At 41.8% G+C, this 72,089-nt stretch overlaps 4 protein-coding genes across 5 annotated transcripts in view; 2 read left to right on the top strand and 2 right to left on the bottom strand.

The window, feature by feature from the left end:
- LOC310865740 (L-threonine ammonia-lyase) overlaps positions 1 to 492 on the top strand; it is a gene marked incomplete at both ends in the record, with an annotated part of 14,357 nt that extends 13,865 nt beyond the window's left edge. The window contains one exon of the mRNA XM_083774949.1: positions 394 to 492. Within this exon, the coding sequence (XP_083631075.1) occupies positions 394 to 492 (99 nt within the window). The remainder of the gene's footprint in view (positions 1 to 393) is intronic.
- Positions 493 to 3,349: 2,857 nt separating this feature from the next.
- Positions 3,350 to 27,960, bottom strand: tmem254 (transmembrane protein 254). 2 transcript variants are annotated; one of them, XM_083775444.1, is made up of 5 exons: positions 27,851 to 27,960; positions 13,968 to 14,092; positions 11,787 to 11,890; positions 6,882 to 6,941; positions 3,350 to 4,397 (listed from the first exon to the last, which is right to left on the bottom strand). In XM_083775444.1, exons 2-5 carry the CDS (start codon positions 14,052 to 14,054, stop codon positions 4,277 to 4,279), a joined length of 372 nt encoding a protein of 123 aa, XP_083631570.1. In that variant the 5' UTR covers positions 14,055 to 14,092; positions 27,851 to 27,960; the 3' UTR covers positions 3,350 to 4,276. The 2 variants fall into 2 exon arrangements, with proteins under 2 accessions (XP_083631570.1, XP_083631571.1); XM_083775445.1 differs by lacking the exon at positions 6,882 to 6,941.
- Positions 27,961 to 29,103: 1,143 nt separating this feature from the next.
- On the top strand, positions 29,104 to 46,737 carry LOC310866059 (rho-related GTP-binding protein RhoQ). Its single transcript, XM_083775358.1, has 5 exons — positions 29,104 to 29,693; positions 30,096 to 30,154; positions 39,280 to 39,444; positions 42,107 to 42,202; positions 43,655 to 46,737. Exons 1-5 carry the CDS (start codon positions 29,552 to 29,554, stop codon positions 43,814 to 43,816), a joined length of 624 nt encoding a protein of 207 aa, XP_083631484.1. The 5' UTR covers positions 29,104 to 29,551; the 3' UTR covers positions 43,817 to 46,737.
- A 3,916-nt stretch (positions 46,738 to 50,653) lies between these two features.
- On the bottom strand, positions 50,654 to 53,515 carry LOC310865739 (GTP cyclohydrolase 1-like; the record flags this gene model as incomplete). Its single annotated transcript, XM_083774948.1, has 6 exons — positions 50,654 to 51,079; positions 51,520 to 51,604; positions 51,743 to 51,774; positions 51,858 to 51,913; positions 52,056 to 52,165; positions 53,200 to 53,515. The coding sequence occupies 6 exons, from the start codon at positions 53,513 to 53,515 to the stop codon at positions 50,950 to 50,952; spliced, it is 729 nt and encodes a 242-aa protein (XP_083631074.1). The 3' UTR covers positions 50,654 to 50,949.
- Between the last annotated feature and the right edge of the window lie 18,574 nt (positions 53,516 to 72,089).

The following is a 72,089-nucleotide window of genomic DNA, read 5'->3' as shown; positions in this document are numbered from 1 at the left end:
TACAGTAGGTAGACCTAGGGTAATGTTCTGCACACCCCTCATACTACAGTAACTCAACTCCAATCCACTCAGCTTCTTTTTTACCATGGCTCCATTTAAAAAGAAAAGTGAGGGGCGCTAATATATTAAAGTCTAACTCCTGTTGATTACTAGGTGATGTAATGGTAATGTAAAACAAACAGTGCCAACACAAACATGAAATGCCATTAACAATAAAGAGACAATATGACTATATACTGTACGACATCAGATAGGTAACAAAATAATTTGTGCAGTTTACTTAAAAGTCGTTATATCTATCGATATTACGATATATCAATATCAATGTACATGCATTTGCCTCCCACAGTGTAAACTGGATCTGTGTGTGTGTGGGTGTGTGTGTGTTAACAGGTGGAGTGTGTGGTAGAAACCCGAGATAAGGCACAGAGCCTGCAGCTCCGCAAGTCACTGGATGAGCACTATCCTTCTATTCACTGGCTGGACCGGTGAAAAAACTAGGGGTGCACGATTATGAAATTATGACCGATATCCAATCTCCAATTATTTGCGGGGTCATATCTGCCGATGTCGATTCTGACCGATTCCGATATTATACAGAGGACCACAATGGAAACAAGCCTATGCCCTAGGAGCTTAGCCCAAAGCCTGTTAACACATTCTGTAAATACGACGTCTGGAAACGCCATAGGGACTCGAACCGAGCGGTACATACAACGTCTGTAGACGTCCTAGCTCATCCTCAATGATACCGGGCGAGAGAGGAATATTCTGAATTTTTTCCTTTTTTTTATTTGTCAGTTCGCCTTTCAGCTACCGTATGGCCCACTCTGCAGTCATATTAGTTTACAGTTGACTTAGCTGTTAGCGCGACAGAAAGAATGACTGGTTTCTCCTAATCCAGGGTGCTCTCCGTGGTTCTGAACGGATCGATATATTGGCGCTTCATTTCTGCTCCTCATCCGTCTCTCCCGCAAAATATTAATGCTTTTTGGATTATATATCGTATAAATTAAAACGATTGCAATGTAAGCTAGCAATATAAAGCACACAGCGGATTGTTTCCGGGTCGTGGGTTTCAGAGTAAAAGCGGCCATAGAGGTGGTGCCAGAGCTCCTATTTTGAAGGTTTTCCGGCACTGATTAATAAATCAATAAATAGCATCTTTTCCAAGCGTGTTTTCACAATTTAATGACTACTGAATGAGTTATTCAGTGTATTATTTTTCTTATTATTATTATTATTTATTTATTTTTGCTGGTGAAAACCGATGAAATAATCTGTATTATTTTGAGACTATTCCGATACAGCATTTTTATGGCCAGGCCCATTTCCGATTATGCTACCGATTAATCGTGCATAGAAAAAACTATAAAAACAGACAGAAGAACTACATTTTCAACACACACACACACACACACACACAGAAACAAGACAAATTGACAAAATGATGACATATGGTGTCATGGCTGGTATCATACAGTATCTGATACCTGTTGTATTGTAAAATACAGAAACGTGTTGGTGGTTGTGAATTTAAATAAACACAGAAAAGCCTTGAGATAAGTAAGATAATTATTACTTCTACGAGACTACTACGGCTACTACTACAGTACTACAAGTACTACTTGCTGATAAAAAAAAGCTTGTGTATTTTGAAAACAAAGTGGTTACACTGCAATATTTTGAATTTGTGTATAGTGCTTAAAGATTGGCATTAATACCAAAGCACTTGTCTTGATTAGCTACTGTCCTGTGGATCTACCAGTAGATCACAAAGGCTGTGCAGGTAGATCACATGACATGGCCCTAAAAAATATGTCATTAAAAAAGGAAAATCTGCCACTTGAATTAAGGTGACTTGATTGATTGACATCATATGTAGTAGTAGTCTAGTCTAGTATCAGGCTCAGCACAAACCCACAATGCAATATTTTGTTTTCAAGAGTGTTGCGCACAAATGTCAGTAGCATTACAAAAGTTATACAAAACAAAACAGTACCAATTCCAGATTTGTTTTGATCTGTTGTACATACATTCTGTATTTATTTGTTTTTTCTGTATTTATCAGCAATGGTAGTAATGCCTTCTGAAAATAAAATGAATGTAATCTCATGACTTCTGAGGACTTTATGCTGGTGGTATAGGACAAGTAAAATACCATAATAATTTTTCTTCTTCTCCATTGATATGCTGTAAAATAATCATAATATGCTGTTATCTCTAACACATTGGATAGTTGGCCAAAGACAAAGATCTATTCCTGAACCTTCCTGTATCCCCACGTGGGGTGAAAGTGAGGCTGAAGATGAAAGCTATCTAATTCATTCTTGTAAAGAATGAATCCCCTCTTTGATGAATGGCAGGAGACAGCTCCTGTGGACACCAGGGCATGATTAAGACAGTGTAGGCTAATAGGCTTTAAGTTCATTAGCAGAGGACATTGTGACCCTATAGGCCTACTACGCTGCTACTGTCATGGCCTTATCTGGACAACTTCACACCAGATCAATCAATTTTTGTTTCCTTTACTATATGTATAAATAAGGTACGCTCATTACCTTTGGTGCCATGTTTTCAAAAGGACTCAACCAGGACAGATTTTAGCCCAACCAAAACTAAAGTTTAGGCCTAGGGTTTTGCTGAAAAACATCAACCAACATGCCATGCACAATTTGCCTTGATGTGTCCAAAACTAAAACTAGCTTACACCATTCACTCAGTTCAGTCACTGTAATATATGCAATATCATATGAGATCTCTGTATCTGTCGATTTTTATGTCCATAGCCTATATGGCGATCCCAGATGTAATCATGTTTTTTCGAATTTGTTCGGCCCAATAGATTGTGTTTGTTGTCATGATTTATTGTCATGTGATTGTCACCTCCCGAAATCCAAGTAAGGAAGCTGGCATTTCTGTTCACAAAAATATATATTTTTTTTTTATTATTTTTACATTTCTGCTATGCGGCAAGCTATATAACATGTTTAGATGATTTATATTTATATTAGGATAAGTTTGCGCGACTGTAAAGACGAAACGGAAGTGGGGAGGAGGCTTCACTTCCACTTTATGGTTTATTCATGATCAGAGCTTCCGTAATGCTCCAGACTGTAAGCATTCGAGTCATAGTGACGTGGCCGAGGTGCACCAGCCCGCTGACTCCCCCGTTAGTCCATTTTAATAATATAGGATGAGACTCGTAGACTTGAAGCCATACTGTAGCAAGGAGCTGAAGTCTGATGCAAACTGTTATTTAATGAAAAACAAATGTATGGCATATAAACGACTGCTGCCTGACTGTGCAACCAAATTATGAAAATTACACCAGAAAACAACATTTACTTCATAGACTAGTTTTTATTTCTTACACTTTCACAAAAGCTACTTAGTCATTTATTTTGTTCAGAGTATTTGTTTAAATTCAAAGCACTTCACTCGTAAAGACAACCGTGAGGTTGTGTTCAGAAGATGTTCAAACATCTGTTATTGTGGCTCATTCATTTTGACTCTTTGCTGATGATGGCAGGCAATCTGGACGTTATCTTCAGAAATACTGAAAAGGCTGCACAGCAGTGGAGAAAACAACATTGTCATTATCAATCCAGCTGGAATGTTAATACACTAATACTAAATCTCTCTGTAGAAAATATACCCTTTAATATAAATGTCCCTTTGCCAAAACTTCTAATGTAAACAATGTGTGTTCTTTCACAATCACTAAAACAAAGCGTTGGTATCCAAACTGTTGTGTTAGCAAGGTTCATAAGGCCTGTGTGAATTTTAAGACTTATATATTATTATTATTATCACTGTTATTACTGCGGTTACTTCATGGAGGCTCATGGAATCAAAGAGGTCCAGTTAGTGCATAGTTATTCCGAATGAATTCAGAAGTAGTGAGTCTATTCAACTTCTAACTTCTATGTTAGGTGAATAACTCTAAATAGGCCAGGCCATCCAAGCCAGGGACGAATAGTTTTCATAATCCTCATGGGGGCCCGTGCTTGGTGTGGACGGCCCTTACAACCCATTTAAGCCTAACGTGGAAATTAAAAAAATGTCTTCTTAAACATGACAATTTTCTGAAACACCTCATCAGTGGTTCTCAATATTTCATGTCAAGGACCCCAAAGATTATATGTAATAGGCTGCCGACCCCCATCTGAAAATATGTTGTTCCAGGGACCCCCAGCAAAGATTTTAGTTAAAAATCTCAGGATTTCAGCTCATGTTGATTTCAGCGCTCTTCCTGTCCTCTTGTAGGCCGGCGTCACTGCTGTTTGGGACGCTCAGGTTCGTACTTGAGAAGCATGCCCAGGGAGGCGAAACCGAACAGGAATGTCTGGATGAACCACAGACAGCGAGTCGCCATGTCGTCTATGCCTTTTTTACTGCAACGACAGATTAGATAGATTGATTAATCACAACACACAGACAATTCAACAACAAACAGATGTTAGATTTCAACAGTGTCTATTTCGTCGACTAAAACTAAATCAAACATGTTCGCCGACTATCTTTTTTTCACTGACAAAAACGAAATAGAAACAAAATGAAAACTAAGCTATGATGACTAAAACTAAGACTAAATATATTGACAATTTCGTTTTTTTTTTTTAACTAGACTAAAATGTTAGGAAGGGACTATAGTGGACAAGACATCCAGTACAAGTACTTTTACACTTGGTTGTAAGTGTAAGTGTAAAATCAGCCATTACGACGACATCAAGGCCTGCCCAAATACATTTTAGTCGACTAAATCAACCGCAGATTTAGTCGACTAAAATCTCATGACATTTAGTCGACTAAAACTAGACTAACACCTAAAACATTCCGGGTGACTAAAATGTGATTATGAAAACTATTCAAGAGACTATGACTAAAACTAACTGGATTTCAAGTCCAGTCTGGCAGCATGTACAGTAGTTTAGTTTATTCGCACAATAAAAACAGTACAAAAAGGTAACATCAATAAAAGAGAAGTGTGTGCATGTGCATGTACAGTATAATCAGATATTTAGAAAGAATTAATCAGACAGTCAACAATCCCGAAAATAAGGCAATGGGACAAAGTGAACCCCAACTTGACTCTTTTTCTATCAGTTACTTACCACAAAAACAAAGAGAATAGCATTGAAAAAGAAGAGAATTGACAACCACTAACACTTACCAAAGATCTGTTCATAAACTCCAAATTCTCACAGTGTAACGCCAGGGCTCCACCGGACGCGTTGCGTCTCCATCGCGGCATGACTACGGCAACGTCACGCTAGAGGTGCTCCACCGCGGAGCACCTCTAGCATAATGTTGCGCGTCAGCAACATTATGGATAATGTATTGTAGGTACGTGCGTGCGTCAAAAAAATGAACCGGGGCAATTTTTGAGTCACCGAACGCAGCACAACGCAACGCAACGCAGGCAGTGGAGCCACCCTCCATTGATTAAAAGGGAACATTCCCGACGCTGACGGAGACGCAACGCTGACGCGACGCGGACGCGCCCGGTGGAGCCCTGGCGTAATACTATGTGTCCTAGAGTATATCCAGTCTGTGTCTTTAGTATTTACAAAACACTGCTGTCCCACTTGGCTCTTCGTCCCAAGTGGGACATTAAAGCTTCGACAATCTGCCTCCGTCGGGACCTGTTGTGTTGTTTATTTCGCCCAACATAAGGTTCATCTGTTTTTAGCTCAGCTGTCGCGGTTCATCAGGTTGTTTTGGGTCAAATCTTGACTACATTTCCCTACTGTGGTCCATCTCAGTGCAACGTTTGGGATTCGACCCTGGGCCATTCGGAGCACATGACCCAGAGATCGTATAAGCCGGCGACGTTTGATTTCCGACACAACACTGGAGCACCTGGTCATCCTAAGGGCCGATTCATACTCCTATTTTACCGCTGTTTCGGCGCTGTAGTGCCGAAATGATTTTGGTTAGTCAGCAAGTCAGAAGAGCCGACTTTCGGACGGGGCCCGCCCCCCCGAACCTCAAATGACGTCACATTGTAGGCTCTACAGCGCCGAACCGACTTTTATTCGGCTCTAAAATAGGAGTATGAATCGGCCCTAAGTGTGCAGCTCTTTATTTGCGATCTTCTCGGGTCAGAAGATGCCAAAAATGTTGTTTTGCTGAAACCTTATTGTTTAAATTGTTTTGTTTTCTTTGATCTTGTAGTGTTGTATCGATATTTTAAATAAAGGTTGAATGAATAAATTAATGAATGAAACATTAAAAAAACGCCAGACTAAACAGGCTGATTCGCGCCACGGATGACACTCACTAAACTCACTAAACCTACATGCCCAGACACATTCCTGGCTTTGGGCTTGAGATGGTTCACACCAGAAGTGATTTTAAAAGTGCTGAAAGGCGTTGAGGCAACATTTGGGAGTACTGAGCAGTGAGCACACTGCTGGATACATACAGGACACTTGGGAATACACAGTTTACAAAAAGTACTATCAAAAGTACATTTTGCTAGGGTTTTGCTGTCGTAAATAATGGACCCCTATTTTTTCCCAGTTATCTATCCAACAATATTCTCTCTATTTTTTTATTCTTCTTCAATCACTGGGTAAGTAAAAACATATAGGGGCCTAGGGGGTTAATGTAATTTTGGGGGTGAAGTATTCTTTATGGAATGCCTAAACTAAATATATGGTTTCTGTTTTCCTATATTGAGAAACTGGGTTTCTCTGAACTTGGAGACCTCCCTTGCATGTCAAACGGGAGACTAGCTTTATTCTTTGTATCTGTTTCCTGATCACATCCTTGCTAGATAAGTTATAACATGAATGTGAATAGGCTATGATGAAAAACAAAGATTTTGATCAGAGCACTCTCTAGTGGAGAACGAGAGTATTGTTAGTTATTACCTGCACATCTTCATTGCAATATAGGCCTCAAACAAATGCACAGCCCAGGCTGCCAGCCACCTGGACAAGACAAAAAAGTCTTCATTTGAAAAAGGTTCAACTAACTCTAAACCAACTTTAAACTGAAAATGCTTAATGAAGAACAGAGTAAAATGAACATTTGTGTGTTCATAAAAGACCAATGCAGTAATGTAGTACACTGTTAATGAATGAAATACTGAATGGTAACATAATGGGGGCACAGAATACTGGAGGGGGGGCGCTTTCCCCACATTTTTATTATTCAGCAAAAAAGTGAATTGTCAAAGTACAGATGGCCAGGTGAGAATTTTCGAGCATGCACAGTTTGCACACCAGGTCATGTTCCAAAAATCTTCATTTTTATTACACCACATAGCATGACGTTTCAAGCCTGCACTGTGCATTCTCAATTCAATTCAAATGAGCTTTATTGGCATGAGAAAACATACGCTTGCTTGCTTGCCAAAGCAAGTGTCAAAATATAATAAAAACAGTCGAAGATGGGGAAAGTATTTACAGTTGGAGCCAGGGGGTACAGCATTTTGTTCAACAGAGCTGTGTACTCTAATTTTATTTGATGTTTGCTTCTGCCCTGCACCTTGTGCATGCATTTTACAGCTTGGTAAAGCTGTCAAGAGTACTACTAGTACAACTAGTACTTTCGTGACATTTCTCCCCATTGGCTAATTGTTTGCTAAAGGCCAGCCAATGAAGGGTCGTCATTGGCTTCCCATACTCTGAACCGGCGGCGACTTTACATAAAAATATTTTAAGTTGCACTATTCTAATGTTGTTATATGTTTTATTTCAATTGGATTGCCACAATTACAGTACTTAGGGTATAGCCACATGACAGTACTTAGGGTATAGCCACATGACAGTACTTAGGGTATAGCCACATGACAGTACTTAGGGTATAGCCACATGACTTGAGAAAGACAATAGCCCTTTAATTGTTGTGATACTCAACAATTTGTTTGCTAAAGGCCAGCCAATGAAGGGTCGTTATTGGCTTCCCATACTCTGAACCAACCAGAACTGCGGTACATCAGGGAAGCTGCCGCCACCAAGACTTCTGGAAGTATATTTCAACCTGTCTCACAATAATAGTTTCCCAGTTCTTTTCCCCTAAGTATATGCCTTTAATTAGTTTAAAACGTATTAAATCGTATTTACCGGATGCTACTTATTTGTTTGTATTTCTCTGTTTGTATTGAATATCCTTCTGGAAGGTAGTTGGAGATATTACACAATACACATTAAAGCATGAGTATACACATTTAGTTGAAACTAGAACTGCACTCTGTCGAGTGCATACTTGCTTGTTGCACACTAGTAGGCCATAAATGGCCAACTAGTGCGCAAGCAGAGCGCGCAAGTACTTTCGACCGCTGTAAACTGTGAAATCTCAGTATCTCTGTGAAGGAACATTTGAAATGTCTAATTATTAGGTGTAACTATTTGCTACCTACGTACTTTATGCATGTAAACACCTAGTATTATTAAGTATGGTATAAGTTTCTATCTATATAAGAAATACAGTTTTATCAATTAAGAAATATTCTGGATCTCTTTTGAAAAATAAATCATTGATATGTGATGAAAAAAACGGTATATAAACTGAATTAAAATATGCTATACAGTATAATTATTCTATTATTTATTCTAAATTGTCAATTGTTTTAAATGTATTTCATCTTGGACTATAGTGATATTAATACTAAATCATGATCAGAGTAATATGTGTCTCTAACTTCAAGACACTGCCCGTCTCAAAAGGACCTTTAGGTCAGTGGTTCCTGTCAGTCGCTGCCCGTCTGACTCAGGATGTCTATATATCTTCTCTTTCTAGAATAAAACTTAATGACTTAGTTTTTGCACACTACTTTTTGATAATGTTGAATGAAACTAACGTAAAGCTTTATGATTTACTTTTTGACACTACCGTTATTTTTATACACTCCAGAAACATAATGTTGTAATGAATATGTAAGTGACGACTTTGGATTGTTATGTATATTGTATATGTCAATCAGTGCCTCCCAACACTAAAACATATCATTACGTCACCATCGAAAACCAATTACACTCTGGTCACCATCGAAAACCAATTACACTCTGGTCCCAGCAAATCAGGCACAATTTGCTGTTTTATTTGCATACGCATCAAAAGTGGTGGGTTGGCTGGGACGGTGCATACGGACCGGGCGAAACTATTACTTGCGTGCTCTGCTTGCGCAAGTAACAAGAACTATACAAGAATAAAAGAGCACACTGAGGGCTCCGAAGCTGTAATTAATAGATGCCTTTATATTGCACCAAAAGGTGACTGTGAAGTTTCGAGCACTCCGACTACTAATAAAAACTCAGTAACTAAGGTGGTGTCCAGACAAGGACGTATACTGCGTTACCCCGGGCAAGTATTTAGCCGATCTGCCCTTTCTGCCACACGGAGACTGCGTTTTTGGGGACTTAACCGGCAAATTTTCAAACCACCTCCCATAGTGGGAAACTTTGTCGTCTCCATGTGTACAGTGAATGCCGCCTATTTGCTGAAACGGTGACGCAATAGTCCCCTCGTCCCCTCCAAACTAACCGCACGTCACCAGACTTTCCACCTCCAGTATCACAGATATATATTTTTTATATTTGCACATAATGTCTATAAATCTCTTATCTGAAAATAGCCGGTCTGCAGCCAGTGCATGAGCTTGTAGATGAGCTATTTTCTGAGAACAGATATAAATTATGGTGATTACCAATCTGGAAAGGCAAGAAAAAAACTCAGATCGGTGAACCAATATTGGGAGGTGAAGTGGTGAAGTGGTGAACAGTCGACTCCAGCGTCCTCACTTCCCACATTCATTCACACACCAATGGTGGCAAGCTCACACCGACCAACTCATGGGAGGCAACGTAGGGTTCAGTGTCTTGCCCAAGGACACATCAACATGTGGACAGGAGGAGCAGGGATTCGAACCACCGACCCAGGGACCATTTGGACGACCTGCTCTACCTCAAATTTGATTTGCTCTACATGTAAAGTGTCTTGAGACAACTTGTTGTGATTTGACACTTAAAATATAATTGATATGTTGTTTTTGTTATGTTTCAAGTGGGTTGCCATAATGACAGTACTTAGGGTATAGTCACATGACTTGAGAAAGACAATTGTCCTTTAATTCAATTATGACCAGTACTCCAGAAGTTGTCCTATTCTGCTACAGCAGTCATGTGACTGAATCGTTGATTAGCAGATGCATTTAAATGTCTTTCATCCTGAATCTGCCAAGAAGGAAGACGTCTTTATAATATATTAGAATGGGTCACACGAGTCACAAATAGTTTCCTAGTTCCTTCTTCTTCTTTTTCCTGTGCCTTTAGATTTTTTTTTACCTTACTATTTATTTTGTATCTTCATCCTTAATGTGGTGCTGCTATGACAATTGAATTTCCTTCTGGATCAATAAATGTCTAAGTAACTATCTATAGATGTTAACTTTGCTTACACCTAGTCAGAGAGTTAAAGATATTTAGCATGTCTACACATTAAAGCATGATGATACAAGTACAAGAAAGAAAATAGTTTCAACCTGGTGTCTGTATTATCATTTTCAAAAAATAAATTACCACATTTATTGCAGATCTACAAGCTCGAAACATGATGCGTTGGCAGCGACATTACATAAAAATCAGACCAGTCTGAAGCGAGTGGTGCAACAGCACCCCCTATTGGTACTCTAAACCTCGGGACAAAGGGACATAGTCACATAGGTTAGGACATAGGGACAAAGCTGTTCCTTGGAGTGGTTGCACCACTCAAAGATAATTTAAGTTGCACTATTCTAATGTTGCTACAGCAGTCATGCGATATACTGGATTGGTGGACGAGGACAATTTGATTGTTTTTTTAGCCACATGACAGTACTTGGGGTATAGCCACATGACAGTACTTAGGGTATAGGCATTAGCCACATGACAGTACTTTAGGGTATAGCCACATGACAGTACTTAGGGTATAGCCACATGACAGTACTTAGGGTATAGCCACATGACAGTACTTAGGGTATAGCCACATGACTTGATAAAGACAATAGCGCTTTAATTGTTGTGGTACTCCACAATTTGTAATATTCAGATGTTGCTACAGCAGGCATGTGACTGAATGGTTGATTATTATCAGATACAGAGCATTTGAAATGGCAGAGCTAACAATGTGGAAATGGTCAAAATCATTATATATATATAATCATTTTTTCACAGTAGTACACACTAGCAGTGGTGGAAAGTAACTAAGTACTTTTACTTAAGTAGTAACTGTACTTAAGTGCAATTTTGAGGTATTTGTACTTTACTTGAGTATTTCCAATTTCCAATACTTTTACTCCACTACATCTCAAGAGCAAAAATTTGTATTACTCCACTACAATTACTTGAAAACTGTAGTTACTATAGTGATTTAAATATAAACATACATTAACCACTTAAACCCATTTCGGCCATTTGAAAATAGCTCTCAATGCGTCGCAACACATTTTTAACTTGTGAAATGGGACATTCTGCAATATGAATACTTTTACTTTTAGTACTTTAAGTACATTTTGATGCCGATACTTTTGTACTTTTACTCAAGTACATTTTCAATTCTGTACTTTTACTTAAATTGCAGTATTGGTACTTTTACTTAAGTAAAACTATTGAGTACTTTTTCCACCACTAGTCACAGTCATGCCAAAGAAATCTCAGTGAGTGCACAAAAAGATTTAAGCAAATTGACCCTTACGTGGTTACAGTTACATTTGACACTTCATTTTAGGTTTTTAAACAGTTTAAGCTTAACAGTAACAGTTTAAACTTATTCGCAAGAAGGCCTCACTTACTTACCCTTTGTATATGAAGTCAGGGTGGTTGTCCACCAGGTGCTTGGACAAGGACCCCAGTGGACCCAGGTTTTCAAAAGGTATCTTTTCTGGCGCAAACACCGTGCACTGCAACACACAGTTAAAAAGAGGCGTAGCGTTTAAGTCAGGTGACTTCAACAGGCAGGAGGTCCATCCGTGACCCCTAGGGGGGGGGTCCTCAGCAGTGCTGTTTTCGTTGACTAAAACTAAGACAGGCAGCGCTGTCAAACAAATCTATGAAAGCTATCTATGAAATCTATGAAAAAGTGTAATATGCAAAACAATTTTATACAATATAGTGGGGGTCCCTGGGTCATCTCACTCTAATCTAGGGGGTCCTTGGTATGAAAAACATTGAAGGTGTAAATTATTTTTATTTAATACTTCATCCAATCAGCGGGAGAGAGAACTCATACAGGATACACACAACAGTGAAATAGGTGACAAAAATAACTTGGCACATAAAAATGAAATTTTTGAAGCTTCAAATGGGTTCTCTCTCTCTCTCTCCTGACTGCCACCTGGGAGTTAATTGTTTATGAGAAATCTGAAGGGAAGGGATACAGAACTAACTCTATGTTTACTATCGGGTTATAACTTATAAGTCAAGTGTTTAAAAGTTGTAGTAAAATAGATACTTAAAAAAAAAATAACAATGACCACAATAAAATTTTAATATTGTCATGTTATCAGTGTTTCCACACCTAAGCGGAAAACTGCGGAAAGAAGCTCCACCTCCGCGGATGACTGCCGCGGAGGAGAGCATTTCTGGGAATCTGGCCGTCGCGGCAGTCGTCCGCGGAGGTTGAGCTTAATTTCCATCCACCATCTGTCTAAAAACCCGGAAAAGAAGCTGTCCGACAGCCGAAAGCGTCCGCGGCTCTTTAGTAAGTCTGGCAGCACCTTGTAGAGCACCGAAGTCTGACGTCACTTTCAGTAGAGGGCGCCAGTACACAGGTTCATGTATTTTTTTATTTGCATTGAAATCACCATAGGGGGATTTTAGGTCGTTTAATAAGAACTGTGTATGAAAAATAAACCGATCATCCCAGCCTTTCTGTCAGGGGGGTGGCTGTGCGTCGTTAATGATGTCCGTTCATATTTGATACAGCCAGTTTCTGGAGAAAATGGAATTAATTTGGCAGCAAAAGCCTTGAAACTACATATGAAAGCAATGTCGCTGCTAATATACGTCACGCCCAACTGTCAACGCCCAACACACTCGGCTCGTACTAACCACGAAACATTAAATATCAATACAAAAAACTAATAATTAACATGTCAGTTTATGTTGTGGTACGGGCAGCTGCAGCCGGAAATGTAGTCTCTGGGTTGTTTGACTCGTTTCTAGCGCTTATTGTGTTACTCTTTGGGTATATTTGTACATTTCCACCTTCAGTCGATGCTTCATATCCATATGAGTGAAAAGGCCGGGGTGATCGGTTTATTTTTCAAACACAGTTCTTATCTGAAGAGACCTATGGGGATTTCAATGCACATAAAAAGGACTGGCGCCCTCTACTGACAGTGACGTCAGGACTTCGGTGCTCTGTCCAACATATGCATGGACAACATAAAAGACTATTCTATTTTGCTCTGTTTAAAAGGGGCCCAGAGCCCCGACAAAAGCATAGTTGCTGTTCTAACTTGGCCTATTGTTATCAGACAATAGCCTAATACAAAACGTGTATGTCTGCACTGCATGGGGAAATTATCAATAATATGAACCATAATGCTAACTCAATAAATACAATTCGTTTAATTACAACATAACAAAATAAACAACTTCATTCAGAGAAAACTTAAACGGCAGAAAGTTTAGCTGTTTTTCACTGGACTTTGTGCCCTGTCTGCTATCTCGATGATGGGTGGATATGATAAACGGTCAGATTATCGGTGATGCAAGACTTGGCAGTGACCCTCAGGTGTTTAAAAACTAAACAACATTTAACGCATTATATATGTATAAACACCACGGGAAACATAAGGGCGTATGCAAATATATACATATGGCGAACCATTAACAACTCCTGCCCGGAGACATTTTCCTGTAACACAAGTACTAAACAAGCTGTGTTTACGTGTCGTGTAGTAGTACATCTGAACATTAACCGCTTCATTATCGTTATTATTAATCACTTATCGTATTATTCAGTTCACTTACAGTGAAGTATCCCATTGAGAATGTCACGGTAATAATCCAGAAGAGGCTCGCTCTTTTGAAATATTCGCATCCATCGCTTTTGGCCATGGCTGCTCAGTATGTTGCTCTCTCTGGTGTTGGTCCCCCTGTCAAATACGTACGTGTAACACGAGAGAGAGAGAGAGAGAGAGAGGGGGGGGGGGGGGGGAGAGATGTCCCATCTACCATCATTTAAGTTTGCAGCATGACAATTCTCACCTTCAATAATAATGTTTTTTTTTATTGAATGAATACATGCAAAGTATGGAATATCAGTCATTTAGACTAGGGCTATAGGCTACATGTATGCAACAATATCCAAATAATGTTTTACTTTTAGAAAATAAGTAAGCCGTTTGAGAGAGGGAGAAGGGTAAACTAAAATGTATCCCATGATTCCCGTCATTTATGTTCATCATTTAAATTTGCAACTTAATTATTCAAGTAGGCCTATATTTATTATATATGCCTGCAGTTTTGTTTTGTGTGACATAACCTTCAACCCTGAGCAATAGCGTAATTGATTCATATTCATTGTCCAACATTTAGAATATCACTAAAGTACTACATAATTCTGCAATGTCTTAATTTTGCCAATGAATGATGGCCATTACTTTGATAGGTGTTAAAGGGGGCTTGAGTGGGGGCACATGATGTCGACGTATAGGCTACACCCATCCCACTTCCCACATCACTTCTAACCTGTTACTGTCACATGATGACAATTCTCACCTTCAATAATGTAATTTGTTATTGAATGAATACATGCAATGTATGTAATATCAGCCATTTAGAGGGCTATAGGCTACATGTATGCAACAATATCCAAAGAATGTTTTACTTTTATAAGTTATAAAATAAGTAAGCAGTTCCAAGTTTGCCTGTTCAGCCTAGTATACGCACGTGTAACGAGAGAGAGAGAGAGAGAGAGAGAGAGAGAGAGAGAGAGAGAGGGAGGGGGGAGTAAAAACTAAAATTTATATCCCATCATTTATGTTCATCATTTAAGTTTGCAACTTTGCATCCAGAAATGTTCTAATTTATCACTAAAGTACTACATAATTCTGCAATGTCTTAATTTTGCTAATGAATGATGGCCATTACTTTGATAGGTGTTAAAGGGGCTTGAGTGGGGGCACATGATGTCGACATAGGCTACACCCATCCCACTTCCCACATCACTTCTAACCTGTTACTGTCACATGATGACAATTCTCACCGTAATATCAGCCATTTAGAGGGCTATAGGCTACAGGTATGCAACAATATCCAAAGAATGTTTTACTTTTAGAAGTTATCAAATAAGTAAGCAGTTCCAAGTTTGCCTGTTCAGCCTAGTTTGTTAGTTGTTACTTTCTTTATATGATGATTTTTAGAAGTGTATATATTTGTATTGACTTGTGCTTTCATTTGAAATTTACCCATTCTGCATAAATAAAATAAAAACTTCAATAAATAAATCAATCAATCTGAAAAGATTGTTAAATATTATTTGAACACTATTATAGTTGAACGTTCTACTCTGTTTATTTAGTCTCATGCTGTTTGTGCCAGGGGGTTTATGTCTTATTTAGTTTTTTTTGGATTGCAGTTTGGATTGCAGTTTTAAGCCATTTTGGATGGGAACACCTTTTAGTGTTTTAAGCATTATGTTGTACTTTAGCTGTTGAAAAGTAGCAGATCTACAAGCTCATAGCGTGCCACGCTACGAGCTTGTAGCTCTGCTATGTTTGAAAAATCGTGAAAATGTGGCGCAAATCTTTATATATATTCTTTCAGAGCGAACGTTTTTAACTCATATCTTTGCTTCTGGGGGGGGGGGGGGGGTCCCTGGAACAACATATTTTCAGATGGGGCCAATTACATATATTTTTGGGGGTCCTTGCCATGAAAATGTATGAGAAGGACTGACATAGAAACATGGGCTTTTCAGAAAACTCAGGATTTAGAAGCCATTTGTAGAATCATCCTCAGGTCTAAATGGATGAGAAGTGAAGTTCAGGTGATCATGTGATTTCCACGATGCAAGATGTTAACTAAACAAAGCTACAGTGAATAGCTTTCACTTGACTGGGTCGTTGGGCGAAGCTTTCTTAAGCTGATCACTGTGTATGCTAACTTGCCACACTTCTATTGTGATGGTAATGCCAGGTACTGGTTGTATATAGTGCATATATATATTATATTGAAATTGTATTTCCTTTAGAGGATAGCCCCTTGAGATGTATCATCTCGTTTTATAGAGGGTCCTCGATATACTTTGCATGAAAGCACTTGGTGATGTTATGAATAAGCAGATCTGTCATGTTTCTTTATCAAGATAGTTTTATGGATTACACGAGGGAAAGTCACTTAAGACATGAAGCTTGCTTCATGGCTGGGACTAGTCTGTTAGGAGCCGTCCCAAAGCACAAAGACAGTCCAGCACAGTAGTTGCCCGTCAGATAATGATGGAACAGAATGGTCTTATCTTGTTTTGGTTTAGATAACTCTGGTTTTTACATTTACAGAAAAGCCACATCCATGGGTTTATATACAGTATGTCATCTATGTTGTACACTAAATACATCTGCCCTGTTAATATTGCATTCTTATTGGGTCATGCTTGCACAGTCAGAATCCTAAATTAGCTTGGTTAAGGCCCAAATATTTTAAAAGATCTGACATGACAGTGTCCTATTAATCACTGAGTCATATTATCCACCTTTGTTTTTCCTCTACTGATAACAACTGTTCTGCATATGAAAAGTAAATTGATAGGCTTCTGCAAAGAATGGCGTTTTACATTTCGCTAACTGTTGTGAGTTAATATTTCTTCAAACCCATTGTTTTGTTGATTAATGCCACCGCTCCACGCACACACCCCCACAAACGGACACCACTTTGTTCTAACCTGTCACTGTCACATGAGGACAATTCTCACCGGTCTCAAATTAGTTTGATTTATTTTTCATTACCCTGTAATGTGAAATTGTAAATATCATGTTACTACATAAATTAACAATCCAAACTGCACTGCACTGCACTGCACTGCACTGCACTGCACTGCACTGCACTGCACTGCACTGCACTGCACTGCACTGCACTGCACTGCACTGCACTACACTACACTACACTACACTACACTACAAACTAAACTAAAATGTATCGCATCATTTAGGTTCATATATCTGTACAAATAGAAAAGCGATATACAGATATATTTATTCAAAATAAAGTTTGCATTCCAAAAATATCCATCCATACAGTATATGTTTTTTCTGGTACTGTATGTCATAACCCTGAGGAGAAGATGAATGGTTTCATCTCCTTTCTCTAACTGAAGCACACTGTAAACAGAGTTTTTGTTTATGCCATTTACTCAGATTTTTTTATGCACTCTAGATAGGAATCTCTGCTAAAATGCCTAAAATATAAATTGGATATTTATAACTTATAACTTAATTCTGCAATGTTTTAATTTTGCCACTGATTGATGGCCATTACTTTGATAGGTGTTAAAAGGGTCTTGAGTGGGGGCACATGATGTCATACACACCCATCCCACACCACTTCAAAAACCTGTCACTGTCACATGATGACACTTCACACCTTCTTACTTTTGGGGTGTGGGTGTGGCTAAACTGAAGACTGACAACTCAGGGGATCAATAAAAGGTGCCCTCCAACAAACTGAAGACAGACACTGAGAGACCCTCAACCTAGAAGGAACACTGAACTCCACTGCAACTATACATTTGGAATATGGAACAGCATTTGACCACAAACATGCACTCCAGCACTGGTAAGAAACAGATGATTTCAAGTTGTCATGAAATATACCATAGCTTGTGAATGAGATTTGCCTAGCAGTGGATTTTAGATAGGTGTTCTTTAAACTGCTTGGACTACCAGATAATTGTGCGTTGTATTATGCAATGTGACGTTCTAGTGTCTCAACGGTGGAAGGAATGTATTGAATTTGTGTGCCTTATTCTCTTAGTTTTTTTTCATTGTCCACTGAAACATGTATTGAGCTTGTAGATCTGCTATTTTATAAATAAAATCCATTATTATTATTATGGGGTTCATGATAATAATCTCTCCTCTCCTCTCCTGACAGATGATCCTAGACAGGTGGCCTCTGAAGCCAGCGGTGCCTCCTCTCGCAACACCAGCCGCAGGAAGAGGACCAGCTTCACCAAGGAACACGTGGAGCTTCTCCGCATCACATTCCAGACGGACCCCTACCCGGGCATCAGTCTGAGAGAGAGCCTGTCCCAGACCACCGGCCTACCCGAGTCACGCATCCAGGTATGTCACCTCTTTCGCCGCTTTTTGCATGCATACATACACGCTCACGGGTGAAGTTACTGTTAGTATGGAGTTTAGTGATAGGGCTCTGTTTTTTTATGTATCCTTGCATAGAACTATTGGCAACACAATCTCAGTCCTCCTTACTTTATTTCTTTATCTTTAAGACAATGCAAGCATTTTTTATCAGGATGTTGTTTGGATTGACAGATAGACTGTACAATATCTATCGGCATCTTACAACAAACTAGATAAGCCCCCGGGAGCTCTTGCTCTGTTCCAATTTCTGTTTACACAGAAAATCATTAACTGACACACAAGAGCAGAATGTTCTCTTTATCTATTTAGTTTAGCAAACCTATTTGTCGTCCTTTCTTTTTTTGCACCATACCAACCTTTTCTAAATAACGATCAGTCTCTAACCGTCTTCCTTTCTTTTTCCATCAGGTGTGGTTTCAAAACAGAAGAGCTCGCACCCTGAAGTGCAGAGGAGCCAAAAAAGCCTTGTGGAAGTCTGAGCTTGAAAGTCCAAACAATCAGGAATTCTCTCCGCCCCTCACCATGATCCCCAGCGGACCCGAGTCCGACACTGGCCCTTTGCCACCCCAGGGACCTCAACCAGGCTACCATGGCCAGGTAAAGGAGGAGACGTTGAACTTCTGGCGGCACCCTCAAGCCTACTCTACCCCTGTGCACCATGGGCACTACGGCGTCATGTATCAGGCCGAGCAGGATCGCTACCCTGGAAGCGGCTCCAGCCCACCCATGATGAATGCCTGGGCTCAGCCGGGGAGTCAGACGTCCCCGGCCCATTCTTTTTGGTGCCCCTCTCCGCCTGAGGGAGCAGCCTTCCTGTACCCTGGATCTGCAGAGCAGCAGCATTACATGTCGGTGTCCGGTACAGGTTCAACCACGTCCGGGAGCTCCCCCCCTGACACCCCCGATTCCGGCTACTGGGGCAGCGGCCAGGAGAACAGCCCCCCACAGGAGGACCATTACCCCCAGGTGTTTGACACCTGGCAGGGGTATGCTGCAGAGGGCCCCGCGGAGTCGGCCAGCCCAGGGCCGATGATGCAGCATGCACCTCTGCCTCTGCATGCAGCTCTGCCTGAACTCTCTGTTCACGAGGTTCTTAGAGAGCTCGGTGACGAAGAGTCTTGGTGAGAAAAGGGACTGGACAGTCAATTCCCTAAATGACAGTGACGCATATTGAAAATAGCTGGTCTACAAGCTCACAACCACATCATTTGGGATTCTGTGTAAATTATTTAGATTTTGTGCAATTGCCATTTGTGTATTTATTTACTGTGTATTTATTTGATATGTACATAAAAAGAGGACTGTAGTGTAGAGAGGACTGTAGTTGATCCCACCAAACTATTGCCAACAGGATCTACTATTTTATTTGAACAAACTTTATCCTACAATTGATCCCCAAGATTGACTTGAAGCTATTTAGTTTATCTATTTATCGTGTATTTATGACTTACTTATTTATGATTTACTTGAAGCCATTTAGTTTATCTATTTATCGTGTATTTATGACTTTCTGCACTTTTATACAAAATAAATCCGTTATAAAACGATACATTCTTTGTTTTTGTGGTAAATCTCTCTCAAATTCAAAATAACTTTTTATTTGGTGTTTCGGTCGTTAGACCTTCAATCAGGACAGACAATGAGGTAATATTATATGGTAATATCTCTAAAACCTAAAACTGAGTAGTAAAGTACTTGAATGCAGTGGTGGAAAAAAGTACTCAAATGTATTAAAATGTACTCAAGTAAAAGTACAAAGAGTATAGTATAGTAGGCCTATACACCTCAAAATTGTACTTAAGTACAGTACTTGAGTAAATGTTACTTTACACCACTGCTTGAATGTATTTGTTATCCACATGTGACAGCTTGTAGAAAGAAAGTAGGTCAATCTCATTACCACTAGATGGCGCTTGTGAGTTGGGACATGGGCACAGAGGCAGCATGGGCACAGTACATTCTGAGTTTCTGAGCCAAACTTAACTCTTGTCTTTAGTATAACAAAAAAAAGTACATATGGGGCACTGTTGATTTTGTCGACTAAAACTAAGACGAAAAATGTTCGGCAACTACCTTTTTCCACTGACGAAAACTAAATGTAAACTAAATGAAAACTAAGCTATATGATGACTAAAACTAACTAAATATAAGACTAAATATACTGACAATTTCGTCAACAAACTAGACTAAAATGTTAGGAAGAGACTAGTGGACAAGAGATCCAGTATAAGTCATTTTGTAATTGGTTGCATGCTGAAAATAGACGATCTACAAGCTCACAACGCGAGTAAGTGTAAAAAACAGTCATTACGACGGCATCAAGGCCTAAAACTAGACTAACACTAAACATTCCAGGTGACTACAATGTGACTAAAACTAAATGAAAGCTATTCAAAAGACTGACTAAAACTCAAATCTAAATTTGCTGTAAAAAACAACACTGGTAGCCTACGGGGGGAATATTAAAATATTAAAAATCAATTCCCTTTTGTCAAATATGGTTTTGTTTGTTGGTATTTACATCTCGATCAGCATCGTAGACTATATGCTCTGTTCTGAAACATCTGGACCTGAGCACTCCTAAAACGTGTCTCAGAAACCTTCAGTGTTTGCTAGTAGCACTGTTTGCTGGGTCAGGATGAAAGGATAGTTCTTCGTCTGTTTACTGTTACCAGTTAACAAACATGTATGTCTGCGTGGGCACTGCGTAACGTCCACTGTTGACCTGCTGACCTGAAGCATATTTCTGTGTCATGCAGCACAATGGCAAGAACAAAAGACAAGCACACGCAGGATGTCAGGGCTTGAAACAATGTTCCTGTAGAAATGCATTGCGGTTATCTTTCGATGGCCACCTTTTGCTGTTTGTGCGTTTTTTGGCAAGTAGCCCTCATCCTCAAGGCAGGAAAGGTGGGCGTTCTTTTGTAAGACAATAGTCTGGGATGTAGAAGGGAACGTCGTGACCCCCCCTTGCTTTTTTATGTGATAAAGATAGACAGAATGAAGTGTTGCAGACTTGTACGTCTCCCGCAGCGCGCTGACGTTTAAGAGACAGGTGTTCACAAGGTGGACGGTCGCCCCATATGGCAGTGTTGATTTGGTCGACAAATACTATGACGAAAAATGTTCGTCGACTACCTTTTTTAGTAATATATTGACAATCTTGTCAACAAATAAAAACTAGACTAAAATGTTGGGAAGGGACTAGTGGAGAAGAGATCCAGTATTAGTAAAAAGTAAAGACACAAGTCATTTTACACTTGGTTGCATGCTGAAAATAGCAGATCTACAAGAACATACCGTGTGACACGGTGTGAGCTTGTAGATCGGCTATTTTCAGCAAGTGAAAAATCAGCCATTACGACGGCAGCAAGGCCCGCCAAATACATTTCAGACGACTAAATCAAATGTAGATTTAGTCGACTAAAATCGTATGATGTTTAGTCGACTAAAACTAGACTAACACTAAAACATTCCAGGTGACAAAAATGTGACTATAACTAAATGAAAACTATTCAAAAGACTATGACTAAAACTAAGATCAACACTGCCATATGAAACCTCTCCCTGTTAGGAACCATGGGGGTAGGAGGACGGGAACCATCACAATACCTATAGCCAACAAAGTGAAAAGATTACACGCAATAAGGAGTCAGAATAACGTCAATGGATATAGATTGGAGGAAATTTGCAATGGTCCTGTCACCGTTCAGTGTTTGACTTTCTGGTAGCCTATATATAGATTTTAAAATGCTTCAGAGTCAGCATACGTCAATCAGGGGACATTTGGTGAATGACAGTCATAGTGGTCATTATTATATTAATGATTTAACCATGAACTGCAATACGTTTCTTCCTATTTTATTTGCAGATGATACTAATCTCATTGCCTCACACAGGGATTTAAACACCCTCGTTAAACGTTAATGATGAATTGTTGGACAATTGTTGGATGTCTTCAAATGGTTTCAATTGAATAAGCTTACCCTCAATATAAAAAAATGCAACTTCATGATTTTTAGTAATATAAACAAAACATTTCCCAAAGAAAAACCTAGAAATGTAATCAATGGCTCTGAAATTTGCCAGGTTCCCCATACTAAATTCTTGGGTGTCATTATAGACGAACATTTAAATTGGAAACAACATATTGATGCTGTATGTATGAAGTCTATGAAGATGCTTGGTATATTGAGAAAAATCTGCCCTTTTGTTCTTCCTTCATGTCATTTAACACTCTATTATAGCTTAATTTTCCCTCAAAATAATTACTGTAATATTGTCTGGGCTGCTACATATTCAACACATCTCACTAAATTACTGATCATTCAAAAAAGGTTTCTGAGAATGATTTCACATTCAAATCGATATGAGCCGTCTGCCCCGCTCTTTATTAAATATTCACTATTACCCATTGACAAAGTAAACGTTTTTCAGACCCGTTTATTTATGTTTAAATTAAAAAAATGCATACAAGACATTCCGTCTTCTTTTCACAATTTCTTCCGTGTTACTTCTGACATTCACTCCTACCCCACAAGGCAAAGAGATCATTTTGAATTACCCTATTGTCGCACGTCCAAACATCAATCTTTCATCAAATTTAGAGGCCCTCATCTATGGTTCCACTAAATCCTCATTATCCTTGCCAATTCAAAAAACATCTAAAAATATATCTTATTTCTTCCTCTCTGTAGATTACATGTTTTACCGTGATGCGTTATATTTTCTTTTGTGTGTTTGTTGTTGTATTGTTTATTTCTGTTTTTTGTGCAGTCTGTGTTTTTATTTCTTTACTGCACAGCTGCCCCCCTTTGCCAACTTGTAGATTTATGTACTGTTCTTTATGAACTTTTAATCTTTTAAACCAATGACCTCTTCCTACAGGAAAGGATTCCATATAAGCCTTCTGGCTTCTTCCTTTCCTTGCATTGTATTTTTGTTTCTTTGATATGTTATTGTCTATTTTTTGTACTACATGCTAAATAAATAAACCTAAACCTAAACCTGTGATTTACTTATTTTGTTCACAACTAATGAGCTTTATAGAGATTACCGGTAATCAATTTTGGCCCCATATACACATCCGTTTGAGTTGTACATTCACAGACTTATATTAACACTGGGGATTTTACACTGTGATTTATGGCCCGCAGTCAATTATAATTATTTGTTTAGTGTGTAGTGTACTACAGCACAACCTTTCCTTGTGCATTGCAACAAAACTGAATTGAAGTACCATGTCTCGGGTTAACTGGAATCCAACATGAATGAATCACAAGAGTACTGTTGTAATGTGCATGCAGCTCAACACAGTCATGGGTCTCATCATGTGAGATTTGAGTGCTAGTGGCCCAAAAGCACCCCCCCCCCCCATTACCAGTGGTGGAAAAAGTACACAATTGTTTTACTTACCAATACTGCAATTTAGAACTACTTCGTTACAAGTAAAAGTACGGAATTGAAAATGTACTTGAGTAAGTACAAAAGTATCGGCATCGAAATGTACTTAAAGTACTAAAAGTAATAGTACTCATTGTGCAGAATGTGCCATTTCAAGTTCAAAATGTGCAATAGTACAAAATCTATTGAATAGAACAGTACTTAAGTAAAAGTACTTAGTTAGGGTTAGGGTACTGTTCTCCTGTTCCTAATCAGCTGAGAAGGCATGTGGATCCTTCCTGTGTGTGTGTGTGTGTGTGTGTGTGTGTGTGTGTGTGTGTGTGTGTGTGTGTGTGTGTGTGTGTGTGTGTGTGTGTGTGTGTGTGTGTGTGTGTGTGACTTTTGACTTGAGAGAGCCACTTTCAAAATGACCACCTCAACAAGATCTACCAACCAAAAAAGAAAAAGATGATCCCATTGCTGAAATTTGTTTAAAAAAGTATAATAATAATAGCCATACTATGGAGAAGACTGGATCATCACCTATAGATCTGCATATATGGAGCCGGGCCAGCAACTCTAACCTGACGCTGCCAGATGAGGGCGGTATTGGGTAACCATGTTCCCCAACACAGCAATCATCTGGGATCTCTCAGGCAGTTGAGCTGACAAAAATCCGTTCCGTACCGGACCAATCAGCGTGAGCTAAGGGCGGGATATGTGCGAAACCGGACGTGAAGCTATATAGAGACGTCAATATGATTGGTTGTGTTTGCACGCCCACACGGTGATAGACAGACGGTCCCATCCAATCATCTACCAAGTATCTTGAAAAAAAGGAACAGCCCCGTCATCGAATTTGCTTCCGCGATCCCAGATCCCAATAAGCTGTGAAACAAATTTGTGTAGCAAGCTTCTTGGATCTGGCAGCGTCAGGTTACAGCAACTCTACATCTGACCTCAAACCCTTAGATCTCCATATAATTATGGAGCTGACCTGTTCTGACATTGACCCCTCCCCACACGTCCTTCCTGTTCTGACATTCCATACATTATGTTGATCTGACCACATCAAACCCATGTACACTCAAGACACGCTCCATATATGGCCAGTACATCATTAATTCTGTATGTTGATTTGAGCCCCCCCCCCCATGCCAAAGCGCCAGCAGTCTATACCGTCACCCAGGGAGATGCATGCACGCGACCTCGCCCTTTGGGCCCGCAGGGCGTCTTACTGGTAATGCTACTAACGTTTGTGTACAACACACACACACACACACACACACACACACACACACACCCTGTTTAACAAACCAGGGGGGGGGAGACATGATCCACCGCCACCAGCCACATGAGTAATGGTCCTCAGCTGCCAGCACTTCCAAGGGGAGATGAAGCCTAGCCTTCGCAAAAAATATGGCTTGTAATTTAACCAAACCCTCCGCATGTGGCAACACACTCTAATTTAGGGGCTCATCTCTGAGCTTTGTGATTGCTTGCACCCTCCATTTTCTGTCTTACATCCCTTCTGCACTGTCCACATTTATGCTTTATGTCGCCGGGTGGCGGTACACAGTAAAAATCCTCATTGACCTTTATAGGTCAATTTGGTTACATTTGTTCACTCCCTGAGTTAAATCAACATGATTTACTGTACAGAAGTGTGTGTGTGTGTGTGTGTGTGTGTGTGTGTGTGTGTGTGTGTGTGTGTGTGTGTGTGTGTGTGTGTGTGTGTGTGTGTGTGTGTGTGTGTGTGTGTGTGTGTGTGTGTGTGTGTGTGAGTGAAATGAAATCAACAAAAGGTCTATCTGTATTCGAGAGAGCTAATGTGAGAAATACAGTATGTGAGAAAAATATACATGTGTGTGTCTGTGAGCACAAGTGTGTGTGTGTGTGTGTGTGTGTGTGTGTGTGTGTGTGTGTGTGTGTGTGTGTGTGTGTGTGTGTGTGTGTGTGTGTGTGTGTGTGTGTGTGTGTGTTCACACTAGTATGCACAGCACATGTCTACTCCCTTTATAAATGGGTTTGCAATCTAAGAGATATAATCTGGAAACTGTATAGGACAGATGGGATTGAAGATATCTCTCCGCATTTGTTTGCTTTTCCAAAAATAGACCGGCAGAGCATTTGCTGACCACTGTAAATAGACAGATGTAATAGTGCACTGCTTCCTGTATATTGGCCAACTGCATGTTTCATTCCCATTACCATTTATTTCAGTTTTGACTTTTGAGTGACTAATTGACCGAATTGGACGGTACACATTACAATATAGACATGTCATTTAATTTCAGGTTTTTATTGCAAAAGTGACTTATCAAGAGGCGCAGGATGCAGTGAAATCCACATTGTTCTTTATTTATTGAAGCCTTCACCTTTAAACTCCGTTACAGAAATAGACAGTTGATATTATATGTCAACCACAAGGGAAATATAAGGTTGGTCGCTCACTAATGAAGTCCACTGCAGCAAAGACCTGCCCTATAGCTGACATCACCGTCCTATACAGACCCATAAAATGGTTGTACTTAATTTGGATACAAAAGTTGTTGCCACAATAATACCGTGATTAATTAAAGATAACTATAGCCTGCAAAATCAACCGATCGTGTCCTATAAGCATCCCACTCATGCATCCCACTCATGCAGCCCAACCCAGTGAAAGCTGCTTGTTGCATTCTGTTGCTATCTCACACTGTAGTGGCGGGGCTGCCTGGCTGGCATGCACTATGCAACCTCTACAGTAGCTTGCTACTACACGTATTTGAAGGCAAGTATGAGGTAATTGTTTGGTCACGTGACATGAGAGCTGCAGCAACTGTCAAATGTGATGATACTAGTGCTACACAGGGAGGTTCAGAGGCCCCGCCCCCTGCATCTGATTGGCCCTCGCACATCTGTCTAGGGACCATCAATGAACAAGGGTTGAGATGGCTTTTGCTCTCACTGTGGCCTGGCTGGCCTGCAAAGAGAGCTACTGTGACTGTCTCTCTCTGAGGGGAATGCAATCACTGAGAAGATGCTACTGCGTTGAAACATATCAGCCATTGCCCAAGTCTGCGTTGACATAGCCTAAATAATAAAGAAATGACTCGCATGTTTTACTTAAGTAAAAGCACCAATAGGCCTACTGAAATATAGAAATTCTCTGTTGCAGAATGTGCCTTTCACAAGTTTCCAAATATTTAAACATCTTTTGAAAATAACAGATCTACAAGCTCACGATGCGACACATTGTGAGCTTGTAGATCGGCTATTTTCAAATGGCCAAAATGTACAGTATATAGGGTTTAAGTGGGTATTTGGGTAATACATGTATTTCTAATAATAATAATCAAAATAATAAATTTAAAAAGTCAGTGGTCAATACTATGGTATCTGGAGAACTCGCCAGTGTACCAACTCGCCGTGAGTAGTGCATTTTAGTTTGACTTCACCTTCATTTAAATTGCATTGAATTGAGAGAGAGAGAGGATAGTTGTTTAGAGTTTACACTAGAGAAAGTAGGAATGCTAAAAGATGTAGAAAATAAAAATGTAATTAATTAGTAAACAATTCCTGAAATGATAGGCCTACTTATCATTGCTATTCACATACTCACCTTTTTATCATCATCTAGCTGACCATTTAATTGCACAAAATAATTTGATCACTTTGGAAATTCCAAAGTGTTGAATGAGTTTACCAAGTCGGCGACTTGGTAAACTGGTGAGTTCTCCGGTATCCAATACCATTACCAGAAACACACAAAGAGCTAGTCTTGCATGCTCATAACAGGTCTGTATAACTCTGAAAGTGTTCAAATGGAACCAAATGGACCCTGTTCCATTTGTACACTCAAGAGTTATCTGAGAATCGCCAGTGCTAGTTGGACTCCTAATGTCCCATGGTGTCGTAGTAAGTAAGTGTAATTCATGATATTCTGAAGAAAACCATGGAGACTTGACATGTCTTATGATCAAAATAAGAACATTATATTGGCGTGTAAGTGCAAAAAAAAAAAAATCTAAAATGTTTAAGCGACTTTTAATTAAATGTGCAAGTCTTTGCCACTAGTGCACACGACTCATTCCACTCCACTCCCTTCAATTGCCATTTTGTATTAAGGGCACACTGTGCAGCGTCCACACATTCAAGGTCACAGCCTACCTGGAAAACTGCACTGCAGAGGTCAAAACTGTAGAATCTGCCCGATTACTTGCACCTCCTCCTCTCCTGTGGTGTCTCCATCTGCAGCTCGGACTCCCTCACATCTATCAGATATCCATTCAGAATGGATGAGAGAGATGGAGAAATAGAGAGAGACGCAGGAATGAGAGAGAGAGAGGCAGGAATGAGAGAGAGAGAGAGAGAGAGAGGCAGGAATGAGAGAGAGAGAGAGGCAGGAATGGTCCATTCTTGCCTTGCACCTCTTAATTGAAATTAAATAATAAACAATTGTTCGCCCCTACTGCTCCCCCGTGAATCATTCAATTAGTTGTGCTAAGCTAATTTAACAGGTGTGTGATATTAAATTAATTAAACAGGCAACAGCTCTACAGGTCATTTCAGCTGGGGGTCGAGCACGTGTGGGAATCCATGACAAGCTGGCAGTGTGGCAATCCCATACTACAGTAGTAAACCCCTCAAAACATCACACCCGTGTTTAGTGAGGGGCGCTCTTATCAGTTATCATCACACATACATCATCATATTCATCATCTCATTCTGGCCAATCACAATTTGCATCCTCACCTTTCTTCTTCAATGTTTGTGTTCACACAAACACTCAAAGCTGGCCATTCATTGTCAATGGCATTCAATGTTTGTGTTCACACAAACCCTCAAAGCTAGACATATATGTAGGAGCCGGGGCTAGCCCCTAAAAAAAGAGAATAATAAATGGTAGGTCACCGCCACGTGGGTGGGAGTGTGAGTGAGTGAGTGATCCATTTGTGACTCAGAGACATTGTACATCTGTAGGCTACACGTTGGAGTTAAGTAAATTAATTGATGAATTAATAAATAACATTCTTTGTCGGCCTACAGTGCGAGCGGAGTGCACTTTCTCCAGAGCCCCTTGGCTTCAGAGCGTTAGCTCCGCCCCATCCATCCAGCCAGTGAACCCACCTTGTTCACCCCAATCCAATGTAAACGAGGAGAGGATCGGATCGAGGAGTGGAGTGACCGGAGGACCGCGAGCCACGGGGCGAGCTGGCAAACAGGCACCGACCGGGGCTCACCACTACCACTACCACCATCACGCGGCGTGCGCCTCACTCACGGGGATCGGGCGTGGGGGGGGGGGAGAGAGAGAGAGAGAGAGAGAGAGAGAGAGAGAGAGAGAGAGAGAGAGAGAGAGAGAGAGAGAGAGAGAGAGAGAGAGAGAGAGAGAGAGAGAGAGAGAGAGAGAGAGAGAGAGAGGGGAGGGACCGGGAGGGGAACCCCTGGCACCACTACTAGGGAGTTATATCATATTCATCACGACTGGCCGAACAGCTGGACTTCCCAACCCAACTCCAGTCCGTACTAATAGCCCTACATTGTGTCCACTCTCTCTGTATTGTAAAAGAAGGAGGGTGAGATAGAAATCGAGAGGAAAACTCACTCGCCCAGTTTCTTTACTGGAAGGGGTGGTTTTGTATTGTAACGGTTCGGTGGAGTGGAGACAGTGCTGCTGTGGAGGAGAGAGAGATGCAGTTCCCCTCGGTGGTCTCGGTGCGTCGCGCAGTCGGGCTCCTTCTCCGAGGAGGAGGAGGCTGGTGATGCCTGGCGTCCAGGGGGGATCACCACCACCGCTCCTCGGCTCAGGAAAGAAACAGGGCGTCGGGGGATGATGGTACTAGTGTCGGGACTGGGAGGATCATCATCATGGCAAACGGAACCGGCACTATTATGTTGAAATGTGTGGTGGTGGGAGACGGCGCGGTGGGCAAGACGTGTCTTCTGATGAGCTACGCCAATGACGCCTTTCCCGAGGAGTATGTGCCCACAGTTTTTGATCATTATGCAGGTAAGGCAAGCAACAGTCTAGCCAGACAGGACTTTTACATGTGGCGATTTAATTAAGGGCATCAACAGTTGTCCAATTATAACGGGTCCTGCAAAAAGATCAATCTGAATAGGCTTGTTACTCAAACCAAACATAGGCCTATACATAACATACAGTCTAGTATAGAGACACGATAATGTATTACAATGTGTTCGATCTTCAATGCCTTGTTTTCTGCTGCTGCTCTGTGAGCTCAAAATGCATTGGCTTAGTTGCCTTAAGCATCTGTTGCTATAATCAAAACCACTTGTTTGCCGTCTTCATAGGAGAGAAGGGTAGGAGAGAGAGAGACCCCCTCCCTCCCTTCTCTCCCAACCTCTCTCTCTCTCAAGTTCTCAACTTGTCTTTGTCATTGCCTTGCAGTGAGTGTCAACGTTGGCGGGAAGCAGTACTTGTTGGGACTGTATGATACAGCTGGCCAGGTAGGTTTATTCTAAACACTGGCCCAGTGCCAAGCAAGCATGCCACATTCAAGGACACAGCCCATCCCTTCTCTCCCTCCCTCCCCCCCTCTCTCTCTCTCTCTCTCTCCCCCCCCCCCCCCCCCCCCCCCCCACTCCCTCATAGCTGTTCCCATGTGCTCTCCAGGGACCACTAACTATCCGCTCTGCGCTGCACCCTCGGGCATCATATTCCGGCCAGACACTAAGCCGCAACAGGTGATGGTTTTCGCACATGGGGTTTAGTGCCAAAGTGTGGTGTGTAGCCCGTGGACAGTGGCGGTAGTGAGGGGGGCTTCATTCAATAGGTCTATTATGTGAAGAACAGGGCTTCTATGTCCAGCGGTGATGTAACAGTTTTGTTAATAGGGCAGCCTAATGCCTGGGTTTATTCTCTACAATGTGCCATTCAGTGGGCAAGAGTTAACTGTATGGAAAATGCTGTGGGCCCGCCCCACACACAATAATGTTTCCACTCAGACACACACACACACACACACACACACACACACACACACACACACACACACACACACACACACACACACACACACACACACACACACACACACACACACACACACACAGTGTTCAGCACACAGACATGTACAGTAAACACAAGCTTATTCTCAATTGTCTGGCCAACAATCATGACCGTTAATCACTTAAGCTTGTACAACGGACAATAGATTGTAGATCAGCTATTTTGTTTGTAAAACTTCTGCCCATTTACACCTTTTAATGACATGCCCAAAATAGGAATGCCAGGTTGAAGGTGGTTAACCTCTGGGCCCTGCAGCTCCAGTTCCTAAAGTTGTCGCGTGTCATTGACGCTTTTCTCAGAACCACATTTAACCGTCTAAATGTGTCCCGACCTGACATCCGATGCCAGCATCGGTAAAGGTGAGCACCGCCGAAAGGACGACTCACGCAACTAGTTGACGCGGTTCCATTGTCGGTCATTCGTGAATGTTAAATGAATGCATCCCCGTGAATAGAAAGATTACAGCCATATGCCTCTCTTTCCGGACTCATCAACTCCCAGCCAAGCCTCTACTATCTGTGACTTAATATTTCGGAGAAAACAGATGGCAGTAAAATCACTATCAGCCTATAACACTCACAGGAATGAAAACAATATATTTTATGTGCTCTGGATGGTACATCTGACTGTGTGTGTGTGTGTGTGTGTATTACGTGTTGTGGCTCAGGACTCCTGGTCTGGAGGGGACGATTTGTTTTTAGCTGATTCGAAGCGTCTGTGAAATGGAGAAGTTTCCCCCAGATGTCTGCTGTGGGCGCTGTGTGGCTGCCCAGAGTAGAGTTACTTCTCTTTCAAATGCAGAGTCCCCCCCCCCCCCACCTCAGCTGACCTCTTTATGCTGAGCACAAGACCAGCTGGTAATGTTTATAGCCTCAGCATTTGATCAAAGATCTGGCCACGGCGCCCCAGAGAGAGAAAGAGAGATAGAAACTGAAAGAGGGAAAGGAGGAGAGAGAAGCTCAGGGAAAGAGGAAGAGAAATACAGAGAGTGAGAAGGGGAATAAGGTGTGGAGTGAGAGATGGATCTCCAGAGGCAGAAAATCTGCTTTAAATCATGGATTTCCCCTTTTAAGTCTTACCCAAGGCTGTGTGGTACTTTATGTCAAAGAAGGAACCCCCAATTATTGTTACTATTTGGCGTCTGCGCAGACAGACACCCATCTGAAAAAGATTTGTGCCAGGAAGGGACCTTCATAAGAGATTTTTTTTTTCAAATAACCACCCTTCACACTCCCCTCTTACAATCCTGTGCCTCAGTCTGGTCTGGGCTACACATGTTGCATTGGCTTCAAGCGCACTTTAATATTTATATTCCCGGCATGGCTGGAACTCCCATGGTCCCATGTAGTTTCACAGGGACATCAAGCTGGGGGTGAGTTACTGTGTGCCTGACCAGTTTTTGGGCCCTTGACTATTATAATGGATTTAAAAAAGCACACTTGTGTGAAGTGAGGGGCGCTCTTATCATCATACATCACATTCCGTGCTCAGCCAATCAAATCATCACATTCCGTGCTAAAAAACACATTCTGTGCTCAATATGCACACAAAGCTGTGCATAGGAGGGGGTAGCGCCCCTCAAAAATACATAATATTTGGAAGACCGATAAATGTGTTGGGCTCTTGTAGTTTAGTTTGCCTACATTGCCATTGTCATGCCTCTCGTCTAGTCGGATCCAGTTCCAGGCAGTATGTATGATGTCAAGTGTCAAGGTTAGGCCTACATATCAGAGGCAGACGAATCACAATCTGGCGCACTCTGTCATGTGTTGTCTCCACTTCCCGTGTGACCTGCCACGTTCCTCCCTCAGGCATCGATGGCGCTATTGAAATATTCCATATATATATACGGTCTGCGAAGTCTGTGTGACGAGCAGGGAAGGAAAGTAATTTCTTATGCCATGCTGCTGCGCTGCTGCTGATACGGCTTCTGCAATCTGCACTCATTAAATCCTACGGCAGCAGCGGTCACCAGCGCCCAAGGAGGAAGCATGAGGAAACAGGAAGTGGATGCTAAGTGCCCGTAGTACCCATGGTAACGCTGGTCCTTTTCATGTTTTTGTGTGTTCTGAAGAAGGCTCTGAGTGTTTTAATGTGGTCCAGTGACCAGTCACATCACAGCAGGGAGGCAGAGGAGGTGTGTGTGTGTGTGTGTGTGTGTGTGTGTGTGTGTGTGTGTGTGTGTGTGTGTGTGTGTGTGTGTGTGTGTGTGTGTGTGTGTGTGAGTGAGTGAGTGAGTGCGTGCGTGCGTGCGTGCGTGCGTGTGTGCGTGTGTGAACTGTAAGTGGCTTTACCCAGCTGGGTGCCTCAGTCGAACAGCCACTCTTATACTTATACTATAACCTTGGAATGAGTAATTTTCAGCAAGCCACATACAATAACGAAACTTAAGGACATAATATTAAGAGCTCTGAGTCTGCAACGAGTTCCGGAAGCTAGCACTAACGACGGGACGGTAAACTAGAAACAAATATAAAACCTGTTTTTGCAGGTTAAAAGCATTCTATTCCTGCTTAGTGCTAAATCTGTGATGGGTGACTTTCACTTGAAACGTCTCACATCTGTCCGGGCTTGATCTCTTAACCGGCGGGCGGCCATGTTGAAAGAAACAGCCGCCTGACTCTGTGACACTCAGCCAGGGCCCCCAGGAGAATGGAGAGAGAGAGAGAGGAATGACTCACGCATATCATATAGCTCTCTTATGTCCCCGAGTCAACAGACGCGCGCACGCAACGCATGCACGCACGCACACAGCTGAGATCACACATGCCAAGTGGGAATGCCAAGCCTCACCCCTGATAGAAATGTATGGACGTGTATTAGAGAGGAGCTGATATGAATAACTTCTGCCTGTTATCAGCCTCTGGCATATTATTTATGCACTCACACGCAGGCATGTGCACTGCAAAATCCACAGTGTTAACATTTGAACCCTGAGAGATCTCCGTGATCGATTAACACTGAGGATTTAGCTGTGTAGGAATGCACCGTGTACACAGTCAGTCACACACACACACACACACACACACACACACACACGTTTTCTCCCCTTCAGTAGTCAGTGAAGGTACTGTTACATAATGTGGTGGGCATGCACTCAGGAAACATGCTCAACTGTGTGTGTGTGTGTGTGTGTGTGTGTGTGTGTGTGTGTGTGTGTGTGTGTGTGTGTGTGTGTGTGTGTGTGTGTGTGTGTGTGTGTGTGTGTGTGTGTGTGTGTGTGTGTGTGTGTGTGTGTGTTTGTGTGTGTGTGTGTATATATGTGTGGTGTGCGTGTGTGCGACATGGGTGAACACTGCGATTAAAACTTCTCAAAGTCAAACAAGGTTGTATGGTATACTTCAAAGGGACTATGACAAAACTAATTTGTGCTGGGCACTCCGGTGGAGCACGGGTAAAGGTCCTTATGGGGCACACACACACACACACGCACCTGTCGCATAATGTCTTGCTCATGCTGGGGTCTCTGTCGGGGTCTCTACTCTAATAATAATAATAATGGATTTTATTTATAATGCACTTTACATTCGCAAGAATCTCAAAGTGCTACAGCAGTGAATAAAAGCAAAAGAAACAACACCATTAAAAACATCTAAAAGAACAGGAACATTTAAAACATATAAGGGCAAGGCTATAAAAATGCTTTGGTAAAAAGGAAAGTTTTGTTTTTTACTATGTAACGTGTCTTCAGACAACTTGTTGTGATTTGACACTTAATGTAATTCAATTTAACCTGTTCTGTGGGGCGTGAAACTACGAGGAATAGCATGTTCTTCTGGTCAAACTCCTTCGTTGTCAGGTGACAAGAAGCGACATTGAAGTCATGTGTATCAGAGGAGAGACACATGGTTGTCTGTGCTCTGCCTAGCCGGGTCGACGAACCGTAGGAGTTACAGTGACAGGGGGACTACAATTATACGCTGGGCATTGGCATAATGACTAAATTGAGAGGAAAATGGTGCATGTGCTGGCTATTTATATAAGTTGATGAATTTGTTTGAATATCCTAGTGGTTCCCAAAGTGGGGTCCGGGGACCCCCAGGGGTCCTTGAGGGAGAATGCATTTCCAATGGGAGTCACATGGTTTCATGACACAACCTTGTTGCACGGCTGTCTTCTGCCCTCCCCCCATCAACAAGGTTGTGTCTTCAAACCATGTGACTCCCATTGGAAATGCATTGAGGCGGCCATAACACACAGAAGACTTGCGTGTGTCTTAGGTGTGAGTGAGGCCTTAGTCAGGTTTGTCACCAGCTGTGAATGTGTGCAATTGTATCAGGTTGTGTAAAAGGGGGTTGGCTGTAAAAAAAAAAAAAAACCTAATCGGAACTCGGCTGACCCACCCAGGAAGTGGTTAAACAAAACAAAATATATATAACTGTATAATGACATGCCCAAAATAGGACACCAGGTTGCGGGTGGTTAATACACGGCAGTGCTGCACGATTCTTGCTCTCTTTAAGAATTGAGATTCTCATTGTTTCAGTGAAACAATTTATTGTCTTTAGTCTGTAGTTGCTTAACATTTATTACTACATTCAAAAGGTGGCACCTGGGGAGCCACTGCAGTGGCTTTAACACTAGAAGGTCTGAGAGGTCATTTTGACCGTTTTCTTTATATTGACTGCTTGACTTAAACGTCTCTTAAAGTCACTCTTGTATAGCAAAAACACAAAAGCAACTAAAATGAACTACAGCCAACTAGTGCTGCACGATTCTTGCTCAAATTTAGAAAAGAGATCACATCTATAGGTGTCTGAATCTAGAGCGCAATCTTTTTATTTATTAAATCGTGTGGCACTAACACACACTGTTAAATCTGCAGCTCTCTGACGAGAGCGCATGTGGTAGAGACTAGAGACTCTGAGAACCTGACGGCCTGTTTACAGTAAAGTACTGAGTACACACACACACACTTCCTCTACGGATCGCTGGGGATCAGAGGAAGGAGACCAAAGGTCATGATAACACGTGCATGTGGACACACACACAAACACGTCAGACACACACACACACACAGACAGTGCTGCGGACACGTTCTCCCAAATAAGGTGAAATGAGCTGAAAAGTACAGTATATAGCCATATCAGCGTTTCTTGTACAGTACCATGTTGTAAAGTGGAGTTCAATCCTAGGTCAAATGCTATTTGTAAATTAATTCTGTGATCTTCAATGTTCAATTAGCGAGATGGAGCAGGGACCCCCGCTACATATTGTATAGCATTGTGTTGCAGATTAAAAAAAAATCATAGATTTCGTAGACTTGTTTGACAGTAGGGCTGGGGCGGTATGGGATTTTTTTACCGCGGTTATTGCCGCCCCCCCCCCCCCCCACTTTTCATTTCATTAAAAAGAAATGTTTTTTTATTTTTATTTATTTTATTTATTTTTTAAACCGCGGTAATGAACCCGATACCGCGGTATGCGTTACATACCGGCGGTATGGCGGTATTGCAGTTATTGCACCCAGCCCTATTTGACAGCACTAGTTCTCCACGGAGATTTATTGTTTTATTGTTTATATCAAAACCGATCGCATCGCTCCACAGGCTGGGAGCATCTGTTGCGCAACGTTCAATGTGATTTCCCGGTGGGACGTCATCGAAAATGTCCCCCCCCCCATTTTAGCCGATGAGACGTGACTAACTCTTGATCTAAATAATTATTTTGTTTTTTTTATCCCACGATTTTGCAACCCATTTTTTCACCCAGTGTCAATGATCTAATCATGTAATCCTGGGCGCTACACTTCCTCTGCCAACCTGGGGGGGGGCAGCGGACTGACCTCATGCTCCCTTCAATGCATGAGGAGTCCAAGCTGCTTCTTTTCACCTGACAGGGGAGAGTTTCCCCGGCTGGACGTAGCACGTGGAAGGAACACGTTATTCCGACCAGTTCCTTTCCCCTCCACCAGGATTACTGCATGTTTTTTGTGAGGGTACCTACCCTAGGGAACACAGGGAGAACATGCAAACTCCACACAGAAAAGCCCTTTCGCCAACCCCGCCTCGGGTAATTCCGTCCAATTCTAAGCAAAGATTATGTGTTAGACGGCCCATCGCGGTCCCGTCGCTAGTCGCGCTAGAATTAATCATACCTCCCGTTGTTGTTGATCGCCTCGGGGGTGTTTTGGCTACATCAAGCTACTTCAGCTACATCCGGGATAGCACCTTGTCCGTTGCTAAATGTGCTCCGCTGCTATAAATCGCAGGGCGCTTTAATGGATTAAATAACCCCGGGTGTTAATGTGCAGGGATGCTAGAGTTCCTGTCGTTAATGTGAAAAAGAATCCGATCACACAAAGATTTGGCACCGCCGCGGCGCCGCCCCACCATCATAGTAACCTCGAGGACCCCCTGTATTAAAGTAAAGCAACCATACTGTACATAGTGTAGTGAACAGCCATATGAAATGTATGTCACATATCACATTTAGTAGCAACAATGGTGAACTGGTGAAGCATTACTTTTTAGTGAATTAATCAATCTAATCTTAATCAAGTCTTTTGCTTGATGGGTGGGGTTTTGGAAACACATCTGCTATTATAGCAGATGTGTCACCCTCCGGGGGTCCTGGGATGCAGTACTGTACTCAGTCTGTACTGTACACCAACGTCATTGAAGTAGAACTTACAAAATGTCCCTGGGACCCATCTAAAAGACCAGAGTGTAGAGAGTAGAGAGAACACCTCCAACCACTGCAGATGTGCTAGTTAAAATTACATACGTACTCAACCATAATTGGTCATAAATATATTTAACAATATTTATTTAAAACAATGTCCCAGAATGCAGCTGTATGTACATAGTATGTGTGTAGTCTCAAATACTGCAAGCCAAGGCACAAGCCTGAAGATTGGTTCACGCTTCCCTTCATCTTCTCCAATCTAATATAAAGTCCATATATCAAAATGTCATAACGCAGGATACAAAATATGACACATTTGCATCGCTGATCTACAGCTGTTTGGCATATTTCATACTATTCACAATCACCTAATTTACATAACCACTTCCCTCAGCCTATTTTGCATGAGAATGATTTGTCTCTGAGGAATCACTCATATAAACAGTACTGCCATAATGCGCTGTTGCAGTTTTATCGGGAACGAGACCTGGCAAAAGGTCGGTCGGTCCTGGCAAAGAGATTAGAATATCATCAAGACAACATTGTCCAGAGACGTTGCAGCAATTTTGGGCACAGTGCGGACGTTGCATCTAATTTGGTTTGATTTCCAAGGACTTTGACTATAAATCATCTGGACAAGCAGGCGAGATTGATTCACTTCCATCCGACTTGGCCAGCAGGTTGCATCAGTTTGAGTCACAATCTAATAGCTGGACATCCATCGATCTTCAAGCTGCCTGCAGACAGTTTTCCTGACCTGCTGCACCAGACATCAGTGCATAACCCCCCCGCCCCGCCCCCCCTCACTCAAATGTCAGATGAGTCGTGACTATTCATATTATGTGTGGAATTCAGATGATCCCATCAACACTGAGGAGTCGAGGACAAGAAAGCACTTCGATCTCGAGCGCAGTCGTTAGCGGTATATGCTAATTCGTTATTTACACCATCTCGAAGGATATCGGATGTGGCAGTGTGTCCTGTTTGAAAGGTCTCGTGGCTCGGTTAGCTTCAGAAATCCCTCTAGTGTTGGGAGAGAAATAAATGATGTGGCAAAGATGAAACTTTCATATGAAGGTCATTCTATGTGTATCCGGACATTCTTTCATTTTAACTGACTCGGTACCGACTGCTTGATTATTTTCTGCATAATCATTCCCGCCATTATATTGTTCATTATTTGCTTAGAACAGTCTAGTAGAGAAGCTTGGCTGTGTCCATTGGATTAAACAGCAAAGTTATCTCTCTCTCCATTCTAAGTGCTTCCCCATCTGTGTCTTGCCTCCTTTCTTCCGTAGAACAGAAAGTAGGCCTAGGAGGCGGGGTGTCTTCATTGGGAGCTCATTTTTCATAATGCCTTAATAATTCATGATGAACAATAATTCCACGGATATGACAGGACGGTAGATAGTCAATGCCGTCGTTGCCCTCTGCTCCCTTTGTCCCTTTCAACCACCATCCTCCCAAGCAGCCACCAGTTATACTAACCATAGTCTCCACTCAGGCCTGCTCCCAGAACCTCCACCCCTCCCCCCGACCTGAACAACCCACCATCCCGTCCCAGTCCCTTCATGTCCTGAACCCAACACCCCCACTGTAATCAATTACAATGAATTGAATAACAATCGACCTACGTTGGGTATGTCAATATGGCTGAAAAAGTAAAAAGAACAAAGTGAATATAGCTCATCCACAAGCTCTCAGTGCGTCACGATGCGACATGTGAGTTTGTAGATTTTTCACTATTTTTGCACAACACCGTTGTGTAACGAAGTATAACATTTTTAAACAGGCTACTAGATTATTCCATGAATTGAAAAAGTAAGAATAATAGCTACAAAAATAATCGCTATAGCTGTAGTCCTACACCCTCCTCGTCGCTTCATTTCGGAGAGCCACCCAGCTGACACAGCGCCTTTATCTTTCATCTCCTCAGGAGGACTATGACCGATTGAGGCCGCTATCCTACCCGATGACCGATGTCTTCCTCATCTGCTTCTCGGTCGTCAACCCGGCCAGCTTCCAGAACGTGCGAGAGGAGTGGGTCCCCGAGCTGCAGGAGTACGCGCCCAGCGTCCCCTACCTGCTCATCGGAACACAGGTCAGTCGCCGCGAAACCAACTGACCTGACCTGCACTGCTTCACAAATGGAGAGACTTTTCCATTTGAACTAAAACTAAGATGAGAGAACATATTACTGTTTTAGCTTCACTGCATTCAGCTTCCTGTTGTTTTTAGGATTGATTTAATAATCACTTTACTTGTTTATAAAGCTCTCAATGGTCTCCGCCTTTCCTATCTACATGACTGCGTGCCTAGATACGTCCCAAACCGCCCCGCTCAGGTCTTCCACTGCTGGCCTGCTCAATGTGCCTAAAAATAACTAAAAAACACGGTGAAGAAGCTTTCTGCTTCTATGCGCCAACGGCATGGAACAAACTCCCACTATACCTTCGACAGGCAGCCTCTGTAGACACTTTTAAATCACAGCTCAAGAACTACTTCTACACTCTTGCTTTTAGTTGATCTTTTAAATTCCTAAAAGTCAAATTTGTATCAATTGCTGCCGCCAAAAACATTACATTGGCACGTCCAGATATTTGAATAATGATGAACGTCTGAATGCCATGGCTCATGTTCCTCCAACTCCAAGTTCGAAGTACAGTATAGTCGTAAGCAGTGTTGATTTGACTAAACGAAGACGAAAAATGTTCGTCGACTACCTTTTTCCGCTGACGAAAACTACATGGAAACTAAATAAAAACTAAGACTAAATATACTGACAATCTGCTATTGTGCTTGTAGATCTGCTATTTTCAGCATGCAAGCAAGTGTGAAATGACTTGTGTCTTACTTATACTGGATCTCTTACTTATACTGGATCACTTATACTGGATCTCCACTAGTCCCTTCCTAACATTTTAGTCTAGTTTTTGTTTGTTGACGAAATTGTCAATATATATCGTAGCTTAGTTCTCAATTAGTTTCCATCTAGTTTTCGTCAGTGAAAAAGGAATCGTCGAGTAGAATCGCCATAGTTTTAGTCGACGAAATCAACACTGTAACACAGGAGTCTTTCCCCGTTGCAATGTGCTGCCAGCCCCCTCGGAGATGGATGGCTGAGGTGGAGCGCCACACCTACCATCATCTCCCTGTACTTATACCTACTTCTGTGCTACTCACTCCTACGCTGGGTTGGCAGTGCCCGCCCGGGATCCAAGCCATGACCTTGTGGTCCAAAGGCGAGAGCCCTACCAGACCAGTACCGCCTGAGGTACCCGGACACTATTTGACGTACAACAAAGTAGGGTAGGTTATCCACACCAAGCTTCCAAGCTCATTGTCAAAACTATCGTCTAAATCTTAAACGAAATCACACCCGGTATAGCTTGGAGCAGCTATAAATGTTACTTTATTCAATGGTCATCCAATTCACATCTATTCACTTATAAGATCAATCTTCTTTTTACAACGACTCAAACTTAACACATACAGGTATGTTTTACGTGTAACCTCTATTAATCTAACTCTAATATATTAAAGTCTGACTCATGTTGCTATGATTAGGTAATGATGATGTAAAACAAACGGTGTCAAAACAAACAAAGCGTTTTTAAAACAAACATTGAACTAAAAACAAACATTAAACCCTCTTTATTATGGCATTTAATGTTTGTGTTAAGGCTCATACATACCGGTAGTCTGGATTTTCGGTGGTTAGGTGACCACCGAACTACAACATGACGTCACGAGCCGCGGTGAAGAGAAAAACACTGCCACCGCTCCAGCCCTTCTCTCTGTTTTTACTCACCACCGCTCAACGTTATTTCAGCTCCGGTGGTCAGCTCACCACCGGAGCGGTGGTCACCTTACCACCGAAAATCCAGACTATGAATAGGCCTTTAGGGACAAGATCGTACATTTTCCCTTCATTGTCAATGGCGTTTTTAAAACAAACATTGAACTAAAAACAAACATTAAACCTGTATATAGGAGGGGCTAGCGCGGCACACCCCTCAACAAAACGGCAGTGAAGTCCACTCCACTCCAGCAGCAATGGAGACGAAGGAGTAGGAGCATCTTATGTTTGTGTCGGCTGATGTTCACTGCTCTTTTTATCAGTTTCCCTCATTAATCACCTTGCTCTTTGCAGCTGCATGCTGATGTGCGCGCATCAATTCATAAAAGGGACCAGAGAGAGAGCAAACAAACCTAAAAAAAACCCCAAAAAGTGTTAATACTGTATGCCTTCACTCGTTATAAGAGCCTCTGCAGCAAACAGGTGAATGCATTTGTCCTAATTGGTTATTAGCAAGATATGTGTGTGTGTGTGTGTGTGTGTGTGTGTGTGTGTGTGTGTGTGTGTGTGTGTGTGTGTGTGTGTGTGTGTGTGCACGCGCGCATGTGTGCCACAACAAATGCTGCACTGCAATTAAAAGAGAGTTGGAAACGTTGTGGTTGGCTGCGAAATCACAAGAGCCGACAGTGTGGGCCGATATGGCCTTGTTTCAAATGTTCCAATTAAAAAAGAATGTGGCAATGCATTTATCTTCTGCAATGCAATAAGAATCATGGTGTCTGCACGTTGCAGACAGTGCCAAGGACACTGATATCTGATACATGTCGGTTGGTTTTAGCTAACAGGAAGTATGCATTGTGTGTGTGTGTGTGTGTGTGTGTGTGTGTGTGTGTGTGTGTGTGTGTGTGTGTGTGTGTGTGTGTGTGTGTGTGTGTGTGTGTGTGTGTGTGTGTGTGATTTTTAGATTGACTTGCGGGATGACCCCAAGACCATTGCCAAACTCAACGACATGAAGGAGAAACCCATAGCAACGGAGCAAGGACAGAAGCTGGCGAAGGAGGTACATATCTTTATGTCTGTATGCCCAAACTCCCAAAGCAATGGAATGACATTATGCAGTTGGAGTCAGTGAGTTAGAAAGGGGTAAGAGAGCCGTCATGTCCAAGTCACATTCCTGAGGAACACTGACCCTGGAGTGTCTCCATGGGAATGAGATTCCTTTCGTGAAATGATCGGAATGTAAAACCCATTGACAGCCTGCGCCCTAAAATGTATCCAGGACCGCATCCCGGGTCCAGTGAGTACACAACGTAGAACGTGCATGTTGGAATGTTCTGACCAAAGTAGCGTATAGCTGTCGAATGTGGTCTACGATAACTCGCCAGCTGTCGAGACAAAACGTCATAGCTCTCTCTCAGCAGGGTTGTTTTCATCGACTAATAGAATGACGAAAAATGTTCGTCGACTACCTTTTTTCACTGACAAAAACTAAATGAAAACTAAGCCATGATGACTAAAACTAAATATACTATTGATTTTGTCAACAAATAAAAACTAGACTAAAATGTCAGTGGACAAGAGATCCAGTATAAGTCATTTTACACTTGGTTGCATGCTGAAAATAGCAGATCTACAAGCTCACAACGTGTCGCAGCGCGGCAGCTATTTTCAGCAAGTGTAAAATCAGTCATTAGGCCGGCATCAAGGCCCGCCAAAATTCATTTTAGTCGACTAAATCAACTGTATATGTAGTCGACTAAAATCTTGTGATATTTAGTCGACTAAAACTAGACTAACACTAAGACATTCCAGGTGACTAAAATGTGACTGAAACTAAATGAAAACTATTCACGAGACTACGACTAAAACTAGAAATAAAAATGTACTGCCAAAAAAACATGGTGTCTCAGCCAATACTACCTATTATGGCATCGACGTCCATGGATTTTTGACGATATGTAATTTCTGTGGCTACAGTTATTCAAGCCTTCATTTCAAATGGTCATAAGAAATCACTTTGACTTTGATGCAGCCCCTCCATCCATACAGCATCCATGCTTGATTTATTTTGAGGGGGGCTAGGCCCCTCCTATATACAGCTTTAATGTTTGTGTTGTCTGACAAACATAAAAAATGCCATTAACAATGAACGGAGAACTAATGTTTGTGTTATGTCTGAACAAACCAATTGACAATGAATGGAGAATTTACATAATACGTGTCTGAGCAAATCGGCATATGTATGTCAGTGGGAACCCTTGGCCAATAAGGGACCACCATTCTTGATGATGATGATGATGTTGTACGATTATTAGAGCGCCCCTCACTTCACACAGGTGTGATTATTATCAAGTCTATTTTGGGGTTTCTAACAACTGCCGATTGAACAGCATACGCTGTGAAATCTGTCTTCATTTAGCTCCGTTACGGGTCTATTTTAGTTTTTCAAACTTTCACAGTTAAATAAGCACTCCAGATTTGTGTACGAACGGGTGTTTTGTGGTGTCAACAGATCGGCGCGTGTTGCTACGTGGAATGTTCGGCTCTCACACAGAAGGGCCTGAAGACGGTATTCGACGAGGCCATCATCGCCATCCTGACCCCCAAGAGGAAGAAGGGCGCTCTCAAGAGAAGACTGGGGCCACGCTGCATCAACTGCTGCCTCATCACGTGAGGCATCGACATCGATAGCAGAACCTCGTACAACCAAACCTGGACCGAAGGCAAAAGACAAGACAATGCGGGGTGGGGGGGCGAATCGAATTCCCACATGAACCTTGGAGAGCAACATACTGTAGACGGAGATTATAGGGACCGAAATTGACGATTCAAGAGCTGCTTCGGAGCTGTAGTGCTCTTTGCATGGCCATAACTCTCTCCTGCTGTCCAGCACCGACGTTTCGGATGCAGTTTACTACCAAAGGAGCACCAACCCAAGTCAATATCGTCTAGAAGACCTTGTTTGCCTTCTTTTCTAACCATTTTTAATTCATTTTACCTGTACAAAGTTATTATAAGCGGCCTATATATATATATATATATATAATGGACATCATGCTGTAACTTTCAAGGGAACGCTCTGCTAAGGATTTCATTTTACGTGTGATAACATGATCTTGGACAGATTCTTAAAATAAATTATTGGAAGCTTAAAGGGATACACTTCACCCTTTTTGCAAAAAAAGAATACATGTTAATTAATTACATTTAGAAGGTTTAGAACACTTTCCTGGGGGTCTTTATGTGGTTTTAGATATTTTAGATTTTAGCAGTGAGCCCAGTGTCTCTGATGTCATGGACACTGGACTCACTTCCTTCCTGGACTACAATTCCCATAATGCTTTGGTGCACTGCTACTCCTTGTGGATAGGGGGAGGGGCTGTGTTACTGAGTGTTACTGAGATGTAGTCCAGGAGGAAGTAAGTGAGCCCAGTGTCCATGACATCAGAGACAATGGGCTCACTGATAAAATATAAAATATCTAAAACCACATATTACACACATAAAGACCCCCCATGAAAGTGTTCTAAATCTTCTAAACGTCATTAACATATATTCTTTTGCAAAAAAGGGTGAAGTGTCCCTTTAAATACCTCAAAATATTTGATATTTTCAATATTTTCCTGTATTGACATAATTTGTTTTCTGGTTTCCAGACTGTCCCAAGATCATTATGTAACAAATGCATGTAAAGTTTAATGTTCTTTAATGGTAGGGTTTCCCTTGAGGTTATATGTGCTTATATCTGTGTGAGTTATTTCTTTCCCTCCCCTTTCTTTTTTGTAATCACAGTGTTAATAATGCAAGGCAGCGCTCAGCACCTGCCTAGCAAGTGCTTTACAACTACAACACGTTGTGTTGGACAACGAACGAACACGCATGATCCACCATCCATTGAAATGCTGCAAAGAGAGCCAGGTGTAGAAGCCACAAGTGTAGTCTGTTGTGCTTTCAGTCATTTCCGCCTGCCACATCTCTCGCAGCGTGGCTCGGTACAGTACGGTGATGAGACAGAAGTTATACACTGTGCAAAGCTCAGCCTGGTGTCTGGGACTGGAGCCGACATCAGGAAGCCCAGAGTTATTTTGCAACTCTACCCCGTGGAAGGAGGATCATCTGATGTTGATCATTCATTAATTATCTCTGAAATATTATAAATCTGTCTGTGAAAGTGCTATCGTCTTTTCAGAACAAAGTTAATGACATTACCAGCTATCCTTTGAAAAGTAAACGTAATTGTTTGTCTTTTGGGGTTTTTTTAGGCTATGAACCATTTTGTATGACTGTGTCATACTGTTTTTTTTTTCCAGATTATCTCACTTTGGGATGAGTATATCTGGAAATGGCAAGCTGAGCTTAAACTGTCTCATTTGTTTTAACAAAGCTCTCTGATGCACACCTGGTACTCTCAGAGAATGACACACACACACACACGCACACCGATGGATTGCGCTGACCCAATACTGTATGTCTGATGCACAACATGAAGCACAGCCTGTGTCCCTTCATCTCGTTCAACAAAAGCACATCCTTTCCTCTCCTAATCCCTGTGCCTGCCCATGGAAGGCCAGTGGAAGCACATAACAGGGGCCCAGCAGTAACCCCTGCGGTGATTAACCATCCCTTAATAAACACAGGTTTGATCTTCAACAACAACCAAAGTGTCCTTGAGCAAGACACATACTGAATGCAGATAGATACCCCAACCATGCTCACTCTTTGTAAGCTATAGTCTGTGGTGGATAGCGGTGCCAGCTAAATGCCCAAAATGTAAATAGAGGTGACGAATGTGCACGCTCGGGGGGCCTGGCAATGGCATGACTGCTTCTCGTCTTTGAACCGTTCATTGCTCCTCCAAAATCTTGTTACAGTGGCATTTACGAATTGAGGAAACGCGGCGCATTAGGCGTTTGACCGTTGGCCACATAATTGTGTAATTTCCCACTTGGCAACACTGTAGAAATGGGAAGCTGAAGAGGTCATTGTATTTTGTAAAAAAACAAAAAACAATTTGTTTTAAAACGGAAATCGGAAGATGATATACGAGGCCTGGGGCCCTAAAAACCCAGAATGCAACGCAACATTTCAAAGGCTCAAAATGTGATAGAAGAAGCCGTCAAAAGGGTGGGACTGTGGGACAACGTTTGAGTTTAAGTCTGACTGAACTCAAAAGCCAAACAAAAGAAGCACAGCCTCTCTCCGCTGTCTTTATGCATTTGTTATTGTCTTTTCCTATCCTATTTGTAAAGAAAACAACATTAATCAAAGGTGCCAATACTGAATGACTTCTATTACAGTGGATTTCATTGATTTGAAGCTTTAATGTAAACGGTGCTCCTCTCTCTGTACAGCCTAATTTATGCTCTGCCACGTGCCGAAAATACTACAAGCTCACAGTGCATTGCAAGCTTGTAGGTCTGCTATTCTAGGTGTGCGAAGAAGCACATTTGGCTTTATTATACTGTACACTGGCCTGTTTTTGCTTGTGTTCATGTCATTTGAGGTCCACCCTCACGATCTAGAGGATCTAAGTGCCCCGCAGACACCAATGCATTTGATTTTCTTCTCAATAAATGTATGTACTGTGTTAAATAAGCTGGCTTGGGAAGGGTTTATCTTGGAAGCAAAATATGGATCAGTCATGGTTGGAAAGCATTTATGAAATTAACTTTTTCCATTGGTTATTTCTAGAACTAATCAACATTACACCAGACTGTAATGGAATGGGCATTTTCCCACATTCCAGTTTTCTGACTTTTTATTTGGCTGGGTCTGAGCACTATGTGTGTGGCTTGCTGGCTGGCTGGCTGGGTCTGAGGATAGATAGATAGATAGATAGATAGATAGATAGATAGATAGATAGATAGATAGATAGATAGATAGATAGATAGATAGATAGATATTATAGCAGTGACTGACTGAGACATCGAGCGTGCGTCCGCAACTGATTGTGGCCCCCATCAAGTGACCTTTTGACCAATGCGGCCCTCGCCCCAAGTTGAGTTCGACACCCCTGTCTAATACATCCCAATACTGGGGTGTCAAATTATGACAGGCAATTCCTGCTGTCAAAATATGACCCCCCCCCCCAGTCAAAAAACACTTTGTTTGAAATACACTCATGCTTTCCAAGGTGTGATTTGGGGTCCTAAGGATGAACACAAAATGAATATCTTAAAACCAAAATGTTGAAATGTGGGTTTGAACTCACATGCCCTTTTGATGTAAATCAAAAGAGGGGGTAACTACCTGTCAGTGGGGAGTGTTGGCTGGGAGGAGGAGTAGGACTAAGGCCCTATACGTCCTCTCTGGGGGGGGGGGGGGGGGGGGGGGGGGGTACTACCTGTGAGTGGGGAGTGTTGGCTGATGAATGAATATCAACATCCTAATGACAGGCAATTCCTGCTGTCAAAATATGACCCCCCCCCCCCCCCCCCCCCCCCCCCCCCCCAGTCAAAAAACACTTTGTTTGAAATAGACACTCATGCTTTCCAAGGTGTGATTTGGGGTCCTAAGAATGAATACAAAATGAATATCAACATCTTAAAACCAAAACGTTGAATTGTGGGTTTGAGGTAATGTATGCATGTACAGTGTATGTATGTATGTACACACACATATAGGCATATATATATGTATGTGTGTGTGTGTGTGTGTGTGTGTGTGTGTGTGTGTGTGTGTGTGTGTGTGTGTGTGTGTGTGTGTGTGCCCCTCATGCCATAACTCAATGTGGACTAGACCAAGAACCTTTCAACTTATAAAGCTTTAGCGCCCCTTACTGGTTAAATCTCAAATAGATTTCCCACACACCAGAATGTGTGTATTTTCTAGTGGCGAGGCTACAGGTACTGAGCTTTGTTTAGGAACCACTTCGTTACACATTAATACAATTTGGCTACTAAACATTTATGAATTCATTGAACCACAGTGCTCTTCTGGCGCTGCTCCACTAAACAGCAGCAGCAGACCCATATAATCCACCTTGAAGTTATCCATACAGTCTAGCTCAGAGCATTAACATGGATTTTACAATCTAAATCCCAGAGATAGAAATGCCATTAAATGGGGGTCCGTAGACTAATGGATGTCAAACTGGAGGTCCTTGAAATTAAACGGGTTGAGAATCACTGCTAGAGACGTAAAAACCTTCTCTTATGGGGGTCCCTGGCATATCTTTTCAAAATGGGGGTCCGCAGGATCATTAGTGTCAATTTGGGGGTCCATGACATGAACAAGTTTGGGAACCACTGGGACTCCTTTTTTGTGCCAAGGAATTTGGCTGCGGACACCGGACAGTCGGACAACCATCTGAAAAGGTTTGGTGTCAAAATGTCCAAAACATTTTCATATTAAAAAAAAAAAAAACTTTCAAAAATAGCAGCTCGCTGCTCGCAGCCAACATATAAATGAATGAAGTGATTGTGACACTATCCATTTTTGCTGGAGGCCCCCCCTGAACACCCACAAGGACCCCTGGGGCCCCTGGGGGACCCCACTCTGAGAACCATCTAGGCCAGGTGAATCAGACTAGCAAACTGCATCCAGAATCCATTCAATAAAGCTCTTCAGCCTGATGTATAATTGTATACTATAGGTTCCCAAACTGTGGTGTGTGCACCCCTTGTGGTGCGCAAGCGCCTTCTATGGGGGTGTGCGACATGAAAAGGCTAATGGTGGTGCGATGGTTTCATTTTAAATATATTAACATATTATGCCAATATATGGCAAGTATATGCAGAATATAGCCTATCTTGCATATAAATATATGCCATATTCAGGTTCATATATGTGCATATATGTGGATAAATAGGAAATGTATGTCTATATAGCTTATGCAATTTATATTTCCATGTGGGGAGGTGCGTCAGCTAGGTCGGGAGGTAACGGGGTGCATGGGGGTCCCAGATGGCATTAAATGGGGGTCAGTAGCCTATGCATGTCAAACTGGGCATCCTTTTCAAATGGGGTCTTTCCCTGAAAATTAATTTTCAGGGCAAGACCTCGACCTTGCGCATGCAGACTCTGCCCCCAGCCTGGTACCCTAGTCAAAATATGGCCCTTGAGGAAAATTAATTGGGGAACCCTGGCCTATACGATGGTGTAGATCCGATATTTCTGGCCAGCGCACAACACCACCTATGATGGAACACAAATTCAGCGTCAAGACCTTACTTCACAATCACAAGCTGACGGTTACATACCGCCACACCTGACCACAGTGACATGGTACGACTCTAGAATTCACTTCTAGTGAGTAGGAGCCATGCAGTTGCACCACCACCTCACACTAAGTTCAAACTTATAAAGCCATTTATCCTATAACTATAGTTAGTGTGAGGTGGTGCAACTGGCTCCAGGTCCACAGGAACCAGGCACGTGCAGAGAGTGTAAAGGCTCATTCATAGTCTGGATTTTCGGTGGTGAGGTGACCACCACTCCGGTAGTGAGGTGAACACCGGATATATATTAATATATAATTCCAGAGGGCCACAGTGCATAATTACTGTCGTAGCAAAAATAGCCGATCTACAAGCTCGCAATGCGACACGTTTTGAGCTTGTAGATCAGCTATTTTTGCTATATTTGAATTGAAAACCTGAATAATTCTTTGCTATTTTTTAATTGGAATCCTGAAAATAACCTTTTTATTGAATTTAAAAAGCATTTAGTTAGAACTTTATGAACTGTTATTATATTATTATTATTATTATTAAGTACTGGTCATTTAATGCTATTCATGAAGTAATTAAAGCGGGTTTGGAATTGTAACAGCTGAAATCAATACTGATATCAACATGTGGGCCGCATTAATTGAAGGTGGGGGCCGCATGTGGCCCCCAGGCCGCCAGTTGCCCACCCCTGCTTTAGCCTATGTCTATATGTGTTGTGTTCTAAAATCTCATCAAATTACCGTTGTAAGTGTACTCGGTTATTTAAAACAGAGAGAATAATTTTATTGATTTGAAAATACATATACAGTACAGTTCCGTTCAGGTAAAATACATGTATTATACTTAATACATTATCCCATCGTTAAGATCATGACCCATCATGTACATACATGCTCTCTAACCCTAGTAAAAACTGAATAAAATAGAATATCACATTTATAGAACAGCAGAATGAAGAGCAACAAAATTGCAGGAACATCCACTATACATGTGCATTGTTGTCAAAATCTACACGAATCACCCTCGAGATATTGCATAGAAAATACATTTGCACGAAATGCTAATTCCAAAACTTCCCAAAGCAACAAAGAGCTCACGTTTTGTGAAGGTTCTCAAGTTTAAGACAAGCCCTAAATCAAGTGACAGTAATTACTCTGCTGAAGGACATGTGATACATCTAAATGGCTAATAATGATCAGATGTACAGTATACAGTGTACTACTGTACACCATCCATTAGATTATGATTGGTTGATGATTTAGTGATCATATTAGATAGGCCTACAAACAAGGGAATTAACATTTTTGAACACAAGAGAAAATGTCCTGCCGAAATGGAAACATCCACCATCTGAAAAATGTGGGGAAATTATTGATGGCATGAATGTCGTAACATTATTAAAAGATGACTGAAGTCTGTGGGCGTATGCATGAGCCTGCTACAGTACTTAGAAATTGGCACCACTTCAGAGGATGTGCTCATGTACAGTATGTACAGTATGTTTTTTTATTTGATATATATTGAGCAGTGAACACCTGGTAAGATTTTCTCTTGTGTTGTTTAGCCCCCCCAAAGTGGATCTCTTGCATTGCAATGCAAACTCTTCGATTGCCAGATGCGGTATAATAATGAACATTCAGATCTTTCTCGTGAGATACAGAAACTCCTCGCGGGTCTTGGGATCTTCTTTGAACACTCCCAGCATCACACTCGTTACAGTCCTGCAGTTTATCTTTTGCACGCCTCGCATCACCATGCACATGTGACTGCAAAGACATAAAAAAAGCAAGGCATTAATACGCAGATTGAATTAAAGCTTCAAAGCGAGATGCATACCGAAAACATTTGGTCCCACTTATCCAGAGAAACGCATAAAAGACTGAGAAACGAGTGTGTTTCATGGCTGCTCTGAACTGAATCTATTCAATGATGTAGTTTATAAACCCACTAGCACATCGTCTTGTCTACCGATTAACCCTCATGTGAGCTTGAAGGCCTGTTGTCAATATAAAATATAGCCTACTGAATGTTACACTGAACTGCCAACATGTGTTAATGTGATTGATTGATTGAAATGGTTAACCTCTGTTCAACACCCCGTGTGTGTGTGTGTGTGTGTGTGTGTGTGTGTGTGTGTGTGTGTGTGTGTGTGTGTGTGTGTGTGTGTGTGTGTGTGTGTGTGTGTGTGTGTGTGTGTGACACTCACGCTGCCTCCATCACCACTGCTACGCCTGCTGGCTCCAACGCCTCAGAGATGGCTGTGGCAATCTGTTTGGTTAGACGCTCCTGAACTGCATGGAGAGAGAGAACGACACATCGAAAATACCAATGGAAAGGATTGAAAAGTGATGACAGTGAATAATCCATAGCCTTAATTGACAGTAAGGGCTCATCATCTGAGGACGACCTAGAGAGAATAATGGGCCTACCTTGCAGTCTTCTGCTGTATATCTCCACAATTCTGAAAAGTTTAAATATGACTGTTAGTGCTAATCTGTGTGTGCAATATGTACGCGCATGAGAGAACATTTTGAACGTGCTTACTTGGCGAGCTTGCTCAGGCCAACCACTTTTTTGTTCGGGAGGTATGCGATGTGAACCTGAAACGTTGAAACAAAGCATAAAGCACAACGCACAACCTTACATAATTATTACGCCAGTCAATTGCTGAAGTTTCTCGTCAAACTGCAAACTCCTCAGTATTTAATTAAACTCAGACGGTGTGGTGAATATTTTAGTTACCCTGCCAAAGAAGGGCACAAGGTGGTGTTCGCACAGAGAGAACACATCTATGTCCTTGACAATCACCATCTCGTCGTGGTTCTCATCAAACATTGCATCGTTCAACACATCTGTAGGGAGAAAAAAGTTCAACACATCGTTAAACACATCTGTAGGGAGATAAAAGGATTAATACAAAGACAATTCTTGATATGATAGAATGACAGATGGGAGTGTGGAATGTTTTTTCTTCTTTTTTGTGATTATTAAATTCAAATTGTGTAATAAAAAAGATAAACCATACAAATTTATATTATGATACTTTGATTTTATATCATAATTGGTTCTGGCTAGGAGAAACAGGATATATATAATTTTCTTATATATATATATATATATATATAATTATATATATATATATATATATATATATATATATATATATATATATATATATATATATATATATATTTTAACCAGATAGGCCATTCTGTTCACAGTATCCTGGAGAAAATGTTATCATTGAACATTCTAGCCTACTAATAATGTGTGTGAACAAGTTATGTCTCCAGAGAGAGAGAAATCTTAATATTGTTATTGGTATTTGTCAGCTACAATAATGTACTTTATATAATAAATCAGATAATGAATCAGATTCTTCTAAGAACATCTGTTCTGAATCTTGCATCCCTGGGATGTAGCATGGTGTTTGTGTTTCTGCTAATCACACTACAGCCATTTCTCATATCATCACCAAGGCACAGATTGCAATGATGACTGCTGTAACACCATGGTGCCAAATAAACAACTTACACACCCATATTAATAAAACCACTTATGACTAGGGGACAACAATAAGCTGTTAATTGTCAGCATGAGACATGGCAATGGGATAGACTAGAGACCCAATTTATTTCATTGCCATAGTGAAATGCCCTCCTGTTGCAAAGTACTGTAGCCATGCTTCTGATATGCCCCGAAGTCACACCTTTGGATGTTTGAATCCACAACATTGCTGTCTAGTGTCCTTTTAGCCTGAAAGGATGTGTGGTGTACGCAGGACAATTTATCCAGATTTGAACCTCCAAGAGTGGGTTACTTTTTTACAGTCCACAGCATCAAACAATAATGAACATAATACTGTTAATCATCAAAGTGCATTCACCTCGAACTGATTCATGATATCCTTTGGTGAAGTTCTGCATGGCTTTGGCCGCGCGCAGTGGCGTGCGTACGAGACCCTCACGGTTTACGTCCTCTCCCAGCTCCTTCAATATGGTGGCGTATGCCCTCTCCATGCTGGACAGCTTGGATGCTTCCTCTGCGTCCTTCTGCAAGCTCCTCTTGTCTTCTCGGCACAGCTCGGCCTTTTTAGAGTCCATGCCCATTTCACTGAAAGAGCTCATGTACTCAAAGTTCCCATTGCAGACGCCGTTGTTCTCGGAGGCGGCAGTGGTGGGGTGGTGGTGGTTGTACTCCATTCTTCAGACTGTTACTGTTTGCTATGATGATGGTGGGTTGTTATAGAATGTGGGTCGGAGAATGGTGTGGTTGCTTTTTAAAGCATTCTGTACAGGCCCAGATGACGGCCCGGGCGTGCCTTCAATTGTACTTTGAAGGCGTGCGTGCGTGCGTGCGGGTTCTCAGGAGAAAATGGCCCGTGAAGAGTTGTCTTAATATACAATTTCCTTGCATGCAATGTTGCAAAGACGAAGGGGCCCCCGAGACATCTGATCACTTTGGTAAATTGATTTCAAGCAAATTAAAATAAGTTAATGCAAATGGCGTAATGCACATATGGCTTCAGATTACTTCAACTTGTATGTTTTTTTTTGTAGGATGGCCTTCTGAGTTACAGACAGTACACAGCTTATCTTTAGCTGTGGCCTGCATACTCATTTCTTTAACTAAAGCACCTGCATGTGCTTTGAGAACATTCTTGGAGCTATACTGACCCCTCACCTCTGACACCTGACCTCTGAAGAAATGTGTGCTTGGCTGCAGTCAATAAATCCTCAACTTTAATCCATTTTGGACTGACCAGATTCTACAAATGTTTTCTAAATCATGACCGTTTTCTGAAAAACCCATGTTTCGAGGTCAGTGGTTCTCAAACTAGTTCATGTCAAGGACCCCCAGAATTATATGTAATTGGCCGCCGAGCCCCGTCTGAAAACATGTTGTTCCAGGGACCCCCCCAGAAGCAAAGATTTGAGTTAAAAACGTCCGCTCTGAAAGAATATATACTCAAGATTTGCACCACATTTTCACGACCTATAGATCTGCTATAGCTAAAGCAAACTCCAAAATGTTCAGTTGGTGTTATGACTTTATATATTGTCAATTACTGCATGAGAGGGGGAGAGATGGTGGAGTTAGTTGATTTAGCAGACATTTTGAGGGTCCAATGGAGTTAAGAGGTTTTGTCCGAAGCACTTTTTACTACTTTCCATTGGTTCAATATTTTTGAAACACGAAAGGGTGTTCAATTTATGATTTATGGCAAAAAATCTAAAACTAAAAAAATTGAGTTATGAGGTTTCCTCCCGACAGCAACGATATAGTCTACCTCATCTATCTCTTCTACACACAATATGTCTTCCTCTGTTTTTATCATTCATGAGGGAATACATCCGATCTATTAAAATACATTATATAAGGAGCAGTTGTGAAAAGGGTTACAGGCAGTATATTACATTTTCACTCTACATGTTATATAATTTAATTTACATGTGACAACGCGCAGAGGGAGATAGCACTGCAGGACAGATGAGTGAGAATGTTGTGGTATGGGATTTAAATCGGAAGCCTATCATGGCAACACATTTTATGGCATAATACTTGTGTCCTATATCTATAATGTCATAAAATAAATCTAGGAAAATTGCTGCAGTGATGTGAAATATTGGAAAGGAGTGCCAATATTAATTTAATACATTTATAGCCCAATGCATTTTCGCCTGGGCAACTAGAACAGTGAAACTGAGGAATTGTCTGTTTGAGCTAGACAAATTAAGTGTATATCTTCAAAAGTTATAGTCTTTTAGTGTGAAATTCCCCATTTATTTTATTATTTTCGGCCATATGTATATAAGACTTCGGCTCGAAACATTATTTGTTTTAGAAACGCCATTAACAATGAAGGGAAAATCTACGTCATATTGTCCCTCATTTCTTCATATTGTCTTTTTATTGTTAATGGCATTTAATGTTTGTGTTGGCACCGTTTGTTTGACATCACCATTACATCACCTAATCAACATGAGTTAGACTTTAATATATTATATTGGCCCTATGTTCTTTTGCTTCGTGGCCTGATTGGCCTCTATGCAACAACCTCCATGTTGACATCAGGCCTGACTGGCCTCTATGCAACAACCTCCATGTTGACATCAGGCCTGACTGGTCTCTGTGCAACAACCTCCATGTTGACATCAGGCCTGACTGGCCTCCATGTTGACATCAGGCCTGACTGGCCTCCATGTTGACATCAGGCCTGACTGGCCTCTATGCAACAACCTCCATGTTGACATCAGGCCTGACTGGCCTCTATGCAACAACCTCCATGTTGACATCAGGCCTGACTGGCCTCTATGCAACAACCTCCATGTTGACATCAGGCCTGACTGGCCTCTATGCAACAACCTCCATGTTGACATCAGGCCTGACTGGCCTCCATGTTGACATCAGGCCTGACTGGTCTCTATGCAACAACCTCCATGTTGACATCAGGCCTGACTGGCCTCTATGCAACAACCTCCATGTTGACATCAGGCCTGACTGGCCTCCATGTTGACATCAGGCCTGACTGGCCTCCATGTTGACATCAGGCCTGACTGGCCTCTATGCAACAACCTCCATGTTGACATCAGGCCTGACTGGCCTCCATGTTGACATCAGGCCTGACTGGCCTCCATGTTGACATCAGGCCATCTCAGTTCATCCCCATTTTTACAAAGGACTAAAGACCCATCTCTTCTCCCATGGTGTACTCTATTTCAGGTTTTATTTGATCATGTGCTCAATTTCAGCTATTATTTATTTTATTTTTGTTTTAGTCCCTTTTGATCTGTTTTGTACTCTGTTTTCTGTACTCCCTCTATTTTATTGTCTATAATACTGTATTTGAATTTTATTTATTTATTCGCTCTTGCTAGGAAGCACTTTGGAAGTCCTTCTGAGAAATGTTAAATGGTGCATTTATATAGCGCCGTTATCCAAGGCGCTTTACATATTGTGCATTACATTCACCCATTCACACACATTCATACACCGATGGCGGCGGAAACCATGCAAGGCACCAACCAGCACATCAGGAGCAATCAGGGGTTCAGTGTCTTGCTCAAGGACACTAAATCTGGGGGAGCCCCGGGGTTCGAACTGGCAAACTTGCGGTTACCATCCTGAGCCACCGCTGCCCCGAGAGGTGCTATATAGTTAAAAAATACATACTTATGGAAGAAGAACTAATGTCAAATCAAATAAAACGGAATGATTTTGCTGCAATCCTTGCTAACACAAGTTGTGGAAAATCAAATTACTCCAATGAATTTCTATGGAAAAACACAGGCATCTACTAAATATGACTAAAGAGCAAGCTAAACTGTTGAAATTCGCATGAAATGGCAAATGGGGATGATTTTCATCATGCCCTCACTCCCAGCAATCTATTCTTGGTCATTTCTTTGAAAAGCACTCATGATATGCCTCATAAGACATTATTCACTGATCATTTCTCAAGGGATTTCAGCGTGGAAAAGATGCTTCTATATCAAATCAGAGTGACCTTACTGTAGAAGTAATTCATGTGAGCATCATACAAAGAACACCCTTACTAGTCACAGACTGGTAGGCTTTAATAGCTGATCTTTTATGCCATATATGTGGTTAACCAGACCAGTGGCCTTGTAGTTAAGTGTCCGCCCTGAGATTGGGATCCCCCATATCTTGCAAGTATGATCGAACCCTACAAACCCTCCCACTCACTCAGATCAGCCAACGCAGGGAGGCTGGAAGTACCTTCACTAACAACAACGACGCTCCACACGTCCCAAACTCTTCTCCCTTCTGGCTCTAAAACTATATGTAATGCACTTCCCATTACAATCAGAACTGCAGCCTCACTCCCAATCTTCTGCCATAGTCTGAAAACACACCTCTTCAGACTCATGGCCCGTAGCACTTGCCCTAGCCCCGACGACCTTACAGGCATATGCAAAGGCTCAACAAGATTTAACCACCAAAAAAAGTATTAAATCGAATAGTTTTCATTTAGTTTCAGTCACATTTTAGTCACCTGGAACGTTTTAGTGTTAAATTATCATAAGATTATCTAAATCTACAGTTGATTTAGTCGACTAAAATGTATTTTGCGGACCTTGATGCCGTCTTACTCACAGATTTTACACTTTTACACACTTTTACACGATCTACAAGCTCACAATGCGTCGCAGGGCGATGCATTGTGAGCTTGTAGATCGGCTATTTTCAGCATGCAACCAATTGTAAAATGAATTATACTGGATCTCTTGTCCACTAGTCCCTTCCTAACATTTTAGTTTAGTTGTTTTATTTGTTGACAAAACTTTTTTTCCCCCCGGTGGGTAGATCTTGTTGAGCTGGTCATTTTGAAAGTAGCTCTCTTTCAAGTAAAAAAAAGTGTGTGCACCCCTGATGTAAAGTATCAGCAACATTACTGTAGCACAGATTGAACGATGCATGGTTCAATCTGTGGTTGTATACAACCACAATGTGGTTCCTTGTAGCGTCTTTCCACCTTGTGATTATTAACCTTATAGCAGATCAGTGATCAATTAACTGAGTGAACTATGATATGAATCTAATTTCCAGCTCATGTATATTTGGCACGTTGCACAAATTCTCAACGCACCAGATGCATGACTGTGACTGGAAGCATGACTTGCGTTGGGCATGCGAGGGCCAACTTGCTGACTGTCACAATGCTGCCATATGACCAATACAAGATTGGTGAATTCTACATGCATGGCAATGTGTGCACTTTCCCTTATCCATTCATGCATTATTGTTTATTGTGTAGTGTTACTAGTGTATAAAAACCAACTGCATTTAAATATTAACCTTAAAAGACCACTTCACCCCTTTTGCAACCAGATCTTATTTTAAGGGTGTTTGGGAGACAAGAAACACTTTCCTGGGGTTTTTATGTGCGGAAAGATCAAGCCCATAGCCGTGCCACCACACACATACATTTTCACCATAGACATTGACTGGTTTACAGGCAGTTAAAATCTTTTCCAGACACACCCGGACACTAGACCAGACAATGCCATTTTACAACTATTAGAACTCAGTCTCAATTGCAATGATTTCACCTTTAATAACAAACACTATTTACAGATGGAGGGCACGGCTATGGGCAAGAAATTTGCACCCGCTTATGCAAACATATACATGAGTGAGTGGGAGAGAGAGGCCTTGGCAAAGTGTTCACTACAACCTACAATGAATTTCAGATTTTTAGATGATATCATAGGGCTCTGGCCACACACCTTACAACAGTTTGATGCATTTTTACAGATTTTGAACACACCATGCTTCCATAACCATCAAACACATCATTCATCCAACAGAGATTAACTTCCTGGACACCACCATATTTTTTCATACAATAGATCATACACATGAACGACTACTGACAAAAATATATTTTAAGGACACAGACACGCACTACTCCATAAACACAGCTACCACCCAAAGCACACCTTTGCAGGAATCATCAAATCACAAATCATTCGGTTTTTCAGGATTTCATTTTAAACACACACACACACACACACACACACACACACACACACACACACACACACACACACACACACACACACACACACACACACACACACACACACACACACACACACACACACACACACACACACACACACACACACACACACACACACACACACACACACACACACACACACACACACACACACACACACACACACACACACACCTCAGAAGGAGAGGAACAATCAGGAACAATGCCCTGGCCTCTCTCTTCCCCACCCAGTCGCTCTCCACAAACACTCTGCCTCCCACCCCTAACCCTCTCACCCCTAATTCTAACCCTAACCTCAGCCCTAGCTTTCCTCCCAGCCTCCTCAGAGCATACACACTCATCTACCACTACAACACTACTCCTATTCATAACCACATTTTCACACACACTCCAACCACTACACCATGTTAAACCAAGTTCAAACTGAATTTCACCATTACACAACAATCCTACCCCCCATTACAAACACATCAGGTCATTTCTGCACTCAGAAGGAATAGGAACCTGGGAGACCTCCTTGTGCATTCCAGATTTTCCACTTTACCTCCCAAGCCCCCACAGCCACATACACTCCATGTTAAGCCCCGCAAATGTATCAACAACCCCCATAGTCACACTTCCTCCCCCATAACGGACCCCCTGTCTCTGACCACCCCCAATATAGTTTATATCATTACCTACACACAATGTCATAAACATTACATAGGAGAAACCAGACACACTAGAAACACGCCTCAAATAACACCTATATCACATCAAACGAGCAGACATACACACAACTCTGTACTCTGTACACACACTTTCAATCCCATCCTATCGCTAACCTCATCGTTTCAGGTCTGGAATGTGGAGTCCGATGGACCAGTGGACAGCGGAAACTAATGGAGCATAGATGGATAAAGAAATTGCAAACAGTAACACCCACTGCCACTGGTCTAAATGAAAGAAGTAGATTATCAAACACCTACATATTACACCCACACCTCATTCATTTTTCTGTTCATTTTTCTGTTCAATTAAAAAAATGGTATCCAGGCCTTGCTGTGAACTTTTACTCTTTTATGGTTTTAGGTTGTTTTATTAATGTAAATTTTATTTAAGTATATCCATTTTACCATTGTGTTTTAGAGGATGGTTTCGGACCATGATTTAGGTATGCGGTCTAGTCTAACTTGGACTCAGGGGGGTGGACGCCTCTGCCTTGCATAGTCCCCAGTGAATAGGCATGTTGCCCTTCACTGGTAACCTTACTTTGGATTTTAAATATAATGAAGGTATTGTAGGCTGGGATTTTACAAAAAATACCCCCTTTTTAAATACATGCATGCATGCATGCATGCACTTCACACCTGTGTGAAGTGAGGGGTGCTCTTATCATACATCATCAGATTCCGTGCTCAGCCAATCAAATCATCACATTCCGTGGTACAAACACACACACACACACACACACACAAAGCTGTCGGAATCGGCCACAAAAATGCCATATCGGTATCGGATCGGTCAAAAAAATGTAAAACATTAAAAGTGTGAGCCAAATCAAATATGTCAAATCTTAAGTAAAATTTAACTTTTTCTACATTTAATTTGTGTACTCATTCAGTCATTCAGTTGTGAAAACAGACACTTTTCCAAGTGTCTGTCCAAGTATAGGCTATTTATTGATTGATTTAATACTTTATTAACAGGCTTTGGGGCCTAGGGCAGAATCAGAATCGTATTTACCCTGCAAATAATCTAATCATGGGTTCATAATTTCATAATCGTGCACCCCTAACCCTACCCAGAAATCTACTTATTTAGGGCCTAAAATGGCTTAATTTACTTTAATAATGTTGACAAACAAATACCAGAATTTCTGCTATTTTATTCATAAAAGACCATCAATAAGCTTGACAAAAGTCATGTGTAATTGCACTTAAATATTGTGTAATATAGTTTCCATTATCCTGCAGCCACCAGATGGCAGTGCTGTCCTTTTTGCCTTGGCAGAAACAGACTCTCTGTAACTTTCATGTCCTCCTAAACCCAGATTTTAACCCATTTCCCCTGCTCAAGATATTTACTGTCTTTAAAACAAGCTCCTGCAAGTGATTTATTCAGGTATTTCCAGATAAGACATTATATCACAGATCATAGAGAGAGAGAGCTGATTAGTAAGACTCCAAATGATATTGAGATGTACTTCATTGGTATTGCAGAAAAAAAAATCCCGACTAAAAAACATGTTTCCAATTTATATAAAGCACTGGATGATGTTTCTCAAAACACATGGTACATTAAGGATAAATGGGAATTGGAACTAAATATAATTATTGAAGACAAAACCTGGGAGGATATGTGTGAAGGCTGCCACAAGGGAATAAAAAGCCAGATGTGGAAGGAATTCGATTGGAAACTCAAAACTAGGTATTTCAATACTCCTCTGGTCACCTCCTCATATGTGAAAACACCATCCATAGAATTGTGTTGGAGAAATTGTGGGGAAATCGGGGACCATACACACATTTTTTGGGACTGTCCAATAATTTCAAGGTTTTGGAAAAAGGTTAATAAGGAAATCGAAAAATGTTTAGGGTTGGATATTCCATTTGGTCCTGAGTTATGTCTGCTTGGTATTATACCAGAGGAGGTGCGTGCATGGAGTTACATATTAAGGATACTTTTACTGATTGCTAAGAAAATGATAACAGTAAATTGGAAGGAAATAAAGCCACCTACTATAACCCAATGGAAGCAGAGACTGAAGCAGGTTTATATAATGGAAGAAATGACCGCAAGGTTACAATTAAAAATGGACAGTTTCATACTTAGATGGACTTCTGTGATATTGTATTTGGGTGTGATTTGACACTATAATAAAATTGAATTGAATTGAATTGAAAGTTCAAAAAATAAATAAATAAAACAAGCTCCTGGGGTGAATGCTGGCCTAGCGGTCCAGGCGCATGCCGCCACATATATGCTCTGGCCTGACAGCACGTTGCGTGTTCGAGTCCCGTTCATGAAGACCTTTGCTGCGTGTCTCTCCCCTTCTCTCTCTCTCTCCCTCTTTCCTGTCCATCATCACTGTAACTATCAATAAAAGGCACAAAATCCAAAAACTAATCTTTAAAAAAAAGACAAACTCCAAACCCTAACTTTTATTTAGTATCTAGTGTTTACGACCGTAGGTGTGTCGTGTCACCCCTCCATATATGATCACACCTTGTCGACATCACGCCTCGTGACAGGTCACGCCACCATAATATGGCCGTCTCCATATATGAAGTTCACGACACTGACCTCATCAAACCCTGGATAGCCATACATGGAGAAGACTGGATCATCACCTAGATCTGCATATATGGAGCCGGCCAGCAACTCTACATCTGACCTCAAACCCTTATATCTCCATACATATATGGAGCTGACCTGTTCTGACATTCCATATGTTGATCCTTCCCCACCCGTCCTTCCTCTTCGATGTCTCCCTTTTGACTGATACCTGTCCATTCAAACTCTAGACGGGCCCGCCCCAAAGTTCTCAACAGGCCTGAAGATTAAGGCCCAACCCTACCTGGGCCCTCATCAAACCCTGTACACTCAAGACACTGCCCGTGCTGCCACCCTTAGATCTCCATATATGGAGCTGACCTGTTCTAACATTCCATATGTTGATCTGACCTCATCAAACCCTGTACACTCAAGACACGCTCCATGGCCAGACCTCATCAAACCGTGTACACTCAAGACACTGCCCCGCTGCCACCCTTAGATCTCCATATATGGAGCTGACCTGTTCTGACATTCCATATGTTGACCTCATCAAACCCTGTACACTCAACTAAACGTAAACTAAAAGTTTTCCCGCGCCACTTTACAAGTAAAAGTCCGGATTTCAAAATGTACTTGAGTAAAAGTAATAAAGTATTGGTATCAAAATGTTCTTTACTTTAGTGCAGTTCTACTTAAAGTAAGTAGAAAGTACACATTATGCAGGATGTCCCATTTCAAGTTTTCAAATGCATAAATGCATAAAAATGGCAGATCTACAAGCACACAATGCGTTGCATCGCAACACATTGTGAGCTTGTAGATCGGCTATTTTCAACTGGTCAAAATGTATACAGGATTGAAGTGGTCTCCTGTTGTTACATACAGTTAGCACAGTATTCCACATACAGGAGCCATAGAACACCCTGGTTCATTTCTGGTTGGGGGCAACATGTGTGGCATTAAATGTGATAAATGCTCCGTTTGTACTCACCCATTAAATAATTCCAAAGACGTGGAGTGAAATATGGTCCTCTAGTTTCATATCCATGTGAAAGTTCTGGCACAAAACGTGTATTTAGTCAATTATCTCCACTTTTTCACGAGATGCACACAGACGACTTTCTCTCCGGGCAAAGGGGCCCGGAATGACAGCTGGACTTCATTTATCAAAACTTCCTCCGATCACCACAAACGTCATCACCAATTGACCAGGGAAGCACAAATGTTTGGGACACACACTTGGCAGGTGCATTGCGATAGGTGCTGGGTAATTAATCACACCACCTGCCAATTCTGTGACCCAAACTTTTGTGTTTCCCTGGTCAATTGGTGATGACATCTGCAGTAAACAACAGGAAGTATTGGTAAAATCAGTCCATCGATCATTCCGGGCCTCTCGCCCGGTGAGAAAGTCGTCCGTGTGCATCTCGTGAAGTAAATACACGTTTTGTGCAAGAACTTTCACATGGATATGAAACTAGAGGACCATATTTCACTCCACGTCTTTGGAATGATATATTGGGTGAGTACAAACGGAGCATTTATCACATTTAGGCCGCGCATATTTCATTTCAACCAGGAGCGGATGGAAGCGGGATCTATGCCTGTGATACAGAATTTATGAAGTATATAAATGATCAGACATTCTAGTTCTAGGTTATTGCATGCTTTTAAATAATAAAAATCTACAAAGTAACAAATAATAATTGTAGTGGAGTAAAAGTACAATATTTGCCTCCCAGATGTAGTGGAGTATAGAAGTTAAAGTATTGCAAATTGGAAATACTCCAGTAAAGTTGTACCACAAAATTGTACTTAAGTGGTACGTAAGTACAGTACACAACTTGTAACTTTACACCACTGCTGGCAAGCCTCAAGCCAAACTGAACGTTCTTCACCTGTAGCAGTAGCCCCTTTCGGGACCCTACGTAAAACTTTTTTGATATTTTGTTGAGTTTTATGTTGGGTCCCTGCTCGCTACTGTATTTTCGTATGGAAATTCCTAAATGCGGATGTGGAGATTCTCTCTAAAATAGGCCCCGCGGCATGTGCCGCCATTATTTTCCTTGAGTTATTCTGAATTCGGTAACTTTAAGTAGCTATACATCCCGGTGCGAATATCTCCTGTGGCGCGGAAGCCGTTAAGTATTTTTAATCTTTGTTTGACCGATTTGGTCGCTTTATTTCTTCTTGTTTGTTTACCGTTTATTGTACCGCCTCCCGGTGTGCGGTTGGCTTGTGAGGCTACGTCCCTGCCTCTGATCTGCTGTGTCATAGCTATAGCGCCACTAGCTAGCCAGATAGGCGGTACAATGAGGTGTCAATAAACAAGAAGAATCCAAGCTTCCAAATCGGGCAAACATATATTAAAAATACTTAACGGCTTCCGCGCCACAGGAGATATTCGCAAAGGTATGTATGTGTACTTATACTTTACATATTCAGAAAGCCTCATACTGAAGAATATCGTCAAAGAGCGCGGGGAGGCGTTTTAACATGTAAACATGAGCCAGTAAATGTTTTAATCAGGTGGCATGGACGACGCGGAACAGGACCCAATGCACTGGGTCGAACAAATGTCAGAAACTTCAGTAGCATTTGGGTTCTGCTTGGAGGGCTACTGTAGCAGGTGAGGCAAATCATATCTCAAACAGTACAACATGTGCAAATCTTTTGAAAATAGCAGTTCTACAAGCTCACGTGTCCAAATAGACAAACTCTCCATCCACACACACACACACACACACACACACACACACACACACACACACACACACACACACACACACACACACACACACACACACAGTCAAATATTTGCCTCTGAGATGTATAGTGAAGTAGAGAATTAAATGTCCTAAAAATTGGAAATACTACAACTCCTCAAAAGTGTACTCAAATACTTGAGGCCTGCATAGCCTGTCTCAGTATCACAACCAAACAATAGCTCAATAATACAACATCATATTAACCTCATTATCACATCACACAAAACACAATGCTTCATCCTGACTATAGTTGCTGCTTTACCAAGGAACATCAAAGTGGAAAAGTTACACATATAATTCCATCAATTCCTTTAATGCTACGCAGCTAATTAGCTAAGCTAACAACTATGGGAACTCACCTGAGTTTGCTATAGACTTCTGTTTCCACACAGTCTTGTTTAGTAGCTTTTTTCCACCATCCTGGTAAAATATCCATGTCAATTAACGTTACAATAAGAAATGGTTATTTGACTCTTTTTTTTTTCTTTTTTTTTTTTACTTCTAATCAAACAGTTTGTAACAAACACAGTGTGCTTGTAGAGTGTGTGTGTGTGTGTGTGTGTGTGTGTGTGTGTGTGTGTGTGTGTGTGTGACCGAAAGGGGGCGTGCCCCAAAATTTGAGGACTTATAAGCCACCCCTCCATCACTCCCTTCCTGCCAGGGGTCAAGGATAATTAAATAAGGTTATGAAGCAAAGACCGTACGGTGGACTCCATGTTGCTCCCTGGAAGGAAAGAAACATGCGCAATGGGCTATGCCAACACTTCCGTGTTCATCTTACTTGGTCTCAATTGCGCATGTTTCTGTGTGTAGTTTGCATGTTCTCCCCTCCTAGGGTAGGTAACCTCACAAAAAACATGCAATTTTTTCACATGCAAACCCCAGGTTGGCAGAGGAAGTGTAGCGCCCAGGATGACATTAGATAATTGACACTGGGTGAAAGAATGGGTTACAAAATTGTGGGATAAAAAAAATAAAGTTTCTCCAGGAAGGGCGAGATCCGGTAGCAAGATCATGGGTGTGTCTATCTGTGCACGCCTCTGACGACCAAATCTCTCTGCCAAAAATAGACAATCTACATTTTTGAATGAGTTGAAAATTCAAAAATATCGAACATATTTGGACATTTTTTAATAATTTTCTTTAATACAAATCTTCTCTTCTGGGGCTCCCTGGCACAAGATAAATTTCAGATGGGGGTCCACAGCCAAATACATATCAATTTGGGGTTCCTTCCTTGACATGAAAACGTCTGAGAACCCCAGCTGCAGGCTTCAGCAGGTGTGTCAGTTGGGTTGCCTCAGTTACATTACTCTGCTTGGTGAGCAGGATGGGGTCAGCGTTCCAGTAATCAGGCTTGATGGCTGATGGAGGGCACCTGCCGTAGCTAGATAGATAGATCTTTATTTGTCATTGCAACGTGTACAACGAAATTAAAAGTGCCAACCAATCAGTGCATCATATCACAAAACAACATACTGTACAAGCTAAAACAAAAACACACATGACTTCTTGTTATTGCACAACCCCAGCAGCACTAATGCACAAACATGTAATTTCAGCTGTTATCGCACAACAAACCCTTATTGTACTTAAGATAGCAGAGAAACTAAAAAGTGTCGCAGCAACAGATCATTTTTTAGCAGCATTGAGTGCAACTACCGCTGTGGGATAGAAGCTGTTACTGAATCTGTTGGTCTTGGACTTGATCACTCTGTACCGTCTGCCTGATGGCAACAGTTCAAACAGTGAGTGAGCGGGGTGGGAAGTGTCTTTCATAATGTTCAGAGTTTTTTTATGACAGCGGTCTCTGTGTAGTTCTTCCAGTGTGGGGAGAGGGCAGCCAACGATCTTCTGTGCCGTATTTATGACCCCCCTGGAGCTTTTTCCTCTCATCACTTGCCTTGATGACCTTGCAGGCATTATGCAAAGGCTAAAATTATGTAATTTAGATAGACACGATGGATATCGAAAGACTAAGGGAATTGCAATTGTCCACGCGTGAGTAGATGAAGGAATGGATAACTTTAGTTAATTCGGGGCGCGAGAGGAAGGGTTTGCTATATTATTATATTATTATTATATTGTGAAGCTGGTATGAGGACTGGAGGTTTCTGGCTGCCAGTGTAATGTTCTGACGTAATGAACCGAGGTCGTTTTATGTGACAATGAACTAACTAATAATCCTACACGTTGCCTGGCGTGTTAGCTGTCATGACTCATCACTCATGATGATGAAACGTTTAGCAAGTCGCAGGCAGCAACATGGAGCACCATCATCTCCACCACTACACCCATCCGTCCTCTTGGGCCTGCGGTCTGTTTGTCATGAACTGCTGGTGCTGCTGAGACAGGACACTATAGCCTGCCTTGTTAACCATTCCCCCATGTTTTCAAGGGGGAGTGAAATATTAAAACTGACCAATAAAAACTGGATAAAAAAAGAAAGAAAAACAAGCAAAAGAAAATCTTGTTTTAATTGCTAATCAAAAAAACTTTTGGGGGTTTTTAGTTTTATGTTTTTCCGCGTTTCGCCGTGTATATAGTCTTCGTCAGCGGTGTGTCTCGGAGCAATGCAACAGGCCTTCACACGGGGCATATATTTACACGTTGGTCTGTACATAACGCCATTACCCCCTTGGTGTGTGGATTAACTTAGCTGAACTCTTGCTGTGTATAGTCTCACGGGAGCCCCGCTGGTCTTTGCTGCGCTGGCAGCCATTCCCATGGTGCTAAACTCAGCCCAGGGCCCAGTGGAGAAGAATGGCCCTCTCACGCAACTGGATACTGGGCATGGGGCCCAAAACGGTCAGTCAGTCAGTCGGCCCTGAGTCATGGCAGCCGAGCATAGAGTGGTCTGTTCAGATGCATGTCATTAACTCTGTGCCGTCTTCTCATCAGGTGGTATGGATGGAGATCTGCGGCATGGTGTCATCACAAACAAGACAACAGGATATTTGTTGAACAATATCGTTTTTTTGTCTGTATTGCGATAGTACAAAAAATGTAATATGAAACACTGTTGAATTATGAATGTGCACTCGCGCAAGAGTATACACACATACTGTGTGTGTGCGTGTGTGTGTGTGTGTGTGCACGTGTATGTGTGTGTGTGTGTGTGTGTGTGTGTGTGTGTGTGTGTGTGTGTGTGTGTGTGTGTGTGAGAGAGAGAGAGAGAGACGACTCACCTTCCTAAAATTCTGAGACCCCTGTGATTCCACCACCCTGAGGACCCGCCGCAGCTGGTGAGCGCCCTGAGCCAGGTGTCTGACAAACACACACGCACACACACACACACACACACACGCACATGCACACGCACACACATGCACATGCATGCAGTCCAAATTCAACAGATTTATCACGCACAAGCGCGCGCATACACACACACACACACACACTCTCTCTCTAAAGCTTAAGTTATGATATGAGTCATTCGCCACTGAATTAATATACATACAGTGTGTGTGTGTGTGTGTGTGTGTGTGTGTGCGTGCGTGTGTGCGTGCGTGCGTGTGTGCGTGATACAAGTAGCCAGGCATGCTGCGTTTAATGTTGTGCACGCCTGTCATCAGGAGACACATGACCTGCCGGGTGACAAGTGTGACTCCTGTACAACTTGTAAATCAGTAGATCAAACGCGCTGCGTGCGAATGCGTCTCACTGATACATTGATTTGTATCCCCCGCCATGCAGTTCTCTCTCTCCCTCCGCTGAAACGCAACACCCTGTTCGCAGCATACAGGGTTATTATAGCTTGTATAGGCTACTGTAGATCGGCTGTTTTCGCTGTTTTTTCTTTTAACTGATCGCCACCCATATAGACTATATATACCCAACATTACAATACAAACACAAATCTAACACCACGAGTAATAAACATGTTAAAGGAGCATTCAGTGATTTGGGTGCTTTGGAAAACCTCCCGGTCCGCCCCGGTAACAAGATGTGCACATGCACGCACTACACGCGACAGGCCAACAGCACACACACCAAGGCCCGCCCCCGCTCTATCCTGATTGGATGAAGGCTGCATGGGCCACCTAGCCAAAAACGAAACCTATGTTTTTTTTACTCGCAGGGGTTAACTGGGGACAGGGAGGAACTCCTTATATGGTCAGCACGTTAGTAGGGAGGCTTATCATAACAAAACAAAAAAAGAAGTGATATTTGAAATAAGTGAAATCACTGAATATACCTTTAACTAAAGCTAAGCCTTTTCACAAAATGAAAAAGACAAACCAGTAAACTATAGCAAACTCACAAACAAAAACCTAAATAAATAAATAACTGAAATCGAAAACATGAAGTAAAAAAAATCTAATCTATTAGTAACCAATACTGAAAAAGCAGACAGGATCAGATTTTTTTTGTACGCAAATGCCATCGTTGAGACTTGCCAAATTAGCTATGGGACTGACGTTTATTTTCTTGAGAAAGTCTATATCCTCTTGCCTTATTCTGACTCTTCTTTTACGGACAGCACAGATGTCTGATTTGATTCCTTGTGACACACATGGCAGAGCCAGGTTCTTCCTGTCCTTGATAGTCTCTACGTTTTGTGTGTGTGTGTGTGTGTGTGTGTGTGTGTGTGTGTGTGTGTGTGTGTGTGTGTGTGTGTGTGTGTGTGTGTGTGTGTGTGTGTGTGTGTGTGTGTGCGTGTGCGTGCGTGCGTGCGTGCGTGCGTGCGTGCCTGTATTCTTTTATTTGTGAGGTCCAAGTGTCCCCACAGGTTTTGTAGAATTTGAGAAATACACATTGTGAACACAATTTTCCTATAATCCTCACTGTAGAGAAATGGTTGCTTCATTTAAAAAAAACATTTTTTGAGTTACGCTCACAATTAGGAAAAGATTCAGGTTGAGTCTAGTTTTAGGATAAGGAGTTTAGAGGTTGGGTTTATGGGTTAGAGTTGGAGTTATGCCTGATTAGTTATGCACCGAAAATAGCCAGATCTACACAGAGTTTGTAGATCGGCTATTTTCGGCTTTAGGGTGAAAACTTACATTAAAGGTATATTCAGTGATTTCACTAAAAAAAACCTTAGGTTTCGTTTTTGGCTGTGGGACCCAGCCTTTCGTCCAATCAGGATAGAGAGTCAAAAACGAAACCTAAGGTTTTTTGACCCCCAGGGGTTAACTGGGGACAGGGAGGAACTCCTTATATGGCCAGCACACTCTATAGTAGGGAGGATTATCACAACAAAACAAAAAAATAAGTGATATTTGAATTAAGTGAAATCACTGAATATACCTTTAATATAACCCTGTCCTAAAATATTGACGTCCTCACAAGTGTAGTAATATAAACTGGCGGGCTTGTGTGTGCGTGCGTGTGTGCGTGCGTGTGTGGGCCTTGCCAAGCTCTCTACACTCCATATTCAGCTCACATGTTTCCAGTCCCTGGCTCATGGTCTGAGCCAGAAAGCCTCCAGCACAGAACAACACATTGCGTCTGTCTGCTTATACTGTCTGTTCTGAACTTTCTATCTATCCGTCTCTTTGCCATCCGACACACAACACAACCCCCCAGTATGCCTTTCATTCACAGTGTGGAAATGGGACCAAATGGACCTGTATAAGGGCCCATTTGGTCCCATTTGTACACTCTGTATAACACTAAAGGGTCAATTTCTTTCCATTCGTAGGCTACATTCTCTGAGTTCCAACGGTAGGGGTCCATTTGGTCCCATTCTTTATTTTCCTTTAGTATTTTTGTCGTTATGGCATGCCAATTGATTACACATCATGTGTGTCAGAGGTGTTCAAAGCTCCAATTTGCCTAGCTCTGGCCTTTATACTGCTGTTGCTGCCGTTGCATTGACGATGGAGAGGGCCTCTATATTTCCACCCTCACTCCAGAAAGGGCCATGTTGTATATTACTGTCGTACTACTCATTAAGCTACTAATGACTGAAGTAAGTAAAGCAGTATTTTGACATTAACCTGTGGGCCGCATTAAGTGAATGTGGGGGCCGCATGTGGCCCCCGGGCCGCCAGTTGCCCATGTATGCATTAAGGCTATGGAACTGATTGGCTTCCTGCCTCTCATGAAATGCAGACCAGCCTCTCCTCTGTAGCGAAAATTAAAATAATGTTTTACCTCACCAATACAAAGACGGGTTGTAAGTATAGAAAGCCTAGCTACTTTCCTTAGTGGACACACTTTGAGCCCCCCACCACACATATAAATGCACTTTTTGGCCAGAAAGGGATTTTGTTTTCACAGAAAAAAACCCAAACAATTTTAGTTACTCCACTGCGCCCTCTACCAATATTGGCAAGAGAAAACCGTCTATAGAGAAGATTTTTCTCACAACACTTTCACGACATCTGCTATTTTTGAAGGTTTCTGAAGAAAAAAATGTCTCTATTTGAGATGAAAAGGTTTGAGAACCACCGCTGCACTGTATACAGTACAGCACGCTGGCACATATACAGTATAGAAGAATAAAAGCACCTCCCTGTTTCTGTAAGCATAATCTTTCCATCTTTCTATTTTTAGGTCTTAGCGGGGGCCAGAGCCACAGGAAAGTTGAATATCTGTGTTGGAGCGTAGTGTCCTGTGCACAGCTGCAGCTCTTATGGACGCTCTGGCAAAGTAATAGCTTCCATAAAAACAAGCAGCGCGGTGGACAAAGTATAGTCAACCCCAGGGTGTATAGACTCCTGGTCATAGTATAGTCAACCCCAGGGTGTATAGACTCCTGGTCATAGTATAGTCAACTCCAGGGTGTATAGACTCCTGGTCATAGTATAGTCAACTCCAGGGTGTATAGACTCCTGGTCATAGTATAGTCAACCCCAGGGTGTATAGACTCCTCCTGGTCATAGTATAGTCAACCCCAGGGTGTATAGACTCCTCCTGGTCATAGTATAGTCAACCCCAGGGTGTATAGACTCCTGGTCATAGTATAGTCAACCCCAGGGTGTATAGACTCCTCCTGGTCATAGTATAGTCAACCCCAGGGTGTATAGACTCCTGGTCATAGTATAGTCAACCCCAGGGTGTATAGACTCCTGGTCATAGTATAGTCAACCCCAGGGTGTATAGACTCCTGGTCATAGTATAGTCAACCCCAGGGTGTATAGACTCCTCCTGGTCATAGTATAGTCAACCCCAGGGTGTATAGACTCCTCCTGGTCATAGTATAGTCAACCCCAGGGTGTATAGACTCCTGGTCATAGTAAGTATAGTCAACCC

Source organism: Protomyctophum parallelum, assembly GCF_964188405.1.
Source record: "Protomyctophum parallelum genome assembly, chromosome: 10".
Classification (NCBI taxonomy): domain Eukaryota; kingdom Metazoa; phylum Chordata; class Actinopteri; order Myctophiformes; family Myctophidae; genus Protomyctophum; species Protomyctophum parallelum.
Note: the sequence above shows the minus strand (reverse complement) of the source record. Positions and strands in the feature narration are given on the sequence as shown.

Bases quoted from the DNA above. Each gene is read 5' to 3' on its own strand.
- tmem254 (XM_083775444.1), bottom strand. From the start codon at position 14,054: ATGGCCAAAAGCGATGGATGCGAATATTTCAAAAGAGCGAGCCTCTTC. The intron at 6,942-11,786 runs GTAAGTAAGTGA...TGTCTTGTCCAG, and splicing joins CCTGACTTCATATACAAAGG to GTGGCTGGCAGCCTGGGCTG. The intron at 4,398-6,881 runs GTAATAACTAAC...CTGTCGTTGCAG, and splicing joins ATTGCAATGAAGATGTGCAG to TAAAAAAGGCATAGACGACA.
- LOC310866059 (XM_083775358.1), top strand. From the start codon at position 29,552: ATGGCAAACGGAACCGGCACTATTATGTTGAAATGTGTGGTGGTGGGA. The intron at 29,694-30,095 runs GTAAGGCAAGCA...ATTGCCTTGCAG, and splicing joins AGTTTTTGATCATTATGCAG to TGAGTGTCAACGTTGGCGGG. The intron at 30,155-39,279 runs GTAGGTTTATTC...TCATCTCCTCAG, and splicing joins TGTATGATACAGCTGGCCAG to GAGGACTATGACCGATTGAG.